General features: G+C 42.2%; 1 long non-coding RNA gene across 1 annotated transcript; it reads left to right on the top strand.

The window, feature by feature from the left end:
* The first annotated feature begins 3,831 nt into the window (after positions 1 to 3,831).
* LOC130316827 (uncharacterized) lies at positions 3,832 to 35,857 on the top strand. Its single transcript, XR_008864040.1, has 13 exons — positions 3,832 to 3,906; positions 5,008 to 5,080; positions 6,186 to 6,258; positions 7,355 to 7,427; positions 10,874 to 10,946; positions 12,049 to 12,121; positions 13,658 to 13,730; positions 15,268 to 15,340; positions 16,838 to 16,910; positions 18,013 to 18,085; positions 19,185 to 19,257; positions 20,355 to 20,427; positions 35,326 to 35,857. It is a non-coding gene; the product is annotated as an uncharacterized LOC130316827 (long non-coding RNA).
* Positions 35,858 to 60,000: the final 24,143 nt, after the last annotated feature.

Below are 60,000 nucleotides of genomic sequence, written 5' to 3'. Positions count from 1 at the left end.
GTTGAGATAGGAGGACAGGATAGGAGGACGGGATAGGAGGTCGAGATAGGACGACGGGATAGAAGGACGGGATAGGAGGTCGATAAAGGAGGACGGGATAGGAGGTCGAGATAGGAGGTCGAGATAGGAGGTCGAGATAGGAGGTCAAGATAGGAGGACAGGATGGTCGGGATAGGAGGTCAGGATATGAGGACGGGATATGAGGACGGGATAGGAGGTGGAGATAGGAGGTCAAGATGGGAGGTCGGGATAGGAGGTCGGCAATTTAGGTGGAGATAGGAGGACGGGATAGGGGGTTGAGATAGGAGGACGGAATAGGAGGTCGAGATAACTACCCACATTTGTGAGGGTCAGGGTTTTTGTTTAAAGTCCCATGCAAATCAATGGGAAATGTATGTTCTCACGTAACTTCTGTACGGCTGGAGATATTTCAATACCTGGTACACATATTACAGGTCGGGATATGAGGACAGGATGGGAGGTCGAGATAGGAGGTCAAGATAGGAGGACGGGATGGTCGGGATAGGAGGACGGGATAGGAGGACGGGATATGAGGACGGGATATGAGGACAGGATATGAGGACGGGATAGGAGGTGGAGATAGGAGGTGGAGATAGGAGGTAAGAATAGGAGGTCAAGATGGGAGGTCGGGATAGGAGGTCGGCATAGGAGGTGGAGATAGGAGGACGAGAAAGGGGGTTGAGATATGAGGACAGGATAGGAGGTCGAGTTAGGAGGACGGGATAGACGGTCAAGATAGGAGGACGGGATAGGAGGTCGAGATAGGAGGACGGGATAGGAGGTCGAGATAGGAGGACGGGATAGGAGGTCGAGATAGGAGGTCGCGATAGGAGGACGGGATAGGAGGACGGGATAGAAGGTCGGGGTATGAGGACAGGATATGGGGTTGGGATATGACAACAATATATGGGGATGGGATTTCAAGTCAAAAGCTTCCTCCTTTGTTGATTTTCTTCCCCAACAAGGATGAGGAAGGAAAAACCAGGCAACGCCGGGTACTCAGCTAGTTATTACTAAAAGAAGAGGCAAGGTGGATCTACCGCCTGAACAGTAAATTCCCAGGAGGCCTAAATGAAGAATTCACCTTTATGGCGTTCCTTGACTAATTAATTTATAAGTAGTTCAGAATTAATAAAAAGTTGCATACTCTCAATAGGCACTAGCTCTAGGACCTAGTAAAGGCTTTTTCTACCCCATTGCAGTGCTATAAATTCATTACGGTGAGAGATTGGTAGTCTTGTATACACCTAATAAATAAGGGATGGCATTATATGGCATAATAATGTAGTCTTACCACACGACGTGAAGGATGCATGTTCCTCGGCGCAGCTGGGGTGGCAGAGGTGGTTTGGAGAGGGAGAGGGTGTACCTTCGGGAGAGGAAAGATATGTGAAACATTAGAAATATTAGCAATAAATTAATCATAAAATATACTTACCGTTAAATACTTTAACTCAAAACTCAATATAAAAAAAATTTAAATAAATTCAAATTAATAAAATTAAAAATTAAAAAAATCTATATTAAAAATATATATGGAAAAATCTAAAATCACTAACTAAAAAAAAAAATTCACATATATATATATATATATATATATATATATATATATATATATATATATATAAAAATTTCCCTCTCCTTTCCTTCTCCCTTCCTTATTTCCTCCCCCCTCCCTTGCAACTTGCATGCTACTCAAGAAATCCATATCTTAGGACATCATATATCCCAGACTACCATGGCTTATTACACAACAAACAGAATAAATAACAGTCTATACCGATTCACAGAATATAAATAAATAAATCTTTTTTTCTCCTTTAAAATTGCATGAATTACAAGATCATTTACATGAGAATATAATTACTCATGTTAATACCACACTTTTATATACTCCATGGTCTGTACTATGGATAATTTGGAACATACCCTACACAGTCTAAGTCCCATAACATGCGCAGTAGTACTCTAGAAGTGAAATACAGACAAAGTCCGAAGTCATGCGCACAGGTCCAGCAATATGGAGATATCGCGAGAAGTGAATCATCCATCATGAGGCTTGCGCATTGATTACCAATGCGCAGACATGTGTACCTACAGTGACATCACATGTAAACAAAGGTGGTGATAAGTGCAGACACTAAACACATGCCGGACCATAACAAACTGTATGATTAGTTGCGACTTTTTGCAGGATTGGTGCACAACTATAGCGGGACACAAGATTGTGATGTGCGGCCATCTGATTGGCGATAGCACGTCACAGGAAATGAACGCAATGTGAGATTATATAAAGCCTACCTAGCGTCCGGGGCACCATTAGCCTCAAAGCCCTTGACCAAGCTGGTTTATTCAGCGAAACGTCGAGGAGGCTAGCCATGTTTTAATACAACGTGTGTTCACTGTTAGTAATGTTAATGCAGCATGCATACTCACCTACTAGTGCACAAAACATAGTGCACAATATATATTAATTTTTCAGCACTAACAGAAACTTAGTAGCTAGGAGAGGTTTTCCTTTCCCATAAAAAATTCTGTGACACTGCCGATAATTTTAATCTGTGTGTTTAATAAGGGTAGCTTTTTAGTTTGTGAATTGAATAAAGTTTAAAAGTTTTAGGGGGGTTTCTAGTAAGGGGTTTCCCCGCAAGGGGGTTACCCCTTAAAGGTTGATATTGCACTATTGCCCTGGAACCTTCAGGGATCCTTTTTTGTTTAATTCACTGACCATAGAAGTAAAGTAAACATTGCTGGTTAGCTCAATGGTGCTGTTCTGGACCTCCGCGATAAAATAGTGGCGTCCCGCACAGCTTGCAGGACGCAAGGAGGATCCAGGCAGGAGCAGTCAAGTGGCGATAACACTGATCAATGCCATGCTATTGCATGGCAGTGATCAGTGTACCAAATCAGTGAGTGTAATATTATAGTCCCCTTTGGGGGAAATAACACTGCAAAAAAGAAAGTGAAAATAAAGTGTTAATAAATGTGATTTAACCTCTTCCCTGTTAAAATTTTCAATCACCCCTTTTCCCATTTATGAAAAAACTGTGTAAATAAAAATAAACATATGTGGTATCACCGTGTGCATAAATGTCCAAACTATTAAAATATATCATTAATTAAACTGCAAGGTCAATGGCGTACATGTAAAAAAAATACTAGAGTGCAAAATTGTGTATTTTTGGTCACTTTTTATACCATAAGAAAATGAATAAAAAGTTATGAAAAAGTCAGATCAAAACAAAAGTGGTACAGAACTTCAGATCATGGTGCAAAAAATAAGCCCTCATACCGCCCTTTATACGGAAAAATAAAAAAGTTATAGGGGTCAGAAGAGGACATTTTTCTACGTATTCCTTTTGGTGCATGTAGTTATAATTTTTTTTTAGTAGTAAAATAAAATCAAACCTATATATATTGGGTATCCTTGTGACTGTAAAGACCTACAGAATAAATATAAGGTGCAATTTTTACCGAAAACTGCACTGCGTAGAAACGGAACCCTGTAAAAATTACAAGATTGTTTTTTTTTTTTTTATTTTGTCCAACAAATCATTTTTTTTTGGTTTTGCCGTAGATTTTGGAGTGAAATTATTAATGGTATTACAAAGTACAATTGTTGGCACTGCACTACAATAGAAATAAAATCTGTATCCTCTATATCCCAATGGGTTCCATCTTTTTCTTTTGTTCTTTTTTCTAATGTGCTTTTATAATCCCTGAGACAACTAATTCTGGCCCTAGGGTGTTATATATATTAGCGTCTGTAGCATGAATAAGGGTCATGTTATCATACCAGTGTCTTTTTATAGGTGATTGATGCCCGGTGAGAAGGTGAAAGTGACCTATACCCCTGTCAGCTGCAGGAAAGGAACCAAGAGACAGGTAATTAATATTTATATTAATTACTGATAACAATCACGCTAGATATAACATCTAGACCTGCAGAGATGTCATAGTCTCTACCTTATACATGAAGATATATGTGTTTTTAATAAGTATATCGTCTATAGACAGCTTCTTAGATAACACAACCATGTCTCAGGTAAAGAGATTAGGAACATTTATGATTTCTAATATCTGTTTTTTATTTGTAGTAATCCATTTTTCAATAGACAGACCGCAGATTTAAGACATAACTGTACTGCAAAGAAAAATCTATAAGTTAATGTAATAAATCACATACTATAACTGATTATTGCCATTTAAAACTATGAAAAATACATTATATTGATTATAAAACAGAAATACAGAATGGAGAAAACCGTCTGTGGCTCAAGCTCGACTGCCCCTTTCTTTGAGTGGCCCCTCAATGTTCTGGAAACGGGTGGAGGACATTGTCTCCATTAGAATGGGTCCCCCTACGATGCTTCGGCTGTTGATCTGAAGTGCATTCTGTACTTTGGAACCTCGGGGGCAAACTGTATTTCTGTTATTCATTTTTAGTTTAGCAATTCCCACCGCAAAATGGTTAACCTCTAACCTATATTTCTGCACAAAATTGATAAAGGACATTCCAAGAATAATTTTGCCAAATAAAAATATATAAAATATTCATGATAATTGATAAATAATATTAACAACAATAACACTTTTTATTGAAAAACAAAAAACAATAATAATTTATAAACTATTTAGCTCCTGCCCCCTTCCCCCCCCAAAAAAAAAAACATATATTGCCCTTAAAATTTATGAATAAAGAAACAAAAAATAACACCTACCCCAAACATTGCAAAAACAAAAACCCCAAAAACCTGTCAATAGTCTCTGTCAACATCATCCTGGGAGGCATACTACACTGCACTACAATAGAAATAAAAATCCCTATCATCTATATCCCAATGGGTTCCATCTTTTCTTTTGTTCTTTTTTTCTAATGCGGTTTTATAATCCCTGAGACAAGTAGTTCTCGGCCTAGGGTGTTATATATATTAGCGTCTGTAGCATGTATAACGGACATGTTATCATACCTGTGTCTTTTTATAGGTGACTGATGCCCGGTGAGAAGGTGAAAGTGACCTATACCCCCGTCAGCTGCAGTAAAGGAACCAACAGACAGGTAATTAATATTTATATTAATTACTGATAACAATCACGCTAGATATGACATCTAGACCTGCAGAGATGTCATAGTCTCTACCTTATACATGAAGATATATGTGTTTTTAATAAGTATATCGTCTATAGACAGCTTCTTATATAACACAACCATGTCTCACGTACAGAGATTAGGAACATTTATGATTTCTAATATCTGTTTTTTATTTGTAGTAATCCCTTTTTTAATAGACAGACCGCAGATTTAAGACATAACTGTACTGTAAAGAAAAATCTATAAGTTAATGTAATAAATCACATACTATAACTGATTATTGCCATTTAAAACTATGAAAAATACATTATATTGATTATAAAACAGAAATACAGAATGGAGACAACCGTCTGTGGCTTAAGCTCGACTGCCCCTTTCTTTGAGTGGCCCCTCAATGTTCTGGAAACGGGTGAAGGACATTGTCTCCATTAGAATGGGTCCCCCTACGATGCTTCGGCTGTTGATCTGAAGTGCATTCTGTACTTTGGAAACTCTGGGGCGAACTGTATTTCTGTTATTCATTTTTAGTTTAGCAATTCCCACTGCAACATGGTTAACCTCTAACCTAAATTTCTGCACAAATTTGATAAAGGACATTCCAAGAATTATTTTGCCAAATAAAAATATATAAAATATTGATGATAATTGATGAATAATAATAACAACAATAATAACAGTTTTTATTAAAATACAAAAAACAATAATCATTTATAAAATATTTCGCTCCTGCCCCTTCCCACAAAAAAAAAAAAAAAAACATATATTGCCCTTAAAATTTATGAATAAAGAAACAAAAAATAACACATACCACAAACATTGCAAAAACAAAACCCCCAAAAACCTGTCAATAGTCTCTGTCAACATCCTCCTGGGAGGCTTAATACACTGAAATACAATAGAAATAAAAATCCCTATCATCTATTTCCCAATGGGTTCCATATTTTCTTTTGTTCTTTTATCTAATGCAGTTTTATAATACCTGAGAAAAGAAGTTCTGGCCCTAGTGTGTTATATATATTAGCGTCTGTAGCATGTATAAGGGACATGTTATCATACCTGTGTCTTTTTATAGGTGACTGATGCCCGGTGAGAAGGTGAAAGTGACCTATACCCCCGTCAGCTGCAGGAAAGGAACCAAGAGACAGGTAATTAATATTTATATTAATTACTGATAACAATCAGGCTAGATATGACATCTAGACCTGCAGAGATGTCATAGTCTCTACCTTATACATGAAGATATATGTGTTTTTAATAAGTATATCGTCTATAGACAGCTTCTTAGATAACACAACCATGTCTCAGGTACAGAGATTAGGAACATTTATGATTTCTAATATCTGTTTTTTATTTGTAGTAATCCCTTTTTCAAAAGACAGACCGCAGATTTAAGATATAACTGTACTGTAAAGAAAAATCTATAAGTTAATGTAATAAATCACATACTATAACTGATTATTGCCATTTAAAACTATGAAAAATACATTATATTGATTATAAAACAGAAATACAGAATGGAGACAACCGTCTGTGGCTTAAGCTCGACTGCCCCTTTCTTTGAGTGGCCCCTCAATGTTCTGGAAACGGGTGGAGGACATTGTCTCCATTAGAATGGGTCCCCCTACGATGCTTCGGCTGTTGATCTGAAGTGCATTCTGTACTTTGGAACCTTGGGGGCAAACTGTATTTCTGTTATTCATTTTTAGTTTAGCAATTCCCACCGTAACATGGTTAACCTCTAACCTATATTTCTGCATAAAATTGATAAAGGACATTCCAAGAATTATTTTGCCAAATAAAAATATATAAAATATTAATGATAATTGATGAATAATAATAACAACAATAATAACAGTTTTTATTGAAAAACAATAATAATTTATAAAATATTTTGCTCCTGCCTCCTTCCCCCAAAAATTAAAAAAACATATATTGCCCTTAAAATTTATGAATAAAGAAACAAAAAATAACACCTACCCCAAACATTGCAAAAACAAAACCCCCAAAAAGCTGTCAATAGTCTCTGTCAACATCATCCTGGGAGGCATACTACACTACACTACAATAGAAATAAAAATCCCAATCATCTATATCCCAATGGGTTCCATCTTTTCTTTTGTTCTTTTTTCTAATGCGGTTTTATAATCCCTGAGACAATTAGTTCTGGCCCTAGAGTGTTATATATATTAGCGTCTGTAGCATGTATAAGGGCCATGTTATCATACCTGTGTCTTTTTATAGGTGATTGATGCCCGGTGAGAAGGTGAAAGTGACCTATACCCCCGTCAGCTGCAGGAAAGGAACAAAGAGACAGGTAATTAATATTAATATTAATTACTGATAACAATCAGTCTAGATACAACATCTAGACCTGCAGAGATGTCATAGTCTCTACCTTATACATGAAGATATATGTGTTTTTAATAAGTATATTGTCTATAGACAGCTTCTTATATAACACAACTGTGTCTCAGGTATAGAGATTAGGAACATTTATGATTTCTAATATCTGTTTTTTATTTGTAGTAATCCCTTTTTCAATAGACTGACCGCAGATTTAAGACATAACTGTACTGTAAAGAAAAATCTATAAGTTAATGTAATAAATCACATACTATAACTGATTATTGCCATTTAAAACTATGAAAAATACATTATGTTGATTATAAAACAGAAATACAGAATGGAGACAACCGTCTGTGGCTCAAGCTCGACTGCCCATTTCTTTGAGTGGCCCCTCAATGTTCTGGAAACGGGTGGAGGACATTGTCTCCATTAGAATGGGTCCCCCTACGATGCTTCGGCTGTTGATCTGAAGTGCATTCTGTACTTTGGAACCTCGGGGGCAAACTGTATTTCTGTTATTCATTTTTAGTTTAGCAATTCCCACCGCAACATGGTTAACCTCTAACCTATATTTCTGCACAAAATTGATAAAGGACATTCCAAGAATAATTTTGCCAAATAAAAATATATAAAATATTCATGATAATTGATAAATAATATTAACAACAATAACACTTTTTATTGAAAAACAAAAAACAATAATAATTTATAAACTATTTAGCTCCTGCCCCCTTCCCCCCCCCAAAAAAAAAACATATATTGCCCTTAAAATTTATGAATAAAGAAACAAAAAATAACACCTACCCCAAACATTGCAAAAACAAAAACCCCAAAAACCTGTCAATAGTCTCTGTCAACATCATCCTGGGAGGCATACTACACTGCACTACAATAGAAATAAAAATCCCTATCATCTATATCCCAATGGGTTCCATCTTTTCTTTTGTTCTTTTTTTCTAATGCGGTTTTATAATCCCTGAGACAAGTAGTTCTCGGCCTAGGGTGTTATATATATTAGCGTCTGTAGCATGTATAACGGACATGTTATCATACCTGTGTCTTTTTATAGGTGACTGATGCCCGGTGAGAAGGTGAAAGTGACCTATACCCCCGTCAGCTGCAGTAAAGGAACCAACAGACAGGTAATTAATATTTATATTAATTACTGATAACAATCACGCTAGATATGACATCTAGACCTGCAGAGATGTCATAGTCTCTACCTTATACATGAAGATATATGTGTTTTTAATAAGTATATCGTCTATAGACAGCTTCTTATATAACACAACCATGTCTCACGTACAGAGATTAGGAACATTTATGATTTCTAATATCTGTTTTTTATTTGTAGTAATCCCTTTTTTAATAGACAGACCGCAGATTTAAGACATAACTGTACTGTAAAGAAAAATCTATAAGTTAATGTAATAAATCACATACTATAACTGATTATTGCCATTTAAAACTATGAAAAATACATTATATTGATTATAAAACAGAAATACAGAATGGAGACAACCGTCTGTGGCTTAAGCTCGACTGCCCCTTTCTTTGAGTGGCCCCTCAATGTTCTGGAAACGGGTGAAGGACATTGTCTCCATTAGAATGGGTCCCCCTACGATGCTTCGGCTGTTGATCTGAAGTGCATTCTGTACTTTGGAAACTCTGGGGCGAACTGTATTTCTGTTATTCATTTTTAGTTTAGCAATTCCCACTGCAACATGGTTAACCTCTAACCTAAATTTCTGCACAAATTTGATAAAGGACATTCCAAGAATTATTTTGCCAAATAAAAATATATAAAATATTGATGATAATTGATGAATAATAATAACAACAATAATAACAGTTTTTATTAAAATACAAAAAACAATAATCATTTATAAAATATTTCGCTCCTGCCCCTTCCCACAAAAAAAAAAAAAAACATATATTGCCCTTAAAATTTATGAATAAAGAAACAAAAAATAACACATACCACAAACATTGCAAAAACAAAACCCCCAAAAACCTGTCAATAGTCTCTGTCAACATCCTCCTGGGAGGCTTAATACACTGAAATACAATAGAAATAAAAATCCCTATCATCTATTTCCCAATGGGTTCCATATTTTCTTTTGTTCTTTTATCTAATGCAGTTTTATAATACCTGAGACAAGAAGTTCTGGCCCTAGTGTGTTATATATATTAGCGTCTGTAGCATGTATAAGGGACATGTTATCATACCTGTGTCTTTTTATAGGTGACTGATGCCCGGTGAGAAGGTGAAAGTGACCTATACCCCCGTCAGCTGCAGGAAAGGAACCAAGAGACAGGTAATTAATATTTATATTAATTACTGATAACAATCAGGCTAGATATGACATCTAGACCTGCAGAGATGTCATAGTCTCTACCTTATACATGAAGATATATGTGTTTTTAATAAGTATATCGTCTATAGACAGCTTCTTAGATAACACAACCATGTCTCAGGTACAGAGATTAGGAACATTTATGATTTCTAATATCTGTTTTTTATTTGTAGTAATCCCTTTTTCAAAAGACAGACCGCAGATTTAAGATATAACTGTACTGTAAAGAAAAATCTATAAGTTAATGTAATAAATCACATACTATAACTGATTATTGCCATTTAAAACTATGAAAAATACATTATATTGATTATAAAACAGAAATACAGAATGGAGACAACCGTCTGTGGCTTAAGCTCGACTGCCCCTTTCTTTGAGTGGCCCCTCAATGTTCTGGAAACGGGTGGAGGACATTGTCTCCATTAGAATGGGTCCCCCTACGATGCTTCGGCTGTTGATCTGAAGTGCATTCTGTACTTTGGAACCTTGGGGGCAAACTGTATTTCTGTTATTCATTTTTAGTTTAGCAATTCCCACCGCAACATGGTTAACCTCTAACCTATATTTCTGCATAAAATTGATAAAGGACATTCCAAGAATTATTTTGCCAAATAAAAATATATAAAATATTAATGATAATTGATGAATAATAATAACAACAATAATAACAGTTTTTATTGAAAAACAATAATAATTTATAAAATATTTTGCTCCTGCCTCCTTCCCCCAAAAATTAAAAAAACATATATTGCCCTTAAAATTTATGAATAAAGAAACAAAAAATAACACCTACCCCAAACATTGCAAAAACAAAACCCCCAAAAAGCTGTCAATAGTCTCTGTCAACATCATCCTGGGAGGCATACTACACTACACTACAATAGAAATAAAAATCCCAATCATCTATATCCCAATGGGTTCCATCTTTTCTTTTGTTCTTTTTTCTAATGCGGTTTTATAATCCCTGAGACAATTAGTTCTGGCCCTAGAGTGTTATATATATTAGCGTCTGTAGCATGTATAAGGGCCATGTTATCATACCTGTGTCTTTTTATAGGTGATTGATGCCCGGTGAGAAGGTGAAAGTGACCTATACCCCCGTCAGCTGCAGGAAAGGAACAAAGAGACAGGTAATTAATATTAATATTAATTACTGATAACAATCAGTCTAGATACAACATCTAGACCTGCAGAGATGTCATAGTCTCTACCTTATACATGAAGATATATGTGTTTTTAATAAGTATATTGTCTATAGACAGCTTCTTATATAACACAACTGTGTCTCAGGTATAGAGATTAGGAACATTTATGATTTCTAATATCTGTTTTTTATTTGTAGTAATCCCTTTTTCAATAGACTGACCGCAGATTTAAGACATAACTGTACTGTAAAGAAAAATCTATAAGTTAATGTAATAAATCACATACTATAACTGATTATTGCCATTTAAAACTATGAAAAATACATTATGTTGATTATAAAACAGAAATACAGAATGGAGACAACCGTCTGTGGCTCAAGCTCGACTGCCCATTTCTTTGAGTGGCCCCTCAATGTTCTGGAAACGGGTGGAGGACATTGTCTCCATTAGAATGGGTCCCCCTACGATGCTTCGGCTGTTGATCTGAAGTGCATTCTGTACTTTGGAATCTCGGGGGCAAACTGTATTTCTGTTATTAATTTTTAGTTTAGCAATTCCCACCGCAACATGGTTAACCTCTATCCTAAATTTCTGCACAAAATTGATAAAAGACATTCCAAGAAATATTTTGCCAAATAAAAATATATAAAATATTGATGAAGTTGATGAATAATAATAACAACAAAAATAACAGTTTTTGATTAAAAAACAAATAAACAATAATAATTTATAAAATATTTTGCTCCTGCCCCCTTCCCCAAAAATAAAAAAACATATATTACCCTTAAAATTTATGAATAAAGAAACAAAAAATAACACATACCCCAAACATTGCAAACACAAAACCCCCAAAAACCTAACAATAGTGTCTGTCATCATCATCCTGGGAGGGATAATACAATGCACTACAATAGAAATAAAAATCCCTATCATCTATATCTCAATGGGTTCCATCTTTTCTTTTGTTCTTTTTTCTAATGCGGTTTTATAATCCCTGAGACAAGTAGTTCTGGCCCTAGAGTGTTATATATATTAGCGTCTGTAGCATGTATAAGGGACATGTTATCATACCTGTGTCTTTTTATAGGTGATTGATGCCCGGTGAGAGGGTGAAAGGGACCTATATCCCCGTCAGCTGCAGGAAAGGAACAAAGAGAAAGGTAATTAATATTTATATTAATTACTGATAACAATCAGGCTAGATACAACATCTAAACCTGCAAAGATGTCATAGTCTCTACCTTATACATGAAGATATATGTGTTTTGAATAAGTATATCTTCTATAGGCAGCTTCTTATATAATACAACCATGTCTCAGGTACAGAGATTAGGAACATTTACGATTTCTAATATCTGTTTTTTATTTGTAGTAATCCCTTTTTCAATACACTGACCGCAGAGTTAAGACATAACTGTACTGTAAAGAAAAATCTATAAGTTAATGTAATAAATCACATACTATAACTGATTATTGCCATTTAAAACTATGAAAAACACATTATGTTGATTATAAAACAGAAATACAGAATGGAGACAACCGTCTGTGACTCAAGCTCGACTGCCCATTTCTTTGAGTGGCCCCTCAATGTTCTGGAAACGGGTGGAGGACATTGTCTCCATTAGAATGGGTCCCCCTACGATGCTTCGGCTGTTGATCTGAAGTGCATTTTGTGCTTTGGAATCTCAGGGGCAAACTGTATTTCTGTTATTAATTTTTAGTTTAGCAATTCCCACCGCAACATGGTTAAAGGAGTAGTCCAGTGGTGATTCAGTGGTGAGCAACTTATCCCCTATCCTAAGGATAGAGGATAACTTGCAGATCGCGGGGGTACCGACCGCTGGGGCCCCCTGCGATCTCCTGTACGGAGCCCCGACAGCCCACGGGAAGGGGGCGTGTCAACCTCCGCACGAGGCGGCGGCCGACACGCCCCCTCAATACTACTCTATGGCAGAGCCGAAGCGCTGCGTTCGGCAATCTCCGGCTCTGCCATAGAGATGTATTGAGGGGGCATGTCGGCCGCCGCCTCGTGCGGGGTCGACACCCGCTATCTCGGCGGAGAGCCGGGGCCCCGTACAGAGAGATCGCAGGGGGCCCCAGCGGTCGGACCCCCCGCGATCTCAAACTTATCCCCTATCCTTAGGATAGGGGATAAGTTTTTCACCACTGGACTACCCCTTTAACCTCTATCCTAAATTTCTGCACAAAATTGATAAAAGACATTCCAAGAAATATTTTGCCAAATAAAAATATAATGAAATATTGATGAAATTGATGAATAATAATAACAACTAAAATAACAGTTTTTGATTAAAAAACAAAAAAACAAAAATAATTTATAAAATATTTTGCTCCTGCCCCCTTTCCCCAAAAAAAACAAACATATATTACCCTTAAAATTTATGAATAAAGAAACAAAAAAGAACACATACCCCAAACATTGCAAACACAAAACCCCCAAAAACCTAACAATAGTCTCTGTCAACATCATCTTGGGAGGGATAATACACTGCACTGCAATAGAATTAAAAATCCCTATCATCTATATCTCAATGGGTTCCATCTTTTCTTATGTTCTTTTTTCTAATATGGTTTTATAATCCCTGAGACAAGTAGTTCTGGCCCTAGAGTGTTATATATATTAGCGTCTGTAGCATGTATAAGGGACATGTTATCATACCTGTGTCTTTTTATAGGTGATTGATGCCCGGTGAGAGGGTGAAAGGGACCTATACCCCCGTCAGCTGCAGGAAAGGAACAAAGAGACAGGTAATTAATATTTATATTAATTACTGATAACAATCAGGCTAGATACAACATCTAAACCTGCAAAGATGTCATAGTCTCTACCTTATACATGAAGATATATGTGTTTTGAATAAGTATATCTTCTATAGGCAGCTTCTTATATAATACAACCATGTCTCAGGTACAGAGATTAGGAACATTTACGATTTCTAATATCTGTTTTTTATTTGTAGTAATCCCTTTTTCAATACACTGACCGCAGAGTTAAGACATAACTGTACTGTAAAGAAAAATCTATAAGTTAATGTAATAAATCACATACTATAACTGATTATTGCCATTTAAAACTATGAAAAATACATTATGTTGATTATAAAACAGAAATACAGAATGGAGACAACCGTCTGTGACTCAAGCTCGACTGCCCATTTCTTTGAGTGGCCCCTCAATGTTCTGGAAACGGGTGGAGGACATTGTCTCCATTAGAATGGGTCCCCCTACGATGCTTCGGCTGTTGATCTGAAGTGCATTTTGTGCTTTGGAATCTCAGGGGCAAACTGTATTTCTGTTATTAATTTTTAGTTTAGCAATTCCCACCGCAACATGGTTAAAGGAGTAGTCCAGTGGTGATTCAGTGGTGAGCAACTTATCCCCTATCCTAAGGATAGAGGATAACTTGCAGATCGCGGGGGTACCGACCGCTGGGGCCCCCTGCGATCTCCTGTACGGAGCCCCGACAGCCCACGGGAAGGGGGCGTGTCAACCTCCGCACGAGGCGGCGGCCGACACGCCCCCTCAATACTACTCTATGGCAGAGCCGAAGCGCTGCGTTCGGCAATCTCCGGCTCTGCCATAGAGATGTATTGAGGGGGCATGTCGGCCGCCGCCTCGTGCGGGGTCGACACCCGCTATCTCGGCGGAGAGCCGGGGCCCCGTACAGAGAGATCACAGGGGGCCCCAGCGGTCGGACCCCCCGCGATCTCAAACTTATCCCCTATCCTTAGGATAGGGGATAAGTTTTTCACCACTGGACTACCCCTTTAACCTCTATCCTAAATTTCTGCACAAAATTGATAAAAGACATTCCAAGAAATATTTTGCCAAATAAAAATATAATGAAATATTGATGAAATTGATGAATAATAATAACAACTAAAATAACAGTTTTTGATTAAAAAAACAAAAAAACAAAAATAATTTATAAAATATTTTGCTCCTGCCCCCTTTCCCCAAAAAAAACAAACATATATTACCCTTAAAATTTATGAATAAAGAAACAAAAAAGAACACATACCCCAAACATTGCAAACACAAAACCCCCAAAAACCTAACAATAGTCTCTGTCAACATCATCTTGGGAGGGATAATACACTGCACTGCAATAGAATTAAAAATCCCTATCATCTATATCTCAATGGGTTCCATCTTTTCTTATGTTCTTTTTTCTAATATGGTTTTATAATCCCTGAGACAAGTAGTTCTGGCCCTAGAGTGTTATATATATTAGCGTCTGTAGCATGTATAAGGGACATGTTATCATACCTGTGTCTTTTTATAGGTGATTGATGCCCGGTGAGAGGGTGAAAGGGACCTATACCCCCGTCAGCTGCAGGAAAGGAACAAAGAGACAGGTAATTAATATTTATATTAATTACTGATAACAATCAGGCTAGATACAACATCTAAACCTGCAAAGATGTCATAGTCTCTACCTTATACATGAAGATATATGTGTTTTTAATAAGTATATCGTCTATAGGCAGCTTCTTATATAACACAACCATGTCTCAGGTACAGAGATTAGGAACATTTACGATTTCTAACATCTGTTTTTTATTTGTAGTAATCCCTTTTTCAATACACTGACCGCAGAGTTAAGACATAACTGTACTGTAAAGAAAAATCTATAAGTTAATGTAATAAATCACATACTATAACTGATTATTGCCATTTAAAACTATGAAAAATACATTATGATGATTATAAAACAGAAATACAGAATGGAGACAACCGTCTGTGGCTCAAGCTCGACTGCCCATTTCTTTGAGTGGCCCCTCAATGTTCTGGAAACGGGTGGAGGACATTGTCTCCATTAGAATGGGTCCCCCTACGATGCTTCGGCTGTTGATCTGAAGTGCATTTTGTGCTTTGGAATCTCGGGGGCAAACTGTATTTCTGTTATTAAATTTTTAGTTTAGCAATTCCCACCGCAACATGGTTAAAGGAGTAGTCCAGTGGTGATTCAGTGGTGAGCAACTTATCCCCTATCCTAAGGATAGAGGATAACTTGCAGATCGCGGGGGGTCCGACCGCTGGGGCCCCCTGCGATCTCCTGTACGGAGCCCCGACAGCCCACGGGAAGGGGGCGTGTCGACCTCCATACGAGGCGGCGGCCGACACGCCCCCTCAATACAACTCTATGGCAGAGCCGAAGCGCTGCGTTCGGCAATCTCCGGCTCTGCCATAGAGATGTATTGAGGGGGCGTGTCGGCCGCCGCCTCGTGCGGGGGTCGACACCCGCTATCTCGGCGGAGAGCCGGGGCCCCGTACAGAGAGATCGCAGGGGGCCCCAGCGGTCGGACCCCCCGCGATCTCAAAATTATCCCCTATCCTTAGGATAGGGGATAAGTTTTTCACCACTGGACTACCCCTTTAACCTCTATCCTAAATTTCTGCACAAAATTGATAAAAGACATTCCAAGAAATATTTTGCCAAATAAAAATATATGAAATATTGATGAAATTGATGAATAATAATAACAACTAAAATAACAGTTTTTGATTAAAAAACAAAAAAACAAAAATAATTTATAAAATATTTTGCTCCTGCCCCCTTTCCCCCCCAAACAAAAAATAACACATACCCCAAACATTACAAACACAAAACCCCCAAAAACCTAACAATAGTGTCTGTCAACATCATCCTGGGAGTTATAATACACTGCTCTACAATAGAAATAAAAATCCCTATCATCTATATCTCAATGGGTTCCATCTTTTCTTTTGTTCTTTTTTCTAATGCGGTTTTATAATCCCTGAGAAAAGTAGTTCTGGCCCTAGAGTGTTATATATATTAGCGTCTGTAGCATGTATAAGGGACATGTTATCATACCTGTGTCTTTTTATAGGTGATTGATGCCAGGTGAGAAGGTGAAAGTGACCTATACCCCTGTCAGCTGCAGGAAAGGAACCAAGAGACAGGTAATTAATATTTATATTAATTACTGATAACAATCAGGCTAGATATAACATCTAGACCTGCAGAGATGTCATAGTCTCTACCTTATACATGAAGATATATGTGTTTTTAATAAGTATATTGTCTATAGACAGCTTCTTATATAACACAACTGTGTCTCAGGTACAGAGATTGGGAACATTTATGATTTCTAATATCTGTTTTTTATTTGTAGTAATCCCTTTTTCAATAGACAGACCGCAGATTTAAGACATAACTGTACTGTAAAGAAAAATCTATAAGTTAATGTAATAAATCGCATACTATAACTGATTATTGCCATTTAAAACTATGAAAAATACATTATGTTGATTATAAAACAGAAATACAGAATGGAGACAACCGTCTGTGGCTCAAGCTCGACTGCCCATTTCTTTGAGTGGCCCCTCAATGTTCTGGAAACGGGTGGAGGACATTGTCTCCATTAGAATGGGTCCCCCTACGATGCTTCGGCTGTTGATCTGAAGTGCATTCTGTGCTTTGGAATCTCGGGGGCAAACTGTATTTCTGTTATTCATTTTTAGTTTAGCAATTCCCACCGCAACATGGTTAACCTCTATCCTAAATTTCTGCACAAAATTGATAAAAGACATTCCAAGAAATATTTTGCCAAATAAAAATATATAAAATATTGATGAAGTTGATGAATAATAATAACAACAAAAATAACAGTTTTTGATTAAAAAACAAATAAACAATAATAATTTATAAAATATTTTGCTCCTGCTCCCTTCCCCAAAAATAAAAAAACATATATTACCCTTAAAATTTATGAATAAAGAAACAAAAAATAACACATACCCCAAACATTGCAAACACAAAACCCCCAAAAACCTAACAATAGTGTCTGTCAACATCATCCTGGGAGGGATAATACAATGCACTGCAATAGAAATAAAAATCCCTATCATCTATATCTCAATGGGTTCCATCTTTTCTTTTGTTCTTTTTTCTAATGCGGTTTTATAATCCCTGAGACAAGTAGTTCTGGCCCTAGAGTGTTATATATATTAGCGTCTGTAGCATGTATAAGGGACATGTTATCATACCTGTGTCTTTTTATAGGTGATTGATGCCCGGTGAGAGGGTGAAAGGGACCTATACCCCCGTCAGCTGCAGGAAAGGAACAAAGAGACAGGTAATTAATATTTATATTAATTACTGATAACAATCAGGCTAGATACAACATCTAAACTTGCAAAGATGTCATAGTCTCTACCTTATACATGAAGATATATGTGTTTTTAATAAGTATATCGTCTATAGACAGCTTCTTATATAACACAACCATGTCTCAGGTACAGAGATTAGGAACATTTATGATTTCTAATATCTGTTTTTTATTTGTAGTAATCCCTTTTTCAATAGACTGACCGCACATTTAAGACATAACTGTACTGTAAAGAAAAATCTATAAGTTAATGTAATAAATCACATATTATAACTGATTATTGCCATTTAAAACTATGAAAAATACATTATGTTGATCATAAAACAGAAATACAGAATGGAGACAACCGTCTGTGGCTCAAGCTCGACTGCCCATTTCTTTGAGTGGCCCCTCAATGTTCTGGAAACGGGTGGAGGACATTGTCTGCATTAGAATGGGTCCCTCTACGATGCTTCGGCTGTTGATCTGAAGTGCATTCTGTGCTTTGGAACCTCGGGGGCAAACTGTATTTCTGTTATAAATTTTTAGTTTAGCAATTCCCACCGAAACATGGTTAACCTCTATCCTAAATTTCTGCACAAAATTGATAAAAGACATTCCAAGAAATATTTTGCCAAATAAAAATATATAAAATATTGATGAAATTAATGAATAATAATAACAAAAATAACAGTTTTTGATTAAAAAACAAAAAAAAACATAATTTATAAAATATTTTGCTCCTGCCCCCTTCCCCCAAAAATAAAAAAAACATATATTACCCTTAAAATGAATGAATAAAGAAACAAAAAATAACACATACCCCAAACATTACAAACACAAAACCCCCAAAAACCTGTCAATAGTCTCTGTCAACATCATCCTGGAAGGAATAATACACTGCACTACAATAGAAATAAAAATCCCTATCATCTATATCTCAATGTGTTCCATCTTTTCTTTTGTTCTTTTTTCTAATGCGGTTTTATAATCCCTGAGACAAGTAGTTCTGGCCCTAGAGTGTTATATATATTAGCGTCTGTAGCATGTATAAGGGACATGTTATCATACCTGTGTCTTTTTATAGGTGATTGATGCCCGGTGAGAGGGTGAAAGGGACCTATACCCCCGTCATCTGCAGGAAAGGAACAAAGAGACAGGTAATTAATATTTATATTAATTACTGATAACAATCAGGCTAGATACAACATCTAAACTTGCAAAGATGTCATAGTCTCTACCTTATACATGAAGATATATGTGTTTTTAATAAGTATATCGTCTATAGACAGCTTCTTATATAACACAACCATGTCTCAGGTACAGAGATTAGGAACATTTATGATTTCTAATATCTGTTTTTTATTTGTAGTAATCCCTTTTTCAATAGACTGACCGCAGATTTAAGACATAACTGTACTGTAAAGAAAAATCTATAAGTTAATGTAATAAATCACATACTATAACTGATTATTGCCATTTAAAACTATGAAAAATACATTATGTTGATCATAAAACAGAAATACAGAATGGAGACAACCGTCTGTGGCTCAAGCTCGACTGCCCATTTCTTTGAGTGGCCCCTCAATGTTCTGGAAACGGGTGGAGGACATTGTCTCCATTAGAATGGGTCCCTCTACGATGCTTCGGCTGTTGATCTGAAGTGCATTCTGTGCTTTGGAACCTCGGGGGCAAACTGTATTTCTGTTATAAATTTTTAGTTTAGCAATTCCCACCGCAACATGGTTAACCTCTATCCTAAATTTCTGCACAAAATTGATAAAAGACATTCCAAGAAATATTTTGCCAAATAAAAATATATAAAATATTGATGAAATTAATGAATAATAATAACAAAAATAACAGTTTTTGATTAAAAAACAAAAAAAAACATAATTTATAAAATATTTTGCTCCTGCCCCCTTCCCCCAAAAATAAAAAAACATATATTACCCTTAAAATTTATGAATAAAGAAACAAAAAATAACACATACCCCAAACATTACAAACACAAAACCCCCAAAAACCTGTCAATAGTCTCTGTCAACATCATCCTGGAAGGAATAATACACTGCACTACAATAGAAATAAAAATCCCTATCATCTATATCTCAATGTGTTCCATCTTTTCTTTTGTTCTTTTTCTAATGCGGTTTTATAATCCCTGAGACAAGTAGTTCTGGCCCTAGAGTGTTATATATATTAGCGTCTGTAGCATGTATAAGGGACATGTTATCATACCTGTGTCTTTTTATAGGTGATTGATGCCCGGTGAGAAGGTGAAAGTGAGCTATACCCCCGTCAGCTGCAGGAAAGGAACCAAGAGACAGGTAATTAATATTTATATTAATTACTGATAACAATCAGGCTAGATACAACATCTAGACCTGCAGAGATGTCATAGTCCCTACCTTATACATGAAGATATATGTGTTTTTAATAAGTATATAGTCTATAGACAGCTTCTTATATAACACAACCATGTCTCAGGTACAGAGATTAGGAACATTTATGATTTCTAATATCTGTTTTTTATTTGTAGTAATCCCTTTTTCAATAGACTGACCGCAGATTTAAGACATAACTGTACTGTAAAGAAAAATCTATAAGTTAATGTAATAAATCACATACTATAACTGATTATTGCCATTTAAAACTATGAAAAATACATTATGTTGATCATAAAACAGAAATACAGAATGGAGACAACCGTCTGTGGCTCAAGCTCGACTGCCCCTTTCTTTGAGTGGCCCCTCAATGTTCTGGAAACGGGTGGAGGACGGGTCGATTCGCAACGAATACCAATATCGCCGCGATTCTATCGCACGAATCGCTTCATTAAACTCCATTTTACAGCGTTCCAGGCTATTGTAGAGCTTAGATGGCGGATCCACATTTGAGTACATGGGGCAAGGGATTATGGGAGGGTGGGAAACAGCGGCGGAAATGAAGGTAATCGGGCTGACCCTGAACCACATGTGAGATGCAGCCTATCAGTTATGTTACATTCCCTATATAATCGGCGGCCATCTTGCCTCACTTCATTTCATCTATGCACTCAGATGTAGAGGATGGGACCGTATGTGTGTGAATAGCCCATACCAGAGCGTTACGCTGCAACTGCTAGTCACATCAGCATTAGGGAAAAGCAGGAGTGCAAAGTGCTGTGCTGTTACTCTGAGAAGGATCATTGATAGCTAAACCTCCTATTCACGTTATTGAGCATTGCAGCAGAGAGGGGCAGATAGCTGTCAGCTACCTCATACAGATCTCCAAGCTGCCTGAACTTTCTGAAGCATCTTATCTCCTAATTTTTCAGCTCTATTGAGTTTTTTTTTTCTCCACAAATCTTCTGCTGCTCAGAATTGTGTGACAGAAAGCAATTTAGGGTTTAATCCCTGGATTTTTTTTGGGTGGTGCTGCATTGTTGGGTCCTGCTGCTTTTCAGAAATAAGTCATATTAGTGTGGACTTTAGTGCCTTTTTACCATTTTTCACCTGTTACTCTGTCTCTGTGCTAAATTCAGTGTTATACCACACGTTATACACCTGCCGGTGTATTAAAGAAAAACATTTTTTTCCTGAGTACAAATACGCTTTACAGTGGCCTTATCATTGCAAAGGGCCCAAATACAAGAAAATAGCGTACCATATACTACCTTTTTTTCTGTCTCTGTGCTAAATTCAGTGTTATACCACACGTTATAGACCTGCCGGTGTATTAAAGAAAAAAAAGTTTTTCTTGAGTACAAATACGCTTAACAGTGGCCTTATCATTGCAAAGGGCCTAAATACAAGCAAATAGTGTACCATATACTACCTTTTTTTCTGACTCTGTGCTAAATTAAATGTTATACCACACGTTATATACCTGCTGGTGTATTAAAGAAAAAAAAAGGTTTTCCTGCGTAAAAATACGCTTAACAGTGGCCTTATCATTGCAAAGGGCCTAAATAAAAGCAAATAGCGTACCATATACTACCTTTTTTTCTGTCTCTGTGCTAAATTCAGTGTTATACCACACGTTATAGACCTGCCGGTGTATTAAAGAAAAAAATGTTTTTCTTGAGTACAAATACGCTTAACAGTGGCCTTATCATTGCAAAGGGCCTAAATACAAGCAAATAGCGTACCATATACCACCTTTTTTTCTGTCTCTAAGCTAAATTAAATGTTATACCACACGTTATACACCTGCCGGTGTATTAAAGAAAATAAAGGTTTTCCTGAGTAAAAATACGCTTAACAGTGGCCTTATCATTGCAAATGGCCTAAATTCAAGCAAATAGCGTACCATATACCACCTTTTTTTCTGTCTCTGTGCTAAATTCAGTCTTATACCACATGTTATACACCTGCCGGTGTATTAAAGAATTTTTATTTTTTTCCTGAGTACAAATACGCTTAACAGTGGCCTTATCATTGCAAAGGGCCTAAATGCAAGCAAATAGCATACTATATACTACCTTTTTTTCTGTCTCTGTGCTAAATTAAGTGTTATACCACACGTTATATACCTGTCGGTGTATTAAAGAAAAAAAAGGTTTTCCTGTGTAAAAATACGCTTAACAGTGGCCTTATCATTGCAAAGGGCCTACATACAAGCAAATAGCGTACTATTTAGGTCCTGTATTTCTGTTTTATACCACACGTTATACACCTGCCGGTGTATTAAAGAAAAAAAAGGTTTTCCTGCGTAAAAATATGCTTTTTCAGTGGCCTTATCATTGCAAATTGCCTAAATTCAAGAAAATAGTGTACCATATACCACCTTTTTTCTGTCTCTGTGCTAAATTAAGTGTTATACCCCACGTTATACACTTGCTGGTGTATTAAACAAAAAAAAGTTTTTCCTGCGTACAAATACGCTTAACAGTGCGCTCATCATTGCAAAGGGCATACATACAACCAAGTAGTGTACTATTTAGTACCTGTATTTCTGTCTCGGTGCTAAATTCAGTGCTATTCCACACATTAGTATACACTGGCTGGTGTATACAACAAAAAAAGAGTTTTTTTCTGCGTATAAATACGCTAAACAGTGCGCTCATCATTGCAAATGGTATACATACAACAAAAGAGTGTACTATTTAGTAACTGTTATTCTGTCTAGGGCCTATATATTTTGAAAGGACAGCTGCAAGTAATCACCTGCTGCTGTTCTATACCCTCATAAACGCACTAAGTATGTCAGGCAGGTAAGTGCCAGGACGTGCACAGAGAAGAGGCAGAGGCCTACATACGTCAGGCAGAGTTGGCAGCAGACTTGGGGCGAGTGGCAGCAGGAGTCACAGCAATAGGCCTGAGCTCCCGTTAACACCCAGCGGTCGTGTCGTTGACCCATCTCTCCTCGTCAATTAGTTTGCACACTCATCCCCATCATCACAAACGACATCTGACAACCCCAGTCAAGAGTCGGTGGGTTCCTCAGACAAAACCCTCAGTTGGCATGGCCCAGGAGCAGTCCCTGTAATCCCATAGCCTTTGTCCTATGCTGTTCCTTCTCCCAAAGAAGTATCTCATGCTTTGGGTTCAGCTCCACTATTTAGCGAGGACGATGTAATAGAGGACAGTCAGCATCTAATGGGCAGCCAAGAATGTGAGGAGACATGCGTCCCTTGCTCCGCAATGCGGCCAAGTAGGGATGCGGAGAGTGACGTGGGAGGCGGTGTTTCAATTGCTCAGGGTCCTGAGGCAGACACTGTTGTGGAACACGAGGAGGACATCAGTGACGTGCACACATCTTTTGATGATGATGAAGCCGATCGCAATTGGGAGCCGGGTGCAGAAGCCGGGGCTTCATCATCATCAGGAGAAGAGATTTGCTCTTTGTCTATGAGGCAGCAAGGCGGTAGCACGGTTGGCAATCAGCGTGGTGGTGGCAGTAGTGGAAATTCAGGAGCCAAACGTGCCAGGGGGAGACCACCTGCTTCGTGGCAAGCTACCATTCTGGGAGGTAGTGGAACAGGGGTTCCTGGAGACGGCGCCAATAGCAGTGAAATAATGCGAACTACTGGTGGGAAAATCAGCTACTCTGCGGTGTGGTTGTTTTTCATAAAGAATCCAAAATCTGTGGGCAGAAAGTGAAGCGTGGCAAGGGTCCCAATCTCGGCACCACGGCCCTGCGTCAACACATGATTCACCACCATAAAGCGGCCTGGGATAACCGTGGCTCCGAGGTAGTGGTCCAGCCTGCCGCATCACCCAGTGGCCATCCGCTCCCTCCGTCATCCAGCCAAGGCTCCACCACCTCAGCCGAAGGGAGCATTGTGTCAAACCATCCTTCTTGCGCTCCTGCTTCCTCCGCTCGTAGTCAGCCATTCCGCCAACAATCGATCGGCGAAGCCATGTCCAAGAGACAACAGTATGCGCCCACTCATCCAACGGCGCAGAAGTTAAATGTGCTCCTGTCCAAGTTGCTGGTGTTGCAGTCCCTCCCTTTCCAACTGGTGGACTCTGCAGCTTTCAGGGAATTGATGGCTTGTGCTGAGCCGAGGTGGAGAGTCCCAAGCCGTCATTTCTTTGCGAAGAAGGCAGTACCAGCCCTGCATAAGTTTGTACAAGAGAAGGTAAGCCAGTCCTTGAGCCTGTCGGTGTGTTCAAAAGTGCACGGCAGCGCCGACGTGTGGAGCTGTATCTACGGGCAGGGAAAATACATGTCTTTTACGGCCCACTGGGTAAATGTTGTTCCTGCACAGCCACAGCAGCAACTTGGAGAGGTCACACCGCTTCCTCCTCCATGCTCTCGCTCCCAGGCAGTTGGTCCTTTTACAGTGTGCGCCTCCTCCTCTTCCTCCCCTGTGTCCTCGGCCTCCACTGCACATCAAAATCTCAGTGGCCCTTCATCGTACCACGTGTGTAGGGCACAACGGTGTCAAGCCGTCCTTCACATGGTTTGCCTTGGCAAACATAGTCACACAGGGGAGGAACTGCTGAAGTTCATTAGGGAAGAAATCTGAGTATGGCGTACTCCACGAAATCTGGAAATGGGAACCATGGTGACCGACAATGAGAAGAACATTGTGGCCGCGCTGCGACAAGAAAGTGTGAACCATTCGCCCTGCATGGCACACGTGTTGAATCTGGTTGTCAAGAAGTTCATCAAGTCTTCACCCCATTTGCAAGACGTCCCGACAATGGCAAGGAAACTGTGCATGCACTTCAGTCACTCGTACACTGCCAAGCACACTTTGCTTGATCTGCAGCGTCAGAACGGTATCCCACAACATAGTCTCCTTTGTGATGTTGCCACACGTTGGAATTCCACCCTCCATATGTTGGACAGACTATACGAACAAAGAAAAGCCATCACGGATTTTTTGATGATACAAGCAGATAGGAGTACTCCCCTGTGTAATTTCAATGTGAACGAGTGGCAGCTCATACGTGACACCTTCCGTTTGCTGAGGCCCTTTGAGGAAGCCACATTTTTTGTTAGTCGCTCGAATTACGCCATGAACGACATAATTCCACTCCTACATTTACTCCAAAAATGATTGAAAACATGGCTGGTCACGGCAATGGAGATGTTGCGCCTACACCAGAAGGCTACATGAGTCCTGTGGGGGATGAACTGGAGGAGTATGATGAGGGGCAGAGTGGAGCACAGTTTACAGTGGATGAGATGGCCGGTGTTTCTGGTCATTGGACAGGAGAGGAGGAGCAGGAGCAGCCAGAGGAGCTGGAGGGTTATTACGAGGGAGGCGAGACAGAGGACCCAGGCACACCGTGGCAGTATGCAGTGGAGATGGAGGCAGGTAGTCCCAGTGAGTCACTGTCACAAATGGCATGATGCATGCTGAGTTGCTTGCGTAGTGACCCCCGAATTGTCAAAATTCGTCAGCGAGATGACTTCTGCATCTCCACCTTATTAGACCCTCGCTACCGGCCCAGAATGGGGGCCTTTTTTACACCCACTGAGAGGGAGGACAAACTGACCTACTTCAGGGAGCTTCTACGTAGTCGGTTGGCCGATGCCTATCGGCCACATGGTCCATCCACTCGCAGGTCTGACTTGGGGGGCCCTCTGCGCTCACCTTCCACTGCCACGGCTGCTTGGGAGGAGAAGGGTGGCAGGAGCAGTACCGGCTCAATCAGCAGCAGCCTGAGTCTACAGTCGCTGATGATTAGCTTCCTTCAGCCGCATAGTGAAGCTACTCATCAGCAGCAGGTGGACATGGAGCAGGACCTGAACCAGAAGGTGATGGCTTACCTCGACATGACCCTGCCAAACTCGATTTATGGCCGCAACAGTTTGCCCTGGAAAAGCTGTCCTGCCCGGCCAGTAGTGTGCCATCAGAGCGGGTGTTTAGTGCGGCCGGGGCCATAGTCACCCGAAGGCGAACTCGTGGAGAGACTGACGTTTGTCAAGATGAATCAGGGATGGATCAGCCAGGATTTCCAGCCATCAATGATAGACGGGTCTGAGTAGATTAACCATGCTCCTACAACATAATTTTCTCTATTGTGGTTGGTTATGAAACCCTCTGGGGCAGACCTGGGGATTGTACGGCCCACTTGACACATACGGCCCTTTGATTGGCTCTGACGGCCCGCGCTGATTGGGGGACAACTATGCTGCCTAATCTGGGGGACATCTATGCTGCCTAATCTGGGGGACAAGTATGCTCCTAATCTGGGGGACATCTATGTTCCCTAATCTGGGTGACCTCTATGCTGCCTACTCAGGGGGACAACTATGCTCCTAATCTGGGTGACATCTATGCTGCCTCATCTGGGGGACAAGTATGCTCCTAATCTGGGGGGACATCTATGATGCCTACTCTGGGGGACATCTATGCTGCCTAATCTGGGTGACATCTATGCTGCCTAATCTGGGGGACAACTATGGTCCTAATCTGGGGGACATCTATGCTGCCTAATCTGGGGGACAACAATGCTCCTAATATGGGGAAAAATGAAGCTTTTGGCCTTGGGCCTATAATTTTTTGAAGTTTAGCAGTAGCTAAATACATGCTTAATGCAAATGTAAACATTGATCTTTAAATGTAAGGGGTTATGAAAATGCATGCTCCAGACTCATTCTGTGTCTTTCAGGAACTACTTGCCTCCCTGCTGCCTCTGGCCTTGGGCCTTAAATTTTTGGATGTTTAGCAGTAGCTAAATACATGCTTAATGCAAATTTCAACAATGATCGCTAAATTCTCGGCGCTCTGCCAGGGCCTTCTCCTACCCCGCCTGGGCCGATCCGAGGACCTCACTAACCAACTCACTAACTAATCCAATCGCTTATAGCGATGGGCGGTGTGTACAAAGGGCAGGGACTTAATAAACGCCAGCTTATGACCCTCACTTACTGGTAATTCCTCATTTTAAGATTAAATAATTGCAATCACAGATCCCTATCACGAACTGGTTTCAGCGTGCAACACGCACCTGTCCTTGAAAGATAGAGAGACGCTAATCCGTTCAGTGGAGTGCTAGTGCGGCCCAGGACATCTGAGGCCATAACACACCTGTTATTGCTCGATCTCGCAATTGATCGGGCAAGGTAAGGGGTTATTAAAGCCTCTTGGGTACTGCTGAGGCCTACTCCTGACTGCTCCTGGTGCAATGTATGGGGTAATTAAACACTATTGGGTAGTGTTATTGTTAAATTTACTGGTAATTTTATCAGTAATAAAATTTAATTTTGCAGAATGCTAACCGTTACACAACGGAACGCTTGTTGCGTGTGATTTTTTAATAAAAAATTAAAAAATAGATGGAGAGGGATTAACTCTGCTTAATCATTTTTGGCGAATAGAATCCTTTTGCCATCTGATTTTTTGGAGACAGATGCGCTTACACACATGTAATAATTTTTTTAACCAAATTTTAAACATTGTGTGGTTTATTACTTTTGAGAAGAATGTCTTTGGGTGGGCCACAATCCTGCATTATAGAGTCTTCTGAACTGCTGTATATGCGCTTGTTTTAAAAAAAAAAAGGTATTTTGTCCGACAATTTCGCAAAAATTTTGCGGTTTTTTGGGGTGGATTGTGAAGCCCGGGTGACGGGTGTGTAGTGTGTACTCGTGCATCAGTCAACTCCAGTCTGTGTCCGTTAGGCAATATATGGGTTACTGATGCAGCAGAGGTGGGGCCTTGGTCTTGGAATTTCAATTATTTAAAAAAATTTAACATATTGTGTGGTTTATTATATTATAGAAGAATGTCTTTGGGTGGTCCACCGTCCTGCATTATAGAGTCTTCTGAACTGCTGCATATGCGCTTGTTTTTTTTTAAAAAAAGGTATTTTGTCAGACAATTTCGATAAAATTTTGCGTTTTTTTGGGGTGGATTGTGAAGCTCGGGTGACGGGTATGTAGTGTGTACTCGTGCATAAGTCAACTCCAGTCTGTGTCCGTTAGGCAATATATGGGTTACTGATGCAGCAGAGGTGGGGCCTTGGTCTTGGAATTTCAATTATTTAAAAAAATGTGAACATATTGTGTGGTTTATTATATTATAGAAGAATGTCTTTGGGTGGTCCACCGTCCTGCATTATAGAGTCTTCTGAACTGCTGTATATGCGCTTGTTTTAACAAAAAGGTATTTTGTCAGACAATTTAAAAAAAAATTGCGTTTTTTTGGGGTGGATTGTGAAGCCCAGGTGTGTACTCATGCATCAGCCAACTCCAGGCTGTGTCTTTCAGGCAATCTATAGGTTACTGATGCAGCTGAGGTGGGGCTTGGGTCTAGGAATTTCAATTTTTTTAAACAAAATTCAACAATTATGTGGTTCATTATTTTTGAGAAGAAAGTCTTTGGGTGGTCCACCGTCCTGCCTTATAGAGTCTTCTGAAATGTTGGATATGCGCTTGTGCTTACACAAAGTTGTAAATTAAAAAGAAAAAATTATACAATTTTGTTGATTTTGGGGCGGATTGTGAAGCCCTGTGTGTACTGGTGCATCAGCCAACTCCAGGCTTTGTCCTTCAGGCAATAAATGGGTTCCTGATGCCGCAGAGGTGGGGCCTGGGTCTGGGAATTTAAAATTTTTGGATTGCGGGTGCTACAAAAAAAGATGGACACACCCTAATCCGTTCAGTGGAGCGCGCCTGCGGCCCCGGACATCTGAGGGCATAACACACCTGTTATTGCTCGATCTCAGGAGAAGGGGGTTCATCATCGGGAGAATAGAGTTGCAGGTTGCCCTTGAGTCAGCAAGGCGGTAGCACGGTTGCCAGTCAGCGTGGTGTGGCAGTAGTGGAAATTCTGGAGCCAAACGTGCCCGGGGGAGACCACCTGCTTCGCGGCAGCTTACCTTTCCGGGAGTTAGCGGGTTACCAGCACCGGTCGATGAAAGATAGAGACATGCTAATCCGTTCAGTGGAGCGCGCCTGCGGCCCCAGAAATCAGAGTGCATAACACACCTGGTATTGCTTGATCTCGCAATTGATCGTGCAAAGGTAGGATGTTATTAAAGCCTCTTGGGTACTGCTGAGGCCTACTCTTGACTGCTCCTGGTGCAATGTATGGGATAATTAAACACTCTTGGGTAGTGTTTTTTTTTAAATTTACTGATAATTTTATCAGTAATAAAATTTAATTTTCCAGAATGCTAATCGTTACACAACGGAACTCTTGTTGCGTGTGATTTTTTTAATGAAAAAAAAATAAATAAATACGGACAGGGATTAACTCTGCTTCATAATTTTGGGCGAAAAAAGTCCTTTGGTGATCTGATCTTTTGGAGACAGATGCGCTTACACACATATTGAATTAGTTTTTGTAAAAAAATTTCAAACATTGTGTTATTATTATTATTTATTATTTTTGAGAAGAATGTCTTTGGGTGGTCCACCGTCCTGCATTATAGAGTCTTGTGAACTGTTGGATATGTGCTTGTTCTTACACAAAGGTATTTCTTAAAAAAAATTCTAAAATGTTGTTGTTTTTTGGAGGGGATTGTGAAGCCCGGGTGTGTACTGGTGCATCAGCCAACTCCAGGCTGTGTCCTTCAGGCAATATATGGGTTCCTGATGCCGCAGAGGTGGGGCCTGGGTCTTGAAATCTAAAATTTTTGGATAGCGGGTACTACCAATGAGAAATCTTTGACAAAAATGTCATATAGTGTTGGTTTTTGGGGGGGGATTGTGAAGCCCTGGTGTGTACTCTTGCATCAGCCAACTCCAGGCTGTGTCATGAAGGCAATATATGGGTTGCTGATGCTACAGGGGTGGGGCCTGGTTCTGGAAATTTCAAACTTTTGGATAGCGGGTGCTACCAATGAGAAATCTTTGACAAACATTTCTCATTGTGTTGATTTTGGAGGGGGGATTGCGAAGCCCTGGTGTGTACTGGTGCATCAGCCAACTCCAGGCTGTGTCCTACAGGCAATATATGGGTTCCTGATGCCGCAGAGGTGGGGCCTGGGTCTTGAAATTTCAAATTTTTGGATAGCGGGTGCTACCAATGAGAAATCTTTCACAAAAATTTCATATATTGTGTTGGTTTTTGGGGGGAGATTGTGAAGCCCTGGTGTGTACTCTTACATCAGCCAACTCCAGGCTGTGTCATGCAGGCAATATATGGGTTACTGATGCCGCAGGGGTGGGGCCTGGTTCTGGAAATGTCAAAATTTTTGGATAGCGGGTGCTACCAATGAGAAATCTTTGACAAAAATTTCATATATTGTGTTGGTTTTTAGGGGGAGATTGTGAAGCCCTGGTGTGTACTCTTACATCAGCCAACTCCAGGCTGTGTCATGCAGGCAATATATGGGTTACTGATGCCGCAGGGGTGGGGCCTGGTTCTGGAAATTTCAAAATTTTTGGATAGCGGGTGCTACCAATGAGAAATCTTTGACAAAAATGTCATATATTGTGTTGTTTTTTTGGGGGGGATTGTGAAGCCCTGGTGTGTAGTGTACTAGTGCATCAGCCAACTCCACGCTGTGCCATTCAGCCACTAAATGGTCTCCTCTTGCCACGCTATGTCCACGCTATGTCATTCAGTCACTATATGGTCTCCTGACACTGATGCCTCTGTCATTGTGCTGCTGTGCGGCAGTGATTCTAAGAGCGATACCGGTAATCTGCATGCTATTCTGAATAACAGTATTATTTCACTACCCCAGCACACATATGCGTTTTACGACACAGCAAAGTGTTCTATACCCCTATAGAGGCTGTATGTAGGCTAGAAATAGCCTTTTTTAACATTGATTCGCCGCGAATAAATTCGGATCGGAACTAACTTTTCGGGAAAATTCGGCGAATCAGCCGAATCGAATTTTTGAAAAGTTCGCTCATCTCTAGTGACTATACCCTGGCCTCACTAAACACCCGCTCTGATGGCACACTACTGTCCGGGCAGGACAGCTTTTCCAGGGCAAACTCTGCTAGTTGCGTCCATAAATCAAGTTTGGCTGCCCAGAAGTCCAGCGGATCTTCAATGTTTGTTGGCATGGCCATGTCAAGGTATGCCACCACCTGCTGGTTCACGTCCTGCTCCATGTCTACCTGCTGCTGATGAGTTGCTTCACTGTGTGGGTGAAGAAAGCTACTCATCAGCGACTGTAAACTCAGGCTGCTGCTGATTGAGCTGGTACTGCTCCTGCCACCCCTCCCCAGCAGCCAAGGCAGTGAAAGGTGAGCGCAGAGGGCCCCCCGAGTCAGACATGCGAGTGGATGGACCATGTAGCCAACTGACTACATAAGATCTCTCTGTAGTAGGTAAGTTTGTCCTCCCTCTCAGTGGGTATAAAAAAGGCCCCCATTCTGGGACGGTAGCGAGGGTCCAATAAGGTGGAGATCCAGAAGTCATCCCGCTGACGAATTTTGACAATTCGAGGGTCACTAAGCAAGCAACTGAGCATGCATCGTGCCATTTGCGCCAGTGACTCGGAGGGACTGCCTGCCGCCATCTCCACTGCATACTGGGTCCTCTGTCCCGCCTTCCTCATAACCCTCCAGCTCCTCTGGCTGCTCCTGCTCCTCCTCTCCTGTCCGATGACTAGAAACACCGGCCATCTCATCCAACCTAAACTGTGCTCCGCTCTGCCCCTCATCCTCCTCCTCCAGTTCAGCCCCCACAGGGCTCATGTAAGCCTTGAGATGTAGGCACAACGTCTCCATTGCCGTGACCAGCCATAATTTCAATAATTTGTTGTAGGAAATGTAGGAGTGGAATTACGTCGTTCATGGCGTAATCCAGGCGACTCACAAATAATGTGGCTTCCTCAAAGGGCCTCAGCAAACGGCAGGTGTCACGTATGAGCTGCCACTGGTTCACATTGATGTTACACAGGGGGTAGTCCTGTCTGCTTGGATCATCAAGAAATTGGTGATGGCTTTTCTTTGTTCGTATAGTCTGTCCAGCATATGGAGGGTGGAATTCCAACATGTGGCAATGTCACAAATAAGACTATGTTGTGGGATACCGTTCTGACGCTGCAGCTCAAGGAAGGTGTGCTTAGCGGTGTACGTGTGGCTGAAGTGCATGCACAGTTTCCTTGCCATTTTCAGGATGTTTTGCAAATGGGGTGAAGACTTGAGGAAGTGCTTGACAACAAGATTCAACACGTGTGCCATGCAGGGTGCATATTTCACACTTCCTTGTCGCAGCGCGGACACAATGTTCTTCCCGTTGTCGGTCACCATGGTTCCCATTTCCAGATTTCGTGGAGTAAGCCATACTCGGATTTCTTTACGAATGAACTTTAGCAGTTCCTCCCCTGTGATACTCCGTTCGCCAAGGCAAACCATGTGAAGAACAGCTTGACACCGCCGTGCCCTACACACATGGTACGATGAAGGGCCACCGAGATTTGGACGTGCAGTGGAGGCCGAGGACACGGGGGAGGATGAGGAGGCGGCGTCGCACACTGTCACAGGACCAACTGTCTGAGAGCGAGAGCGTGGAGGAGGAAGCGGTGTGATCTGTCCAAGTTGCTATTGTGGCTGTGCAGGAACCACATTTACCCAGTGGGCCGTAAAAGACAAGTATTGTCCCTGCCCGTAGTTACAGCTCCACACGTCGGCACTGCCGTGCACTTTTGAACACTCCGACAGGCTCAAGGACTGGCCCACCTTCTCTTGTACAAACTTATGCAGGGCTGGTACTGCCTTCTTCGCAAAGAAATTACGGTTGGGACTCTCCAACTCGGCTCGGCACAAGCCATCAATTCTCTGAAAGGTGCAGAGTCCACCACTTGAAAAGGGAGGGACTGCAGCACCAGCAACTTGGACAGGAGCACATTCAACTTGGACATGTCTCTTGGACATGGCTTCGCCGATGGATTGTTGGCGGAATGGCTGACTAAAAGCAGAAGAAGCAGGAGCATCTGGAGCGACATAAGGAGGGTTTGACACACAGCTCCCTTCGGCTGAGGTGGTGGAGCCTTGGCTGGATGAAGAGGGAGCGGATGGCCACTGGGTGATTCAGCAGGCTGGACTACTACATCGGAGCCTCGGTTCTCCCAGGCCGCTTTATGGTGGCGAAGCATGACGCAGGGCCGTGGTGCCGACATTGGGACCCTGGCCACGCTTTACCTTCTGAAAACAGATCTTGCATGTGGCTACGTGAACCGCCTCCAGATGCCTGATGAAAAACTTCCACACCACCGAGTAGCTGATTTTCCCACCTACAGTCCGCACTAATTGACTGCTACTGGTGCCATCTCCAGGAACCCCTGTTCCACTACCTCCCAGAAAGGTAGGCTGCCGCGAAGCAGGTGGTCTCCCCCGGGCAAGTTTGGCTCCTGAATTTCCACTCCTGCCACCACGCTGACTGCCAACCGTGCTACCGCCTTGCTGCCTCAAGGGCAACCTGCAACTCTCTTCTCCTGATGATGATGAAGCCCCTTATGCACCTGGCTCCCAATTGCGATCAGCTTCATCATCATCAACAGGTGTGTGCACGTCACTGATGTCCTCCTCAGGTTCCCCAACAGTGTCTGCTTCAGGACCCTGAACCCTTGCAACGCCGCCTCCCACGTCACTCTCCGCATTACTACTTGGCCACCTAGCGGAGCAAGCAGCACATGTCTCCTCCCCTTCTTGTCTGGGCAGTAGCTGCTGGCTGTCCTCTATTAGATTGTCCTCAGTGAATAGTGGAACTGAACCCACAGCATAAAATACTTCTCTAGGAGAGGGAACAGCATAGGACAAAGGCAATGGGAGGACAGGGACTGCTCCCGGGCCATGCCAACTGAGGGTTGTGTCTGAGGAACCCACCGACTGTTGACTGGGAGTGTCAGATGTCACTTGTGATGATGTGGATGAGCGTGTTAACCAATCAACGACGGTAGATGGGTTGCTGGTCAAGAAACGACTGTTGGCTGATAACGGGAGCTCAGGCCTCTCGCTGCGACTCCTGCTGCCACTCGCCCCTAGTCTGCTGCCAACTCTGCCTGAAGTATTTAGGCCTCTGCCACTCCTCTGTGCACGTCCTGGCACTTCTCTGCCTGACATACTTAGTGCATTTATGAGGGTATTACAATACGCTATGCTACTCTTTAAACAGTATTTGTCTAGAACAGCAGCAGGTGATTACTTATGGCTGTCCTTTCACAGTATGTAGGTCCTTGACAGATTAACAGGTACAAGATTGTACATTACTTGGATGTACGTATGCGGTATGCACTGATGAAGGCAGAAATATGTGCAACAATACGCAGAAAAAACTCTGTATTTTTGTTAAACTCCAGCCATTGAGTACTATTGTTTGGACTTTGACAGTATGTAGCCCCTTGACAGATTAACAGGTACAAAATGGTACACTACTTGGATGTACGTATGCGGTATGCACTGATGAGGGCAGTAATATGAGGTACAAACTGGTACAATCATCAATGGCAAAGAAATAACGGGGACGTCACTCACCGGGATGCAGTGAAAACTTCTTTATTTCAAAAGTGCAGACATGCGGGCAGCACGGACATCCAGAACCACAGCTGAACAGCCGTAAGCTGGGTTACAGCTGTATCGCGTGTGTTCACACGCTTCTTCAGACCCTACCTGTTCCGGTTACACGTCACCATTATAGCTACTCCTACATGGTGACGTGTGTGGAACAGGTGTACAATTAAAGACATAAAATACAAAATTTAAAAACAAATACAAAAAGCATTAGGCTGCAGCAATGCAACATGGATCTTTATAAAAATACACTATAATCCAGTCTTTCCTTCAGTCCCAGGTTCCCCGCTGCATCCAATCTAATTATCCATTTGGCATCTGTTTGAAGCAACATTTTCTTTCTATTTTTATTTTCTTTGCAGTGGACAACCTCCAGACCCTGAAAGACTAGAGTGTCATGATTGCCTTTATGAACCAGATTCATATGTTCAATGAATCTAGGGACTCCTTTCCTGGATCTAATAGAGTAAACGTGTTCCCTGAAGCGAGTGTTCATCGCTCGCTTTGTGCTTCCTACATAGAATCTCCCACAGGTACAGTTCATTGCATAAACCACCCACTGAGTTCTGCAAGTTATTAACATTTTAATAGGAATTTCTTCTCCTCCTACAAAGGCTGTTTTGCCTGTCTTAAGGTGTGGGCACCAAATGCAAGAGCCGCACCTGTGGTTACCCACAGGGCCGGCTCCAGTCAACCAATCTTTCTTTACAGATTTTGAAGTGAAGTTGCTACTAGTAACGACATCTTTCAAATTTTTGCAACGTCTGAATGTTACCAATGGTTTCTCATTCAAAATTTTACACAAATCATTATCATTCATAATAAGTGGCCAGTTCTTATGCACAGCAGATCTGATGATTTTCTCAAGGGGGCTAAATTTAAATGAAAAAGAAAAGCGAGGTCATTATTTTTGTATTCTACTTTTTTTTTACGTTTTTTTGAAAAGGACATTTCTCCTATCCTGAGCGAAGGCTCTCTCAAGGGCTTCATTCAACAATTTCTCAGGATACCCATGAGCCTCCAGTCTCCTCTTCAGATCTCCAGCTTGTTTGTCATCAGTATTATTAATTCTCCGTAGGTGCAAAAATTGCCCATACGGCAGTGAAGTTTTTACGTGTTAAGGATGATAGCTGGAGAACTGAAGAAGGGAGTTGGAGGCTGTGGGCTTTCTAAATCCAGAGGTGCAGATATTACCATCCTTTAACTCCACCAATACATCTAGAAATTCAATTTCTTTTTTGTCAGCCTTACTAGTAAATTTGAGATTCATGTCATTGCTTGTGTTAAGATAATCCACAAACTTCCCGAAGTCCGCCAGTGTGCCATCCCAGGCTATGAAGACATCGTCAACGAACCTAAGATAGCACCTGACGGACTTGAGGAAGGGATTCTGATCAGAAAAAACAAATTTGTTTTCGAATGCAGCAACATAACGATTTGCAAAGGTACAGGCGACGGGGGTGCCCATGGCCACACCCCCGATCTGCCTGTACCACACTTCATCAAACTGGAATGTGTTGTTCTCCAAAATAAAGGAAAGGGATTCACATATAAAGTCAATAGTACTTTCTGTTTTATTTGTGTGTGTTAGTATCTCACGTATGCACTCTACACCTCTTTTTTGTGGTATACTAGTGTATAGGCTTTCTATATCGATCGAGGCTAAAATGATATTCTCAGAACAGGGTAGGTCTTGAATGCATACAAAGAACTGATCTGTATCCTTCACCAGCGATGGCACTTCTTGCAGAAGGGGTCGCAGCAGCCACTCCAGGTATTTAGAGAGTGGCTCTGTGACCGACCCCCTCCCCGAGACAATGGGGTGCCCGGGGGGGTTCTGCAAGGTCTTGTGCACCGTCGGCAAGAAGTACCATCGCGGGTAGGATGGAAAAGATGGTATAAGATTCTCTGCTCTCCTTTTTGAAAGAATCCCTTTCTCTACATTTTTCCGCAACAAAGTTTGTAGATTTGTTTTAATTTTGGGGATGGAATTTGTCTGCAATCTCTGATATGTGAGGGGATCGCTCAGCTGACGCAGAGCTTCTTTTTGATAATATTCACTGGACATTACAACTACATGTCCGCCTTTGTCGGATTTTTTAATCACGACATCATTCATTTTTTTAAGGCGTTCAAGAGCAGTCCTCTCACCATATCTGAGATTGCAAACATCTTTTTTGAAAATAAGTGATTTTACATCATTTAACATTCGGTTATGAAACATATCCAAATTACTACCAGGAGTAACCTGGGGACAGCATGTAGATTTTATCCCTCCCTTAAATTCTTCCAACATTATCACATCCCTATCACCCTCTGGATTGTTCTCAAATCCTTCCTGCAAATCAATTAAGTTGTCTAAACATTCCAATTCTGTAGCAGTAGCATTCTGCAAGACACTAAAACCTAACGGTCCTATGACTGTGGGAATTTTTCCCTCCAGTTGACTTTGAGGGGTGTTTTTACTAGCATATATTTTCTTAAGATTTAACTTTCTAATGTATTTGAAAAGATCAACTTCAAAGTCCACCACGTCAAAGTTCTCCGTCATGCAGAAGTTAAGGCCTCTTGACAAAAATGTAAGGGTGTCACTGTCCAAAATGTTATCTGTTAAATGAATTACTGCACACAGATCACTTGAATGTCACTTTACTTGTGCCATGTCACCTTCTTCTTGTCCTTCTTTACTTTCAACTTCTTTTGTTGGTTTTCCTCTTTTCTTTCTTCTTGGTCCCCGGCGGGGTTTCCTCCTAAAGGGTATGCTGCTTGTTGTTTATCATCATTTTTATTTTTAAATCTTGTTGTAACACCTTGATTATTAATATTTTTTTCAGATCTCTTTGGCTGCTGTTCATCGTTTCCACTGGAATCGGACTCTGTTGTCCAATAGTCCTTAACTTTTTGTTTAAAATAATTGTTACGTTTGCGTCTTGTTCGCTTTCTCCTCTGACTACTCGTTTGAAACACTCTGTCTGTATTGTAATCAAGTTTGTCACGAATTAATTTATCTTTCTTTTGATCTTTTATTATAGCTTGCAATCCCACAATCTTTTTCTCTAATTTCTTTGTGAAAGACTGATATTGGTCTTCGGTCAGACGTGCCCGAAGTTCGGTTTTAGCTCTCATTAAGTCCTCGGTAGTTTTTGAATATTCATGTTCGTTTTTATCAATGATGGCCCTGAGCATTTGTAGGGAGTATTCTTGATGTATATTTTTCCACGTTTGTACAAAATCTGGATCATCTGCGAACTGCGAGGGTTCCTTATAGTTCCTCAGTCCCCTAGGGACACGTTCACACTCATTGTACAATCTCAGGGAATTCACAGTCCAAAAAAGCCTTGTTTCTTTCTCGGCTAAAGATGTCACTTTAAATTCCAGATTTTTAACACTGATAACTTGTAGCATATCTTTTGTGTTGCATTGACTGAAAAAGCTGATGGCATCTTTCCGTCCGGCTCCCACTGCACTATCCGATCTATCCATTAGACTGCTTGCGGAATCATCTGAATCCATGATCACAATTCAATTTGTATTCTTATTCCTTTTCTTATTTGGGCTAATAGGTGTGCTCTTACCGCATGCAAGACTTCAATTATACAACAGGTGCAAGAAAACAGATTGGCCGGCACCGCTACCTCTAAAAAGCCTCTCAACTGGGTAACTCCTATAGCTGGCACGCATGGAGTTAAATTATGAAGCAGTCTTAGGCAACAATGAATACTGCAATCCTCTGGGTTCCCAGTCCCCCGGAGCAAGACTTTCAATCATCAATGGCAAAGAAATAACGGGGACGTCACTCACCGGGATGCAGTGAAAACGTCTTTATTTCAAAAGTGCAGACATGCGGGCAGCACGGACATCCAGAGCCACAGCTGAACAGTCGTAAGCTGGGTTACAGCTGTATCGCGTGTGTTCACACGCTTCTTCAGACCCTACCTGTTCCGGTTACACGTCACCATTATAGCTACTCCTACCTAGTGACGTGTGTGGAACAGGTGTACAATTAAAGACATAAAATTCAAAATTTAAAAACAAATACAAAAAGCATTAGGCTGCAGCAATGCAACATGGATCCTTATACAAAATGGTACAATACTTGGATGTACGTATGCGGTATGCACTGCTGAGGGCAGTAATATGCACAACTATACGCAGAGAAAACTCTATTTTTTTTGTAAAACACCAGCCAGTGAATACTATTGTTTGGACTTTGACAGTATGTAGCCCCTTGACAGACTAACAAGTACAAAATGGTACAATACTTGGATGTACGTATGCAGTATGCACTGATGAGGGCAGTAATATGCGCAACAATACGCAGAAAAAATAAGTATTTTTTAAAAACACCAGCATGTGATTACTTTTGCCAGGAGTCAGGACTTTCCCTCGATCTAGACTTGTTACAGATAAAGAATAGTAGACTGCTTTGATGTAGGCATGTGTTATGCACGTATGAGGGCAGACAAATGCACTACAGTCCGCTGAAAAATAATGTATTTGTGAACAGCAGCAGGACCCAACAGTGCAGCACCACAAAAAAAAAAAAATACAGGGATTAAACCCTAAATTGCACTCTGTCACACAATTCTGAACAGCAGATGATTTGTGGAGCAAAAAAAACACTGAATTGCGCTGAAAAGATAAGGAGATAAGATGGTTGATAAAGTTCGAGCAGCCTAATGATCTGTATGAGGCAGCTAACAGCTATCTGCCCCTCTTTGCTGCAATGCTCAATAACGTGAATAGGAGGTTTAGCTATCAATGATCCTTCTCAGTGAGAACAGCAAAGCACTCTGCACTCCTGTCTTTCCCTAATGCTGATGTGACTAGCAGTTGCAGTGGTACGCTGTGGTATAAGCTAGTCACACACACGCAGTCCCGTTCTCTCTATCTCTGAGTGTATAGACGAAATGAAGAGAGGCAAGATGGCTGCCGATTATATAGGGCTGTGACATCACAGGGGTCAATGAATACTGATAGGCTGCATCTCACATGTGATTCAGGGTCTTCCCGCCTACCTTCATTCCTGCCGCTGTTTCCCGCCCTCCCATAATGCCCTGCCCCATGTACTCACATGTAAATTCGCCATTTTAGGTCTCCAATAGCTTGGAACACTGTAAAATGAAGTTTAATGAAATCAAATATTTTATGAAATTCGTAACGAATTCGGGTTCGTCAGCTTCGATTCGCTCATCTCTAGTTATAATGTATTATATTATGATCACTATTTCCCAGGTGTCCTTTTACCTGCACATTAGTTACTCTTTCAGCTCTGTTGGTTAATATTAAGTCTAGTAGGGCGCCCCCTCTGGTCGGGCTCTGCACCATTTGGGACAGATAATTGTATTTAGTTATAGTCAGAAACCTGTTTCCTTTATGAGATTCACAGGTCTCAGTCTCCCAGTTTATATCAGGATAGTTAAAGTCCCCCATTCTTATCACATCATTTAGATTTTCTCCCTTGTTTATTTGCCTCAGTGATAATGTGATAATTTTCCTCAGACATCAACCACTCCAGTTCGTCAGTTTTATTGGACAGACTTCTGGCATTAGTCATCATGCAATTCAGTGGTGTATGTTTTTTCTTCCTATGAAGCCTATCCCTATTAACTATTCTAACCCCCCCCCCGCCCTCTACTCCACCCCAGGTACATTACTAAGTCCGTAGGGGATATCTGGTACAAATACAAATAAAGCCAGTTACGAATCAATGCATTGTTTAATATACAATATTAAAATATTAATCTAAAATATCTCTAAAGTTATGCCTCCGCAGGACCCTTGCGGCATATAGGCTCACTTAAGAGAATATACTGACACAATTCTTCACAAATTATGTATTCAGTTCTTTGTATGCACCACTGAAGAAGGGGTCAGGATACCATCCAGGATACCCCGAAATGCGTTTGGTATTGCTACAAGTTCGCACCCGATGCAGTTCACCTGCATTTTTATCTTAACTTTTTATTTTTTCACTATTTGCATTTTTTGCATTATTTCTTTATATGTTATAAAGGGACTATATTGGAACGATTGTCGGTTCATTTATATTACTGTCCGGGATAACTAGTAAATAAGGACTATAACCATCACCACCAGAAGGACTATAATCACCAGCAGACCTTTTGTGATCCACCAGCAGACTTCTGTGATTCAGCGTTAGCTATTGGACTCAACAACCACGTTCGGATTTTTCAGCCACTCTAAAACCTCCCGTCCGAAGTCAGGGTAAACTCCAACTTACGGGACATACTGGGATTGAGTGCAACCGAGGTCAGCTGACCTGCAATCAGCTGACCGATTACATCACACGCCGCTGCCTGTACACGCCACTTACATCGGGCGGTATTCATTTCCACGCCTAAGCGAGCATTGCTATCATCTGTCGGCAGCGGTATTAGACTGTGAGAAGGGGCCTGACTCCATTACTGGTTGTCGCCACCTCCAGTCATAAAGTCACAACCCCGGGGAGATATACATCAAGACCTTGAGATCATCTAACTAAAGGGCGGTGAGTGGCACAGTTCGCCAAAACTTCTCTTCTCTTCAACAGAATATTTACAAAGACATATTTACAAGTAAAGATACAGTGTCTGCTGGGGAAAAACTATAAACTATATTGTATCAATTATTTAGAGATTCAAAACAGGACACAATATTATTTATTCACAGGATTTGAATCAATAGGAATCATTGAAAAGACCCATATTTCTTTTTCAGGATACATTAATTGGATTCCATATTGTACATTTTGGATTTATTTTGCAACATATTTTTCAGGACTTTACTTCCACAGGATAATCCATTACAGGACTTCATTTTTTTTTTGGCAACATTATTATATTTATTTTTTACAGGTTTTTCTATGTAGTTTCATTTATTTACATTCCTTGAGTGAAGTAATTCAGTTAACCTCGTGTCCCTTAGTGTGAGCTCCACATACCATTTCTCCTTTCTTTCTACATTACTAAGTCCCCCTCTCTATCTACACTGTCTTCCCCCTCTATGTTATAGGTTCCCTCCCCCCCAGTCCCTAGTTTAAACACTCCTCCACCGTTGTAGCCATCTTCTCCCCGATCACAGCTGCAACCTCCCCATTGAGGTGCAGCCCGTCCCTACGGTAGAGCCGGTAACCAACAGCGAAGTCAGCCCAGTTCTCCATGAACCCGAACCCCTCCTTCCTACACCAGCTTCTGAGCAACTTGTTTACCTCCCTGATCTCCCGCTGCCTCTCTGGTGTGGCTCGTGGTACAGGTAATATTTCAGAAAATATTACCTTGGAGGTCCTTGCCTTAAGCTTGCGGCCTAAGTCCTGAAATCATTTTTTAGGACACTCCACCTACCTCTTACTTTGTCATTGGTGCCAATATGTACCATGACTGCTGGGTCTTCTCCAGCCCCACCCAGCAACCTGTCAACCCGATCCGCATTGCACCGAACTCGAGCGCCCGGAAGACAACACACTGTTTGGCGATCTCGGTCTTTGTGACAGATCGCCCTGTCTGTCCCCCTAATAATTGAGTCCTCCACTACCAGTACTTGTCTAGCCTGCCCTGCACTCCTCCCTCTCTCCTTACTGGAGCAGACACCCCCCTGGTGGTCAGAGGCTGCTGTACTGCTAGCTCTGAAATGGCATCCCCCTCATCCGCCAACAGGGCAAACTTGTTGGGGTGTGCCAGTTCAGGACTAGCCTCCCTGACACTTTTCCCTCTACCCCGTTTTCTAACTGTAACCCAGCTAACTGCCTGACTGTCCTGAACCTCTGACCCACTCAGAGGTGGGTCACTCAGTATGCTTAATTCAGTATGCTTAATTGTTATCTAGATCAAGAGTTCTAGGGGTAAGTGTGTAGTACCGATAGACCCTAGTAGCTAAAGCATTGGGCAGAAAGCCTCAGGCAACCCAATCTGCAACCAGTGTATAACAAGGTAAATAATATGTGGTATATCAAATGTATGTCAAGGATAAAAAAGTAACAGTGAGATTGATTTCAGTATGTAGAAGCCTTACAGTCAAGGTATCAGTCAGAGATTTCATAGTCAAATATCTTTATGTCAGTCAAATGTCAAATGTCAGACATAAATCAAAAATCAAATGTTATGTGTTGATAACATTTTCATCTATAGACGGATGTTACAGCTAGGATGTATTAATTAAATTTCATGCATAGTCAGTAGATGCATAAACTAAAGAAAAGTGGAGATACCAAAAGTACAATATAACAGGACAATTAGTATTGCTAGTACTATCCTGTTCATCCAGTTCGCTAATAAGTTCCAGCCATCCTGTTTGTGAATAAGCTCCATAGCATGTATGGACATTATTTAAATGCACAGAGACTCTCTATATATTTTTTCATCATTTTTGTTATCTTCAGCCTGAACTTGAACATTTGGATTAATGCTTCAGGACTGAATCTGGCCCTCTGGCCATTTCGACTCTTTTTAATAAGGGGGTTTGTAAGGGGGTTTGTGGTGTCCCGGTACAGAACCTTGTCCTGTTCCTCCCTTAGGTCCCCTCAGGAAGAGTCCCTGCAGTCCATAGGGCTCTCCTGCAGAGCACACCCCTTGCTCACCTCATGTAAATATATTGTAAATGTATGGTGTATATTGTTCAGTGTATATAAAGTTGTACAAGTGTATAGGACCTTCCTGGGTCATGTGATACTGTCATGTGATGTACCCAGAGTTCCCTGGGTACAGGACCTACAGGCTTTGCAACCAATGTGCTGTAATCCAGCCTCCTTAGAATATAAGGGGCTGTAGTCTCTAAATTCACTTAATTCCTGGCACTCAAGCAAGCACAATCAGCATATACTACTCAATTCATCTCAGCTAGGCCAAAGCCTAAAGAACCTGCAGCCACTTCAAAACGTGAGTTATCAAGCTATATCTACAAATTCCTAGTGACTACTATTCAACTCAAGCATACAATTAGTAGCACAGTGGCCGGCAGAAATCTCAATACTACAAGTCCCAGCAAGCCTGCAAGGTATCCTGCATCCCGGTTGCCTCTAGGGAAACTGCATCATTGTAAAGACTGTTCCATGAGAAGTTTAAGTAAAAGTTCCAGTTATCTCATAATTCCTGCTGTGGACATTCCATTACTTCCTGCCGTTTTTGGGCTGGTTGTCGGCAGGGCCTTCTACAGAAAACAACCACACCCTGGTGTCACGACAAATTAGGGGTTAATACCACCTTACCCCACAGGGTTAATACCACCAGACCCTGCAACACCATTGCCTCACCCCGCTTACCACACTTTACTTTTTTGAGACTTTATTGGTTTGGGTCTCGCTTGCTTCTCTCCGCTGGCTTTAGTCGACCATTTTTCATTTTATTTGGGATGTCCTAGATGTTTGCCAAGTTTTTGTTACAGTGGGTCGTAAAAATTTAAATTCTATTGTAACTCCTGATTTTTTATTTTTACAAGGGGTTAACGCAGAAAAAGCACCATAAAATTTGTTACCCAATTTCTCTTGATTCTGGAAATACCCCATATGTGGATGTAAGTTGGGGGCCATGTTGCCTTTACACAGCCCCCATGGTGTCAGAACAGCGGTAACCCCCCACAAGTCACCCCAGTTTGGAAACTGCACCACTGCAATTAACATTTATACCCCACTTGCATTTGACAGATTTTTTGGAAGATTGCTTTGCGTCCACATATGGGGTATATCTGTACTTGGAAAAAATAGGGTCACAAATTTTGGGGGACTTTTTTCCTTTTGCCCCTTATGAAAAAGAAAAGTTGGGGGTTGCACTAGCATGTTAGTGTAAAAAAAAAAATTTTTTTACACTAATATGCTGCAGTTGACCCATACTTTTAATTACCACAAGCAGTAAAAGAAGAAAAAGACCCCCAAAATTTGTAACACGATTTCTCTCAAGTACGGATATACCTCATATGTGGACGTAAAGCGATCTGTGGGCACACAACAGGGCTCAGGAGTGAGAGAGCACCATGTTCATTTGAGGCCTAAATTAATGATTTGCACATACATCCTTGCAGAGGTTCTAAAATAAACGCAATAGTAAAAACAACCACATTTGACCCCATTTCGGAAACCACACCCCTCAAGAAATGCAACAAGGGGTGCAGTGAGTATTTACACTGCACTGGTGTTCAACAGATTTTAAGAACAGTAGGCTGTGCATATGTAAAATTAAATTTTTCATATTACGGACCACTGTTCCAAAAATCTTTCAGACACCTGTGGGGCGTAAATGCTCACTGCACCCCTTGTAATATTCCTTGAGGGGTGTAGTTTCCATAATGTGGTCACATATGGTATTCCACCCAAATCTCACACAAAATAAATTAAAATTTATTTATGTAAGAAACACTTTAAAGTAGGTAAATTTCCATGACCAATAATACTGGTATACAAGGAGTAAATATATACCACAACACAAAAACTGGATATTTTCTGATCTGTGGCGTCCTCTTTCCTTTTCTTCTTTGTCTGGATCAGACCACCATGTCGATCTCTTACCATCTGCAGGGCAAACATGTCAGTCTCTACATTTTTTCAGTGTCCTCCCATCTATAGGCCCACAAACTGTAATAATCCCCTTCAGGTAGGTAGGTAGCCAGGTAAATAGGTAACTAGGTAGGTAGATCAGGAAGCCAGATATGTAGGTAAGTGACTAGCCAGGTAGGTAGGTAGGTAGGGGGCTAGCAAAGTAGTTAGGCAGCCATGTATGAAGGCCATGCATATACATAGTTAGGTAGCCAGGTATGTAGGTAAGTAGTTAGGCATCCAGGTATAAAGTTAGGTAGCCCCCCCTTCCCTGTTGGTATAGACAGTGGAGTTAACCTCCCCTTACCTGTAGATATAGACAGCAGAGTTAACTCCCCTTCCTTGTAGGCATAGGCAGCAGAGTTGGCCCCCTTCCCCATAGGTGTAGGCAGCAGATTTAACCCCCCTCCCCTGTAGGTATAGGAACAGAGTAGATCCCTCCCCCTTTCCCCATAGGTATAGGCATCAGTTAACCCCCCCTTTCCCCATAGGTATAGGCAGCTGTTAAACCCCCCCCCCTTTTCTCCATAGGAATAGACAGCAGTTAGTTTCGCCCCCCCTCTCCCCATAGGAACAGGCATCAGTTAACACCCCTCCCCTTTCCCCATAGGTATAGGTAGCAGTTAACCCCCCTTTCCCCATAGGTATAGGTAGCAGTTATTTTTTTCCCCTTCAATATTTCTTTATTGAAAAAATGTATCATTTACATTTTAATAAATAACATTTTATACATTGAATTTCAAGATGTTATCTTTTTTCCCACCCCCCTCCCCTACCCTCACCTTTCTCCCCCATGACATATCTCCCCTTACTGTGTGGACGGGAGGCAGAGGGACAACACATTCCCATTCTATTAATATTTCCATTATACTATATCAATTAATTTTCTTTTCTCTTTGCTTTCCCTTCCCTTTCTCTCTCTTTTCTTTTCTTTTTTTTTCCCATTTTAGATCTTTTATGTGTATCTTCCCAATTATTTCTACCCGCTTTTATTCTTGTGTCCCCCTGATTCCCATCCCCCTCACATAATAATAATGAAATAATAATAATAAAAAAAAACTCTAATTTCTTTCTTTTAACCAAATAACCTTCCTGTCACCTCCCTCCACTCCCATACCTCTGGTTTAGTTGGGGTCAGCCATCTCCTGATTATTAATAATCTAGCATAAAAGAGCATCATCAGTAGTTCCTTTCTTTCTTTTGTTGTTTTATTTACTTTTCTATCATCACCCAAGATAATCAAAGCTATATCATCTTTTATCGCATATTTTATTTTTCTCTCGATATGATCAATTATTGAAACCCAATATTCTTGTATTTTTTTCACATTCCCATGTAATATGCAGGAATCCCGCGTTTTTCATTTTACATCTTAGACAGTTGCCATTTTCCCTCCTGGCTGCACGTGAACTACCTTCCACCCTTAGTGACCTCATCTTGTTGGCCACTAGAATCGACAAGCATTTCGCCGATAGGAACTCCTTCTTGAAAAAGGAAACGCTCAACCTAGACGCTACCCTCGTCTGGCTCCCGTTTTTCAGCGTCTACCTCAACCTCTCTCCGGGCCTCCCGCCGTGGAAGCCATGCAGGTGGATCGGTCACACCTGACTCTGCAAGAACGAAGCCATCGCAGAGACGAGAACCTGTGTATGTACTGCGCCAGTACTGAGCACTTCCTGCGAGACTGTCCTCTTCGTCCACCGCGTTCCAGAAAAGCTTGCACCTAATAAACATGGGAGAGACGTTGCTAGGTGTGGATTCCTCCTCTCCACATCTCATCATATCCGTGCAGTTGTTCCTCTTGGATTCCGGTTCAGCCGGCAACTTCATTCACGCCTCCTTGGTTGACAAGTACCGCATTCCGGTTGTCCGCCTAACTAAGCCTCTTTTTATTTCTACGGTTAACGGTGAGAGACTCTCTGTCACTGTGCAGTTCCGTACCCTGCCACTGCAGATGGATATTGGAATTTTTCATACAGAGACTCTAGAGTTCCTAGTCCTTCCCTTCTGCTCCTCCGAACTCCTCCTGGGTCTGCCATGGCTACAACGTCACAGTCTTGTTCTGAACTGGTCATCCGGTGAAATCCTGCATTGGGGCCCCTGCTGTTCGGACCGGTGTCTCAAGCCTGCTCCTGTCAAGCGACTTTCGCAAGTTTCTCCGCCTCCAGGACTGCCTAAACCATATCATTGCTTTGCGGATGTCTTCTGCAAAAAACAAGCCGAGGTCCTTCCTCCTCACAGACCCTATGATTGTCATATCGACCTTATGCCTGGTTCTACGCCATCCCGGGGTAGAATTTATCCTCTCTCACCTCCTGAGACTCTTGCCATGTCCGAATATATTCGTGAAAACCTACAGAGAGGATTCATAAGGAAGTCTTCTTCTCCTGCTGGGGCTGGTTTCTTCTTCGTGACCAAGAAGGACGGTTCCCTCCTCCCTTGCATAGACTACAGAGGACTCAATAAAATCCCCATTAAGAACCGTTACCCTCTGCCCCTAATCTCAGAGTTATTTGATCGCCTACGTGGGGCCAAGATTTTCACCAAATTGGATCTTCGAGGGGCCTATAATTTGGTTCGTATCCGAAAGGGCGACGAGTGGAAGACCGCCTTTAACACAAGAGACGGTCACTTTGAGTACCTGGTGATGCCCTTCGGCCTCTGTAATGCACCAGCCGTCTTCCAGGAATTCGTCAACGATATCTTCAGGGACTTACTCTACTCCTGTGTGGTCGTATACTTGGATGACATCCTTGTCTTCTCCTCCGACCTGGACCAACACCGGGTCCATGTGCGACAAGTGCTTACCCGCCTGAGGAGAAATCGTCTATACGCCAAGATCGAAAAATATCTTTTTGAGCAGTCCTCCTTGCCTTTTCTTGGGTTACATTATTTCTACTCAAGGACTTCAAATGGACCCCGCCAAGCTCTCTGCGGTTTTGGATTGGCCACGCCCCTCTGGACTCCGAGCCATACAAAGGTTTTTGCACTTCGCTAATTATTACAGACAATTCATCCCTCACTATTCCACTCTGGTGTCCCCAATTGTGGCCTTGACTAAAAAGGGCGCTAACCCTAAATCCGGGCCTTCCCAAGCTGAAGAAGCCTTCCAGTCCCTGAAGGTCGCCTTTGCCTCAGCACCAGTTCTCTCTAGACCTGATTCCACCAAGCCCTTCTTTCCCGAAGTGGATGCCTCCTTGGTGGGAGCCGGAGCCGTGCTCACACAGAAATCTTCCAAGGGCAAGACCTTAACTTGTGGCTTCCTTTCTAAAACATTCTCTCCCGTGGAGAGAAATTATTCCATAGGGGACAGAGAACTGTTGGCTATTAAATTAGCACTGGAGGAATGGAGACATCTTCTTGAGGGAGCCACCCATCCTGTGAATATCTTTACGGACCACAAGAACCTGGCCTATCTCCAGTCTGCTCAGAGACTAAATCCTCGTCAGGCTCGCTGGTCTCTGTTCTTCGCCCGTTTTAATTTTGAGATCCATTTCCGTCCGGCTTCTAAGAACATTAGGGAAGACGCTCTGTCTCGCTCTTCTGATGTGGCGCGCGATGAGTTAACGCCTCAACACATTATCCCACCAGAACGCCTGATTGCAGTCGCTCCTGCGGATCTGAGCCATCTTCCTCCTGGCAAATCCTACGTACTTCCACGTCACCGGGTGCAAATTCTCAAGTGGGGCCACGCTTCTCACTTCGCTGGTCATCCCAAAGGTATTGGTGGCCTTCTCTTGAAAAGGATGTCTCGGACTTCGTCCAAGCCTATATGATTTGTGCCCGAGATAAGTCGCCTGGAATGAGACCTGCAGGCCTCCTCTTACCTCTTCCTGTTACAGAGATTCCCTGGTCTCATATCGCTATGGACTTTGTTACTGATCTTCCCACCTCCCATGGCAACTCCGTTATTTGGGTCGTGGTAGACCGCTTCTCCAAGATGGCTCACTTTGTGCCCCTGCCCGGTCTTCCCTCTGCACCCGTGTTGGCCAAACAGTTCTTTCAACACATCTTCCGCCTCCATGGCCTCCCTAAACATATTGTCTCTGATCATGGTGTGCAGTTTGTCTCCAAGTTCTGGAGAGCCCTATGTGGTCTGCTCGGGATCAAGTTGGACTTTTCCTCTTCATACCATCCACAGTCTAACGGCCAAGTGGAACGGGTGAACCAAATTTTGGGGAACTATCTGCGTCACTTTGTATCCTCACGCCATGACGATTGGGCGGATCTACTTCCATGGGCGGAGTTCTCCTACAACTACAAACAATCTTCTGCTTCCAACAAGTCTCCTTTCTTTGTAGTTTTTGGCCATCATCCTCTTCCTCCTCTGCCACGATATCCCACTCCTTCTTCCGTGCCTGCCGTTAACACTCTGGTACAGGATTTTTCCTCCATCTGGCGAGAGACTCACGCTGCCCTCCTCATGTCTTCCTCCCGTATGAAACTTCAAGCAGACAAGAAACGCAGAGCTCCTCCGGATTTCCGCCCAGGCGACAAAGTATGGCTGTCCTCCAAGTACATTCGTTTTAGGGTCCCGAGTTACAAATTGGGTCCACGCCATATCAGCTGCCAGAGAGGTCGAGTTGCTACTGGAGGATACGACCTGGTGGTTACCGCCTCATTAAGTCCATCGCCTCTCTGGTCAAGAGGATCCACTACCAGTCCTGCCGGTACGTGACAACCTCTCATTCTTAACCGCTTTTCCCCCAAGGTCACCGCTCCTGCTCCTGTCACTGGGTCCTCTGACGTCTTCTCGGTCAAAGAAATCCTCGCCTCCAAGGTCGTCAGAGGTAAAAAAAAAAAAAATTGTTGACTGGGAGAATTGTGGCCCCGAAGAGAGGTCTTGGGAGCCTGATGACAATATCTTCAACAAGGAGCTCATCCATAGGTTCCTGGGCTCCAAAAAGAGGGAGAGACCTAAGGGGGGGGTACTGTAACACTGAGCGCTCCGGGTCCCGCGGCTTCCCCGGAGCGCTCACGGTGTTCGGCTTGTAGCAGCGCTCTGGTCACTGTCCCTGACCGGGAGCGCTGTCCCCCTGCCTGCGGCGGGGATGCAATCCGCTTGGTGGGCTGTCCCCACCCGCAGGTCGCATCCCAAGTGACTTACCAGTCGGATCCTGCTGTGTCTTCCTCTAATTGTGTCTTCCACTAATTGGTGCCTGGCCCAATTAAGTTAAATGCATAAATACTCACTTCCTTTTCCTCCCCTTGCCGGATCTTGTTACCTTGTGCCAGAGAAAGCGTTTCTTGTGTCCCTTTGCCTGTGTATCCAGACCCTTTGCCGTTGCCCCTGACTACGAAACGTTGCTGCCTGCCTTGACCTTCTGCTATGTCTGACCTCGCCTTGCCTTGACCCTGTGTACCACGCCTGTCTCAGCTGTCAGTGAGGTTGAGTCGCTATCGGGTGGAATGACCTGGGGGTTACCTGCCGCAGCGAGTCCATCCCGCTTTGCGGCGGGCTCTGGTGAAAACCAGTAACCTCTTAGATTCCGTTCCCCTGGTATGGCCCACGCCATCGCCTCACTGACACAGGGGATCCACTTCTGAGTCCTTCCTGCATACCAGTCCGGGTCCTGACACCTGGCTACCCTGTGGGAAGCCCATAAATTTGTAGTCATTGCATTGTTCTGGGATCCCGTCTCAAGAAGGATGCTTTGGCTCTCTCCCGGGATCTTAAGGCAGAGATTTGTAGATTAGAGGCATTGTTACTGTACTCGCCCTCCCTTTCAGTCTTGCGGAGGCTGGTGGCTGCCCAGGCTCATCTGTGGGCCTTAGCCCTCCATAAAGTGGAGCGTCTCATACTCAGCATCTTATACTAAGCAGTGGTTTTATGAATGTGGTAATAAGGTCCACACTATGTTGGCTCGGCACCTCCATTACCGTGCTGCTGCCCAGTCTCCCTCGGCTCTCAGGAACTCTTCTGGCACTCTTCACTATCACCCGGATGATGTCTCCCTTCTCTCTATTCCCTCCCCTCTCAACTCCAGTCTGACCTGGTGGAGTGTGATCTCTCCTTTCTGTGGGCCTGTGACCTGCCATTCCTGTCAGCTACTGATGGAGCCTCCTTAAATGCTCCAATCACCTTGCAGGAGCTTCAGGAGGTGGTTCAGTCCCTTCCTTCAGGGCGCTCTCCTGAGCCAGATGGGTTCACTTATCTCTACTATTGGACGTTTGCTTCTCAACTTCTTCCTGGATGGGTGAGAGGTCCTGCAGTCGTTTTTATATTCCCTGATCACTCTCATTCCTAAACTGGACAAGGATCCTCATGATTGTTCAAGCTATCGGACTATCGCTCTCCTTAATGCTGATTTAAAGGTGTTTGCCAAGGTTTTTGCTAACTGGCTGTGCTGTTTTCTTCCCTCCCTTATCCATAAGCACCAGGTGGGTTTCATCCCCAGTCGTCAGGGTGCGGACAACACTAGGAGAGTGGTGGGTCTAATAGACTTGGTCAATCGGCGCTCGGAGCAGGCTTTGGTGCGGAAAAGGCCTTAAATAGGCTAGGTTGCGCTGAGGGGCCTCTACTCCTGCACTACTGCCACTATCAAACTTCCTCATGTCACTTCCTCTAGCTTTCCTCTTTATAATGGCACTCGACAGGGGTGTCCGCTGTCTCCCCTGATTTTTGCTCTTTGTATTGAGCTTCTGGCTGCTCTAATCCGGGAGACCTGGATATCTCGGGTTTGTAGCTGCATGATTTCAAAAGCTCTCTTTTTGCGGATGATGCTCTTCTTACTCTGACCCATCCCCTGACATCCCTTCCTAATCTCTACAGGGTCCTGCATTCCTATGGGGCGGTCTCGGGCTATAAGGTGAACCTATCTAAGACATGGGCAATGCCCTTTAATCTCCAGGTGTTTCTCTCCACTCTTCTTCGGGCTGATTACTTCTTTAAGTGGTCTCCCTTTGCTGTTAAAGGGGTACTCCTGCTCAGTGTTTGGAACAAACTGTTCCAAACGCTGGAGCCGGTGTAGGGAGCTTGTGATGTCATAGCCCCACCCCACATGACATCACGCTCCCCCCCCTCAATCCAAGTCTATGGGAGGGGGCGTGACAGCCGTATTGCCCCCTCCCATAGACTTGCATTGAGGGGGCGGGGCGTGACATCATGAGGGGGAGGGGCTATGACATCACGAGCTCCCGGCATCGGCTCCAGCATTCGGAACAGTTTGTTCCAAACGCTGAGCAGCGGAGGACCCAGCCAATTTTCACTGTAGGACCCGTCCACTTTATGAACATCTGACCACTTTCAATTTAACCATTAATAACTCTGGGATGCTTGTACCTTTCATTCTGATTCCGAGACAGTTTTTTCGTGACATATTCTACTTTATGTTAGTGGCAAAATTTTGTCAATACTTGCATCGTTTCTTGGTGAAAAATTCCAAAATTTATAAGGAAAATGAATATTCCAAATAAATGATATATTGATTCACATATACAACATATCTACTTTATGATTGCATCATAAAGTTGACATGTTTTTACTTTTGGAAGACATCAGAGAGCTTCAAAGTATAGCAGCAATGTTCCAATTTTTCACAAAATTTTCAAAATCGAAATTTTTCAGGGACCAGTTCTGTTTTGAAGTAGATTTGAAGGGCCTTCTTATTAGAAATACCCCACAAATGACCCAAAACTTCACCCCTCAAAGTATTCAAAATGACATTAAAAAGGTTTGTTAACCCTTTAGGTGTTTCACAGGAATAGCAGCAAATTGAAGGAGAAAATTCAAAATCTTCATTTTTTACACTGGCATGTTTTTGTAGACCCAGTTTTAGAATTTTTACAAGGGGTAAAAGGAGAGAAATCTTCCTAAAATGTGTAACCCAATTTCTCGCGAGTAAAGAAATACCTCATTTGTGTATGTTCAGTGTTCGGCGAGTGCACTAGAGGGCTTAGAAGGGAAGGAGCGACAATGGGATTTTGGAGAGTGAGTTTTTCTGAAATGGTTTTTGTGGGGCATGTCGCATTTAAGAAGCCCCTATGGTGCCAGAACAGCAAATAAAACACATGGCATACTAGTTTGGAAACTACACCCCTCAAGGCATGTAACAAGGGGTCCAGTGAGCCTTAACACACCACAGGTGTTTCACGGCTTTTTGTTAAAGTTGGATGTGTTAACGATTTTTTTTTTCACTAAAATGCTAGTTTTCCCCCAAATTTTAAATTTTTACAAGGGATAATAGGACAAAATAACCCCCAAAATGTGTAACCCCATCTCTTCTGAGTATGGAAATACCCCATGTGTGGACGTCAAGTGCTCTGCTGACGCACTACAATGCTCAGAAGAGAAGGAGTCACATTTGGCATTTGAAAAGCGAATTTAGCTGAAATGGTTTTTGGAGGGCATGTAGCATTTAGGAAGCCCTTATGGTGCCAGGACAGCAAAAAAAAAAAACACATGGCATGCTATTTTGGAAACTACATCCCTCAAGGAATGCAACAAGGGGTACGGTGAGCCTAAACACTTCACAGGTGTTTGACGACTTTTTGTTAAAGTCGGATGTGTCAATAAAATTTTTTTTTTATTTTCACTAAAATGCTGGTTTTTCCCCCAAATTTTACATTTTTACAAGGGGTAATAGGAGAAAATGACCCTCAAAATGTATAACCCCATTTCTTCTGAGTATGAAAATACCCAATGTGTGGATGTCAAGTGCTATGCTGGTGCACTACAATGCTCAGAAGAGGAGGAGCGCCATAGAGCTTTTAGAGAATTTGGTTGGAATAGAAGCTGGGGGCCATGTGCGTTTACAAAGCCCCCGGTGGGGCAAGAACAGTGGAACCCCCCCACATGTGACCCCATTTTGCAAACTACACCCCTCACATAATTTAATAAGGAGTGCAGTGAGTATTTACACCCCACTGGCGTTTGACAGATCTGGGGAACAGTGGGATGTGCAAATGAAAAATTTAATTTTTCATTTTCACGGACCACTGTTCCAAAAATCTGTCAGACACCTGTGGGGCGTAAATGCTCACTGTACCCCTTATTACATTACGTGTGGGATTTAATTTCCAAAATGGGGTCACATGTGAGAGCCAGAACAATGGACCAGAGCCAGAACAATGGACCCCTCCCCCCCCCCTTCCATTGTTCTGGCTCTATGGGGGCTTTGTAAACACACGTGTCCTTCAATTCCAGACAAATGCTAATGGCGCTCCTTCTCTTCTGAGCATTGTAGTGCACCAGCAGAGCACTTTACATCCACATATGGGGTATGTTCTTACTCAGAAGAGATGGGGTTACAAATTTTGGTGGGCTTTTTATCCTATTTTTCCTTGTGAAAATGAAAAATTTTGGGTAACACCAGCATTTTAGTGAAACAAAATTTTATTTTATTTTTTTTCCATCCAACTTTGAAGAATTTTCATTAAACACCTGTGGGGTGTTTAGGCTCACTATACCCCTTGTTACGTTCCCTGAAGGGTGTAGTTTCCAAAATGGGGTCACATGTGGGTATTTCTTTTTTTGCGTTTATGGCAGAACCACTCTAAAATCAGCCACCCCTGTGCAAATCACCAATTTAGGCTTCAAATGTACATAGTGTGCTCTCACTCCTGAGCCTTGTTGTGCACCCGCAGAGCATTTTACGCCCACATCTGGGGTATTTCCGTACTCAGGAAAAATTGTGTTACAATTTTTATTTTTTTTCCTTTTAACACTTGTGATAATAAAAAGTATGGGGCAACACCAGCATGTCAGTGGAATTTTTATTTCTTTTTTTACACTAACAGGCTGGCGCATTACAATGCTCAGGCGCACTACACCGATGGGTAAGTGGATCTTCGGTGCCCGGTCCCCTTTGGTTCCCCGTTCTGCCCAGCCTATTGTGGGTAGCCCAACTTTTCCTTTTCATAAGGGGTTAAAGGAGAAAAAGCCCCCCAAAATTTGTAGTGCAATTTCTCCCAAGTACGGAAATACCCCATATGTGGCCCTAAACTGTTTCCTTGAAATACGGCAGGGCTCCGAAGTGAGAGAGCGCCATGCGCATTTGAGGACTAAATTAGGGATTGCATAGGGGTGGGTATTCTACACCAGTGATTCCCAAACAGGGTGCCTCCAGCTGTTGCTAAACGCCCATAATGCCTGGACAGTCAGTGGCTGTCCAGAAATGCTGGGAGTTGTTGTTTTGCAACAGCTGGAGGCTCCGTTTTGGAAACACTGATGTACAATAAGTTTTTCATTTTTATTGGGGGGGGGGCAGTGTAAGGGGGTGTATATGTAGTGTTTTCCCTTTATTATGTGTTAGTGTATTGTAGTGTTTTTAGGGTACGTTCGCACTGGCAAAGGTTTACATTGAGCTTCCCGGGGACTGAAATTCCCATGGGCGTACAGGTACGCCCTGGGTCCTTAAGACCCAGGTACAGAAGGCGTATCCATACACCCTGGGTCCTGTACGGGTTAAGTATCTAAGTGTCCTCCTTACCCCTTGATAGTCTTCCTTTTATTCCACTAACTTCCCTCCTTTGTTCAGTGCCCTTAGGACGTTAATTATTTTGTTAATTAGGACGTTATATTTCATTTTTTTGTCCGTATTGCAGCTGTTAAAATGATGGTCCTTCCCATGCTACTTTACATTTTTGAGACTTTATCGGTCTGGGTCCCGCTTGCTGCTCTCCGCTCCCTGTACTCAACCATTTTTAATTTTATTTGGGATGCCAAGCGGGACCGTTTGCTTATGTCCTAGTTGTTTGCCAAGTTTTTGTTACAGTGGGTCGTAAAAATAAAAAAATTTAATTCTGTTGTAACCCCTGATTTTTTATTTTTACAAGGGGTTAATGCAGAAAAAGCTCCATAAAATTTGTTACCTAATTTCTCTTGATTCTGGAAATACCCATATCTGGATGTAAGTCGGGGGCCATGTCGCCTTTACACAGCCCCCATGGTGCCAGAACAGTGGAAACTCCCCACAAGTCACCCCAGTTTGGAAACTGCACCCCTGCAATGAGCATTTACACCCCACTTGCATTTGACAGATTTTTGGAAGATTGCTTTGCGTCCACATATGGGGTATATCTGTACTTGGAAAAAATAGTGTTACAAATTTTGGGGGACTTTTTTCATTTTGCCTTTTATGAAAAAGAAAAGTTGGAGGCTGCACTAGTTGGGGGCAACACCAGCATGTTAGTGTAAACATTATTTTTTTTTTTTTTACACTAACATGCTGGTGTTGCCCCATACTTTTAATTTTCATAAGCAGTAAAAGAAGAAAAAGACTCCCAAAATTTGTAACACAATTTCTCTCAAGTACTGATATACCCCATATGTGGACGCAAAGCGTTCTGCGGGCACACAACAGGGCTCAGGAGTGAGAGAGCACCATGTTCATTTGAGGCCTAAATTAGTGATTTCCACATGGATCCTTGCAGAGGTTCTAAAATAAACGCAATAGAATAAACAACCACATGTGACCCCATTTTGGAAACCACACCCCTCAAGAAATGTAACAAGGGGTGCAGTGAGCATTTACACCACACTGGTGTTCAACAGATTTTTGGGAACAGTAGGCTGTGCATATGTAAATTACATTTTTGATACTACAGACCACTGTTCCAAAAATCTTTCTGACATCTGTGGGGTGTAAATGCTCACTTCACTCCTTGTAACATTCCATGAAGGGTTTAGTTTCCAAAATGGGGTCACATATGCTTTTTTTTTATTGTTTTTTTTTTTTTTTGCGCTTATGTCAGAAGCCACCCCTGAGCAAATCACCAATTTAGGCCTCAAATGTACGTTTGCTGTCTCCTGAGCCATGTTGTGCACCCACACAGGGACGTGCACAGACATTTTGAAGGGCAGGGGCTCAAGTAAAAAAAAGAGGGCACTTTTCATAAATTAAAAAACGTCTGCCAGACTTAATGGGCAAATGTGCTGCGGTCCAGGGACACAGTGGACTCCCGCCGGGCCTCCTCGACATTCCTATGCCCATAAAAGTTGGTGTTTTTGTAAAATCGAGTCAAGAACAGTTTCTATGAAGGTCTGCCATGTGTATATACACTTTGGCTGTGCTGTCAGTCTTATTTACAGAAAACATGTGACAGCTGCCCTATAATATACTGTATTATAGAGGAGATTTATACAAAACCTGTGCAGAGAAAGAGCGGTGCAGTCGCCCATAGCAACCAATCAGATCGTTTTTCAGAGGGCTTTTCCTCTGCAAAGGTTTTAATAAATCTCCCCCTATATGCCCCCACCTGAGCTCTATATGACAGAACCCATCACCAATCACCCAGCACCCATCACCAATCACCCAGCACCAATCACCCAGCACCCATCACCCATCCCCAATCACTCAGCACCCATCAACAATCACCCAGCACCCATTACCAATCACCCAGCACCCATCACCAATCACCCATCACCCAGCACCAATCAGCCAGCACCAATCACCCAGCACTCATCACCAATCACCCAGCACCCATCACCAATCACCCATCACCAATCACCCATCACCAATCACCCAGCACTCATCACCAATCACCCAGCACCCATCACCAATCACCCAGCACCAATCACCCAGCACCCATCACCAATCATCCAGCACCAATCACCCAGCACCCATCACCAATCACCCAGCACGCAGCACCAATCACCCAGCACCAATCACCCAGCACCAATCACCCAGCACCCATCACCCAGCACCCATCCCCAATCACCCAGCACCCATCTTATGCAGGAATCTTCTCACAGCCCTGGTTCTTACACTGAAGAGATGGACACCACACTAATATATACTTACAGTCTACAATATACTAGAGTTGGCAAAAAAAGAATTTTAAATATACAAAGACGTCCAGGCATAGCACAGCATACAGGATGCAGGCAGGGAAGCTCCGCCTTCATTGCGCACAAGACTGACTTCGCATACTAGCAATGTGGGGCAATACCTAGAAAATGGAAAGACCAATTTTTGTATACTGCACTGTAACCTAGTGCATTGGGTTTAGTGCGAGTAAACAGCCTGTCAGTTTCCCTTTAATTATATACCTTACCCCCCTTAATGATCTATATACTGTGCCACCGTTCATCTATTAATTCCATATATACTGTGCCACCATTAATGAACTATATACTGTGCCACCATTAATGGACTATATACTGTGCCACCATTAATGAACTATATACTGTGCCACCATTCATCTATTAATTCCCTATATACTGTGCCACCATTAATGAACTATATACTGTGCCAGCATTAATGAACTATATACTGTGACACCATTAATGAATTATATACTTACTGTGCCACCATTCATCTAATAATTCCATATATACTGTGCCACCATTAATGAACTATATACTGTGCCACCATTAATGAATTATATACTGTGCCACCATTCATCTATTAATTCCCTATATACTGTGCCACCATTAATGAACTATATACTGTGCCACCATTAATGAATTATATACTGTGCCACCATTCATCTATTAATTCCCTATATACTGTGCCACCATTAATGAACTATATACTGTGCCAGCATTAATGAACTATATACTGTGCCAGCATTAATGAACTACCGTATATACTCGAGTATAAGCCGACCCGAGTATAAGCCGAGACCCCTAATTTCAACCCAAAATCCCAGGAAAAGTTATTGACTCGAGTATAAGCCTAGGGTGGGAAATACCTCATCCCCCCCTGTCATCATCCAGACCCGTCATTAACATCCTCATCATCCCCTTGTCATCATCCCACACATCCCCTCTTCATCATCCCCTTGTCATCATCCCACACATCCCCTTATCATCCCACACATCCCCCCTTCATCATCATCCCACACATCCCCCCTTCATCATCCCCTTGTCATCATCCCACACATCCCCTTATCCCACACATCCCCCCTTCATCATCCCCTTGTCATCATCCCACACATCCCCTTATCCACACATCCCCCCTTCATCATCCCCTTGTCATCATCCCACACATCCCCTTATCCCACACATCCCCCCTTCATCATCCCCTTGTCATCATCCCACACATCCCCTTATCCCACACATCCCCCCTTCATCATCCCCTTGTCATCATCCCACACATCCCCCCTTCATCATCCCCTTGTCATCATCCCACACATCCCCTTATCATCCCACACATCCCCCCTTCATCATCCCCTTGTCATCATCCCACACATCCCCTTATCATCCCACACATCCCCCCTTCATCATCCCCTTGTAATCATCCCACACACCCCCCTTCATCATCCCCACACCCCCCCCCCCCCCCCCTTCATCATCCTCTTCTCATCATTCGCCCTCAGTGGTCTTCAACCTGCGGACCTCCAGAGGTTTCAAAACTACAACTCCCAGCAAGCCCGGGCAGCCATCGGCTGTCCGGGCTTGCTGGGAGTTGTAGTTTTGAAACCTCCGGAGGTCCGCAGGTTGAAGACCACTGCGGCCTTCAACATGCGGACCTCCAGAGGTTTCAAAACTACAACTCCCAGCAAGCCCGGGCAGCCATCGGCTGTCCGGGCTTGCTGGGAGTTGTAGTTTTGAAACCTCCGGAGGTCCGCA

This window comes from Hyla sarda, unplaced genomic scaffold (assembly GCF_029499605.1).
Source record: "Hyla sarda isolate aHylSar1 unplaced genomic scaffold, aHylSar1.hap1 scaffold_1968, whole genome shotgun sequence".
Lineage (NCBI taxonomy): Eukaryota > Metazoa > Chordata > Amphibia > Anura > Hylidae > Hyla > Hyla sarda.
Note: the sequence above shows the minus strand (reverse complement) of the source record. Positions and strands in the feature narration are given on the sequence as shown.